A 71,379-nucleotide genomic window follows, 5' to 3' on the forward strand; every position below is an offset into this window, starting at 1 on the left:
CACGATGAAAGCACGTTTTATGCGCCGGTGGGCTTGCGTCACATCCCTGGAACTGTCACCACCTTCTCCAAGAGGATTCTGGAACGCTATATCATCAATAACGCTCCGTGCGTGCCTCATCCTCCTTGTCTCTGTATGTTCCTCAGAGGCATCTCCAACGGCTTCGCTCTGGGTGACCGTTGGAGAGATAACAGGAGCGCAGTGGCTTTCAAGTTCAGACTGCGGACTGACATCAAAACGTTCACACGGACGGTCAGAGAACTCTCCTGTGGTGCTCTTCTCCCGACACACAGACATGTAGCTGTCTGTAACGGCCGGGTCGTCACTCACTGCGCAGTGGACCAGTCTATTCTCCACCGACCACACACTGTGGTAGAGATGGAGGGATGATGAGGAGGAGTGGTGAGTTTCTCTGTGGTGTCGGAGGAAGCTGAGATGGGTCTCACCGTTCAACGTGACTTTAGTCCAGAAACAGAAATCTCTCGGGTCAGCAGCAGCTACCGTGGTCAAAATCAGTGACACTGCTGCCATTATTACAGCAGAAAATAAAATGGAGTTGATGTGCATTTTCGGCACCAATGTAAGCACTTTAAATGTCCTTCAGTACTTTATAGATAAACTAATATTGGTAATAAAAAGCACCGAACCCAATCCAATTTAATTTCTCGTTTTATAAAACACTCCTTTTCTCTTATGCTCAGAGGTAAGATTAAATATATAAATAAAATGTTGCCGCACCCTGAACTTGCATTAAAATACCTTCACTTTGCAGCTGATACGTAACCACTAGTTTCCACTGTCTGAGGCTGTCTGAGAAGAGACGGACCTCAGGCCGGTTTTAAACTGAGCTGCGAGGGGCTTTCCCGCCCGCAATATTCTGCGCTTTGATTTGACCACGTGGTTGTGGTGTGTGTTTGTGTAACTAACCAGTCTTCCATCCAGGCTTTATGTGCAAGTAGTATATGTCGGAGAAACCTCATGGAAACAGGACAGGCCTAATGTAGGTAACTTTCCAAATGTCGACAAAACAAAATAGGCCTACGCTAGAAGAAGTGGATATTTTTGTGTCGGTAAAATTAATTATGTACGAAATGTTGGTGGAAACGCTTTTATGCGCAAATAATAGTCCTTATGACCTAATAACCATCATATCGAAGTAAACTTGAAGTCAAGCGATGCAGCCTGGTCTCATAAACTAGACTTAACATAGTAAACGTAAATCCGGGACTCGAAATTAGTATATGTTACATTTGGTTACTTACAGATGGTTACTTACAAGCTCACTAGACCGGACACACGCCATTGCGCATGTTTATTTTGTCCATCCACACCAGACGCAATCAGGACACGCAGGTTGAAATATAAAAACGAACTCTTAACCAACTATATTAACTTGGGTACAGGTCAAAACATATGAAACACTCATGGACTGTCACGTCCTGGCCATTATAAGGTTAATTGTTTTTGTAGTTTGGTCAGGGTGTGGCAGAGGGTATTTGTTTTATGTGGTTCAGGGTGGTGTGTTTTTGTAAAAAGGGTGTTTGATTTAGTAATTCCGGGTGTTGGTTTATGTTTAGGTATTTCTATGTAGAGTCTAGTGAGTGTATGTCTATGTTTGGGTTCATTGGGGTTGGGACTCTCAGTTGAAGGCAGGTGTTGTCTATCTGCCTTTGATTGAGAGTCCCATATAGTAGGGTGTGTTTGTGTTTGGTATTTGTGGGTGATTGTTCTGTGTTGAGCCTATGCTAGCCAGACTGTTTGTAGTTGTTCGTTCGTTCTTTTTTTTGTTTTGTTATTTTGTACGTTCATTTTTTGAAGTTAATAAATTCTCAAGATGAGCATACACCTGCTGCGTTTTGGTCCTCCTTCACCGACGACAACCGTGACATGGACATTTTGCTAGCTTGCTTTTGCTAGCTAATTTGTCCTGTGATATAAACATTGGGTTGTTATTTTACCTGAAATGCACGTTCCTTTTTTTCGGGATCTATGTAGAATTTTGACCCATTTTGAGTCACGCAGAATCGTGTGTTCTCTTCTCCAACAATTAATCCACAGATAAAAGGGGAAACCTATTTAGAAATAGAATCAAGTTCTATTTTGGTGCCTGGCTATGCAGACACTCGTTGATGCACGAGAGCAGTTTGGATGAAATTATTGAATAACATGTATGTGTACATTTATTTTACAACACTCGCTCAAGCAATGAGGGTGGTGTGGTCAGCATGTTAGGCAAAAATGAAAGTAGGGTGGTTGGTCGGGGTGGATGAGTGGTCACATAATCTCATCACAGCCAACTTTAGCATTTTAGCTAATTAACAGCTTTTCAACTACCTACTACTTTTCAGCTAGTTTGCAACTACTTAGCATGTTAGCTAACCCTTCCCCTAACCCTTTTAGCTAACCCTAACCTTAAACCCTTTTAGCTAACCCTAACCCCAACCTTAACCCTTTTAGCTAACCATTCCCCTAACCTTAACCCTTTTAGCTAACCATTCCCTTAACCTTAACCCTTTTAGCTAACCCTTCCCTTAATCCTAACCCTTTTAGCTAACCCTTCCCTTAATCCTAACCCTTTTAGCTAACCCTAACCCCAACCTTAACCGTTTTAGCTAACCCTTCCCTTAACCCTAACCCTTTTAGCTAACCCTAACCCTTTTAGCTAACCCTAACCCTTTTAGCTAACCCTAATTTGAACCCTTTAACCTAACTCCTAAACGTAACTTCTATGGGCTAGGTGGCACGTCACCGTCCCACTCTATTCAACAGCCAGTGGAAGAGCGTGGCGCGAAATACAAAACCTCAAAAATGCAATAATTTCAATTTTTCAAACATTTTACACCATTTTAAAGACAAGACTGTCTTTAATCTAACCACATTGTCCGATTTCAAAAAGGCTTTACAGCGAAAGCAAAACATTAGATTATGTTAGGAGAGTACATAGCCACAAATAATCACACAGCCATTTTCCAAGCAAGCATATATGTTACATAAACCCAAAACACAGCTAAATGAAGCACTAACCTTTGATGATCTTCATCAGATGACACTCCTAGGACATTATGTTATACAATACATGCATGTTTTGTTCAATCAAGTTCATATTTTATATCCAAAAACAGGTTGTTACATTGGCATGTGATGTTCAGAACATGCATTCCCACCCAAAACTTCCGGTGAATTTACTAAATTACTCACCATAAACGTTGACAAAATACATAACAATTCTTTTAGGAATTATAGATACAGAACTCCTTTATGCAATCGCTATGTCAGATTTTAAAATAGCTTTTCGGCGAAAGCACATTTTGCAATATTCTGAGTACATAGCTCAGCCATCACGGCTAGCTATTTTGACACCCGCCAACTTCGGGGCTCAATAAACTCAGAATTACTATTAGAAAAATGGTATTACCTTTGCTGATCTTCGTCAGAATGCACTCCCAGGACTGCTACTTCCACAAGAAATGTTATTTTTGTTCCAAATAATCCATATGTAACAGTGTAGGTTCCATCCCTCTCTTTGCCCCAACCCGGGCTCGAACCAGGGACCCTTGCACGCATCAACAACTGACACCCCACCGAAGCATCGTTACCCATCGCGCCACAAGAGCCACGGCCCTTGCAACGCAAGGGGAAACCCTACTTCAAGTCTCAGATCGAGTGACGTCACTGATTGAAACGCTATTAGTGCGCACCACCGCTAACTAACTAGCCATTTCACATCGGTTACACATAGTTATGTCCAAATACCTCAGTTTTGTTCGTGCGTTCAGGTCACTATCCAAAGGGTAACACGCGAGCGCATTTCGAGACAAAAAAAATCTAAATGTTCCTTTACCGTACTTAGAAGCATGTCAAACGCTGTTTAAAATCAATTTTTATGGTATTTTTCTCGTAAAATAGCGATAATATTCCAACCGGACAATAGTGTATTCATTCAAAGAGAAAAAGAAAAAACAGCATGGTCGCGGGACCGCGCATCTCCAATCTCTTTGTCACTAGGCAGACCACTGACAAACTGTGCTAGTATACTCTGCCCAGAGACAGGAGACGCCGCAATCCGCTTTCTGAAGGCTTTAGAGAGCCAATGGAAGCCTTAGAAAGTGCAACGTAACCCCAGAGATACTGTAGTTTCGAAAGGGACTAGAAAGAAGAACTACAATTTCTCAGACAGGCCACTTCCTGCTTGGAATTTTCTCAGGTTTTTGCCAGCCATATGAGTTCTGTTATACTCACAGACACCATTCAAACAGTTTTAGAAACTTCAGAGTGTTTTCTATCCAAATCTACTAATAATATGCATATTCTCATTTCTGGGAAAGAGTAGTAACCAGTTTAAATCGGGTACGTTTTTTATCCGGCCGTGAAAATACTGCCCCCTAGCCCAGACAGGTTAACCCTAACCTTAACCCTAACCCCTAACCTAGCAAACATTAGCCAGCTAGCCACCTAGATAGAATTCAAAATATAGTGTATGTTTTGAAAATTCGTAACATATAACACAAATTGTCATTTAAAACATATCATACGAAATGGATGATGGACATCCACAACTTAATACATACCATCCGAAACGTAACATATCATACTAAAGTACTTTCTCAGATTTACATACAGAATAATACGAAGTGCTCTGAGACCAGGTTGCACAGATTGCAGCTATGACGTGTTGTATGGTCCTCCCACTAAGACTCGTTGGGAAAGCATACAGTTTATTAGGCTACAGATGAAATAAATTATGGTGAACTTCACAGGGTGGTAAAAGTGCAAGGTGAGCTTGATGATACTTTCCAATAAATATTGAGGGTTTTATTCTGGTGACATGATCATCGATGCTTGGCTGCCTTTTGACCAAAAAAAATGTATCTTGCTCTTTTGTCCAAAACAATTTCATTGTGTTGGCCAGTGGTTCCCAACCTGGGATACTAGAACCCCTGGGGGTACTTGGGCCTATACACAGGGGGTACAAATGAGAAGACTCATATGCCTACTGGTAAAATGCACATAAGGAGGTACTTCAGGGTTACTCCAGGCAAAGGAAAATTCAGTTGGTGGTACAGTAAATCTATCAATGTGGTTGGGCAAGGCACTTAACCCTAATTGTTCCTGTAAGTCACAGCTTCTACGTAAAATGATAGAAACACATCTCCGATGGGAAAATGCACATATAGTAGCCACATATCATTGAGTGACTCCAAGTTTACTTAGATATGATGGTTATTATATCAATATTTGCGCATAAAGGTGTTTCCACTGCCATTTTTGCTAAATACACCACCATGTTGAACAAACTAATTATCTGTGGGCATTTATACAATTACACCGAAACTTCCAATTTCCATCACAGCTGTGGCGATTTGTTTTTATATGGTATACCTTTATTCTCATAAAAACTGAGGATGGTTACAAACCAGATTTCCATCCAACCTTTCTTTGCAGTAAAGTACATGTTGGATAAGAAATGTCATGACAGGCCTGATGGAAACAGAAAATTTGTCCGTAAACTTTCCATATGTCGACAAAACAAAACATGCTAGACAAAGTGGGATCTTGTAGTGTCTGTAAAATGAATTATGTGAGAAATGTTGGTGGTAAACACTTTCATGTGCAAATATTGATATAATAACCATCATATCGAAGTAAACTTCCCTGTTAAATCACAATAAAAAAAAGTCATGTATTTTTGTTGTTGTTGAAAATTAAATATTCCACGAAATTTGTGCCCTAGGCCTTTATTACTGCTGTATGAGCTGAGAAAATGACTCGTCAGAAGAGCGGGGAGAAAAATCCACCCCCCCCCCAGACCAAATAATTCCTCAGCACCCCCATCAGTACAGGTGAAAATGCGATGGAAACACGTTTAAGTTGTATTTTGTATTCGGTACATGGGAATTTAACCACAACAATTATTTAACAGAAATTGAATAATGTGTCCCTGAACAAAGGGTTGGTCAAAATCAAAAGTAACAGTCAGTATCTGGTGTGGCCACCAGCTGCATTAAGTACTGTAGTGCATCTCCTCCTCATGGACCGCATCAGATTTGCCAGTTCTTGCTGTGAGATGTTACCCCACTCTTCCACCAAGGCACCTGCAAGACATTTCTGGGGGAAATGGTCCTAGCCCTCACCCTCCGATCCAACAGGTCCCAGACATGCTCAATGGGATTGAGATCCGGGCTCTTCACTGGCCATGGCAGAACACTGACATTTCTGTCTTGCAGGAAATCACGCACAGAACGAGCAGTATGACTGGTGGCATTGTCATGCTGGAGGGTCATGTCAGGATGAGCCTGCAGGAAGGGTACCACATGAGGGAGGAGGATGTCTTCCCTGTAACGCACAGCGTTGAAATTGCCTGCAATGACAACAAGCTCAGTCTAATGATGCTGTGACACACTGCCCCAGACCATGACATACCCTCCACCTCCAAATCGATCCCGCTCCAGAGTACAGGCCTCGGTGTAACACTCATTCCTTCGACGATAAATGATAAACGTCCTGTCTGGTCCAGCGATGGTGGGTTTGTGCCCATAGGTGACGTTGTTGCCGGTGATGTCTGGTGAGGACCTGCCTTACAACAGGCCTACAAGCCCTCAGTCCAGCCTCTCTCAGCCTATTGCGGACTGTCGGAGCACTGATGGAGGGATTGTGTGTTCCTGATGTAACTCAAGCAGTTGTTGTTGCCATCCTGTACCTGTCCCGTTCCTGTGTAGGTGCTGTTACACATGGTCTGCCACGGCGAGGACGATCAGCTGTCTGTCCTGTCTCTCTGTAGGGCTGTCTTAGGCGTCTCACAGTACGGACATTACAATGTATTACCCTGGGCACATTTGCAGTCCTCATGCCTCCTTGCAGCATACCTAAGGCACATTCACACAGATGAGGAGGGACCCTGGGCATCTTTCTTTTGGTGTTTTTCAGAGTCAGTAGAAAGGCCTCTTTAGTGTCCTAAGTTTTCATACCTGTGATCTTAATTGCCTACCGTCTGTAAGCTGTTAATGTCTTAACAACCGTTCCACAGGTGCATGTTCATTAATTGTTTATGGTTCATTGAACAAGCATGGGAAACAGTGTTTAAACCCTTTACAATGAAGATCAGTGAAGTTATTTGGATTTTTACGAATTATCTTTGAAAGAGTCCTGAAAAAGGGATGTTTCTTTTTTTGCTGAGTTTTATGAACACAATTGTTTTCTACTGGATGGATGATCAATGAAAAGTATTACACTTGCTATCCTTATCAGATATCATAAAATATGAAACATTAAAATGCTTATCTTTAAACTCTTGGCCAGCTTCCAGAATATGAGGTGTTTCTGAATATGACAGAGTCAAATTCCTCCAGGAAGTAAACATAAAATCTATCTAGTTTTATAATTGTGTCCTCCAATATTGACCAGAAAGAACAATTTCCATTTATATTTCTATCTATTAACTCCTATATTTGTAAACTAAATTATACCAATATCAGCATTATATCATTGAATATTATTAAACCATCAATGTCTCCATGAATGTCAAGGTGTGTTATACTGCACAGTGGAGTTCAAGTCTATTCAGTCAGGCGGGCTAATCCTTCAGAGGCCAACAGGACTGTGAACTTTCAACCAGTTGGAAAAGAAAAAGAGAAGAGATTCACTACTGTGTTTATCAAGAGAGCCAAAGTCCACCTGCATCCCACTGCGTGTCTACTCAGGCCACTGGTTCTCAAACCTCACCTGATTCACAACCTCAGCTGATTCTCACAAAGGTCCTGCCATGTCACAGACACTGCTATACAATGAGCGAACTTCAAAGAATGTCTATGCATTAACAGTGGTGGAAAAAGTAGACAATTGTCATACTTGAGTAAAAGTAAAGACACCTTAATAGAAAATGACTCAAGTAAAAGTGAAAGTCACCCAGTAAAACACTACTTGAGTAAAAGTCTAAAAGTATTTGGTTTTAAATATACTAAGTATCAAAAGTAAATGTAATTGCTAAAATATACTTAAGTATCAAAAGTAAAAGTACAAATCATTTAAAATTCCTTATATTAAGCAAACCAGAGAGCGAGTACTTTTGGGTGTCAGGGAAAATGGATGGCGTAAAAAGTACACTATTTTCTTTAGGAATGTAGTGAAGTAAAAGTACAAGTTGTCAAAAATATACATAGTAAAGTAAGGTACAGATACCCCAAAAAACTACTTAAGTAGTACTTTAAAGTATTTTTACTTAAGTACTTTACACCACTGTGCATTAACCATTTGCATGCTTCTCCCACAACTGATAACAGTGGCAGAAGGCAAATACATAATGTGTACATATGTATCTACAAAACATCCACAACTTTATACTACACTTGAAAATACAATTCTTATTCAAAGTAAATATCAACACATCTTAAAGTTGAATATTTAATTTTACTTTGCATTATCATTTAACATAAGCTATCACAGATCATTTCACATTTGATAATTTCGAGCAATCAAACCTACTACAGGTCAATGCACGTCATATGACCAAGACAGGGCTCACGCTCAGCATGTATTTTGTGTGCATTTGTTATCTGTCACAGGAAGATGCAGTGCAGTGGAATATGCCCATGTCTACAGCATTGTCTGATCATTTTTTCAGCAGGCTTGGAGTAACGCTTTGCTCTATGAGAGAGAGCGAGTGCGAGAGAGGGAGAGGGAGAGAGAAAGAAAGTGAGAGGGAGCGAAAAAAGAGATCAACATCAGCGTTCCACGTTTCTAAGATATCCCATGGTTCTTAGATGAGCCAATGCTTCAATAACACATGACACGTTATCAACCTAAACAGCTAATACTATGTAAATATCTTCATTCATAAATAACATCAACATATGTTCCGTAACATCCAACACATGCTCCTTTTAACAAACTGTAGGTACATACAGTAGTACAAGTGAAGATCATATCCTTTGGCAGCACAAACACTAGTGCCAAGCAGTCACAGTATAGAAGTATAAAAAACAGATTACAGATGTAGGAATTTAATTTGAGTCAATTTGCTACAGCAGGAAAATAATCCTGCAGCAACAGGAAATGTGAATTATTATGTGGATTATAATTAATGGACATTTTGTAGAGATTGATACATTTTCCATTAGAGCAAATCAAGTCTGAAATTTCAAAGGGGAAATTACAAACTTTAGAAGCCATTTTAAAACTCTACACTACTGCATAGCAGAAAAATTCTCAGCAACAAAAGAGTGATACAATTAAGATCCTACATCTGTATGACTGTGTCATAACATCACAGTATTGAAGTATAGAACACAGATTATGACCACGTCATAACACTGTACAGCAAAATCCAGGGTGGGGGTCAAAGACAATGATGCAATCTATATGATGTAATCTATATCATGTCTATGGTAAGAGAGGAGGGGAATTCCTTGCGTTGAGACTGAGATAGGTAAGGATGGTGTAACAACGCATTGTTTAACAACATACTTCAGCACCCTGTTTATTGAAATCCGGTTTCCAGGTTTTAGAGATAAGTGAAAGAGATCATTTTCCCCCAGAAGCAGTAAAGCATGCTTGAAATACGGGAGATATTCTGTTGCAGTTTCTTTTTGTTTCACTGTAAACACTGTGTTGATAAGTACATGAATCCAATAAGCATTCTGTCTGCACAAGACGCATGAAGTTGTAAAAAGTGTGAGAGCCTTAATTTGCTGCTAATTCAGGTTCACATTACTGAAAGTAGGAAGACCTAGATTATGATTTGTGATTTTATTAGGATCCCATTTGCCGACGCCAATGGAGACAGCTTGTCTTCCTGGGTTCCGACACATAACGAAAAAAACAGACAAAAATACTTTACAATTGAAATACATTTGAAAACAATTGGAAGACAAAATATTATATTTAAGAGGAAATTAGAAACCGCTATTTAGGAGGGAGGAGGAGGAGGAAATGGGAGGAAGACAAGGGAGGAGGAGGACGAGGTCGTCTCTCAGTCGTCTGTGTCTTTGACGGTGTTGTCATTTAGGAGGACGTGCCAGCGCTCGATCTTCTTGTCTTTGTTCTTGAGACATTCGTACCAGTGCTTTAGACACTCCCCCTTGGCTGTGATGCCCAGCTGGCATCCTCCTGGAGGGAGATAAGGTTTTTAAATATATTATTTTGAAGACGGCTTAAAAACTGCACAATATTGTTTGTTAAATATAAAAATCAGTAACTACAAGTACATTCATTATGCCATCTCAACTGAACTCACCAATTAAATTGTTGGATTTCTCAACTCACCAATGAAAAACGCTGGGTGTGCCCATGTTATAGTCCCAACTCACCAATGAAATCGTTGGATGTTCCCATGTCATAGTCCCAAACGGAGATGTCCAGGCTCTTCTTGGCCAGCTCACCATGTTTGATCTCATAGCTAAACTCCTGCAACACAACTTCAGCCATCAGACTCCATTTCTCAGTGCATAGACACAGACTGCCATTAGACTCTGTATTAATAAAACAATGGCCTTGATCCTGAAATGGTGTTGTTAGAGACAGATATGGAGGGGACACTAACCTCATTGAACTCTGGGTTGAGGGTCTTCTTCTTGATCTGGGTCTTGTTCTTGGCTTTCTTCCCCATGTCTGGTTTCAGGCAGCTGCAGGTCACAATCACAGGAAAGAATCAATCAATAAACCAATCAATCAATTCATCCATCCATCAATATTTTACTGCTGTAGGAAAAGGAGCTATTAGAGAGAAGAAACATAATCAGTCATGTTGAGAGGTATGTTAGAACATGTACATCTTGACGAAGGGGTCTGAGTATCCATTAGAGTCCATAGCTGCCAGGTGAGCACAGCGCACCACTCCCACTATCAGACGACCCTTCTGGGTGCTGTAGGTTAGAGAGATCAGGATACGACCCCTCTCCTCTGCTTCATCCTCCTTTACCTGTAGGACACACGCAGGCATGAACACACACACAAAAAGGTTTACAAGTGCATTTACATCCACTACCATAAGAATTTCCCCATAGAGATTTACATATCAAAGACGGTTATGTACAGTATGTATAGATATAATCTCTCTGCTACTGGTCATTTATTCACCTGATCAGTCATGTACACTGAGTGGACAAAACATTAAGAACACCTACTATTTCCATGACATAGACTGACCAGGTGAATCCAGGTGAAAGCTATGATCCCTTATTGATGTCACCTGTTAAATCCACTTCAATCAGTATAGATAAAAGGGAGGAGACAGGTTAAAGAATTATTTTTAAGCCTTGAGACAATTGAGACATGGATTGTGTATGTGTGCCATTCAGAGGGTGAATAGGCAAGACAACATACTTAAGTGCCTTTGAACAGGGTATGGTAGTAGGTGCCAGGTGCACCAGTTTGTGTCAAGAACTGCAACGTTACTGGATTTTTCATGCTCAACAGTTTCCCATGTGTGTCAAGAATGGAAAGAAATAAATCATGCAGATGACATCAGAATTCAGCTACTATCTTATGTGTGAACGTCAAGTGTAAACCCTGAGTACTGTGTCAGGTGTAGATCTTAGGTGTGAACGTCAAGTGTAAACCCTGAGTACTGTGTCAGGTGTAGATCTTAGGTGTGAACGTCAAGTGTAAACCCTGAGTACTGTGTCAGGTGTAGATCTTAGGTGTGAACGTCAAGTGTAAACCCTGAGTACTGTGTCAGGTGTAGATCTTAGGTGTGAACGTCAAGTGTAAATCCTGAGTACTGTGTCAGGTGTGAACATCAAGTGTAAACCCTGAGTGTCAAAATCAAATCAAATCACATTTTATTTGTCACATGCGCCGAATACAACAAGTGTAGACTTTACTGTGAAATGCTTACTTACAAGCCCTTATATAACCAACAATGCAGTTTTAAGAAAATATAGTTAAGAAAATATTTACTAAATAAACAAAAGTAAAAAATGTATTAAAAAAAAGTAACACAATAAAATACCAATAATGAGGCTATTAAAAGGGGGTACCAGTACTGAGTCAATGTGCAGGGATACAGGTTAGTCGAGGTAATTTGTACAGTCGTGGCCAAAAGTTTTGAGAATGACACAAATCTTAATTTTCACAAAGTTTGCTGCTTCAGTGTCTTTAGATATTTTTGTCAGATGTTACTATGGAATACTGAAGTATAATTATAAGCATGTCATAAGTGTCAAAGGCTTTTATTGACAATTACATGAAGTTGATGCAAAGAGTCAATATTTGCAGTGTTGACCCTTCTTTTTCAAGACCTCTGCAATCTGCCCTAGCATGCTGTCAATTAACTTCTGGGCCACATCCTGACTGATGGCAGCCCATTCTTGCATAATCAATTCTTGGAGTTGGTCAGAATTTGTGGGTTTTTGTTTGTCCACCCGCCTCTTGAGGATTGACCACAAGTTCTCAATAGGATTGAGGTCTGGGGAGTTTCCTGGCCATGGACCCAAAATATCGATGTTTTGTTCCCCGAGCCACTTAGTTATCACTTTTGCCTTATGGCAAGGTGCTCCATCATGCTGGAAAAGGCATTGTTCGTCACCAACTGTTCCTGGATGGTTGGGAGAAGTTGCTCTCGGAGGATGCGTTGGTACCATTCTTTATTCATGGCTGTGTTCTTAGGCAAAATTGTGAGTGAGCCCACTCCCTTGGCTGAGAAGCAACCCCACACATGAATGGTCTCAGGATGCTTTATTGTTGACATGACACAGGACTGATGGTAGCGCTCACCTTGTCTTCTCCGGACAAGCTTTTTTCCAGATGCCCCAAACAATCGGAAAGGGGATTCATCAGAGAAAATGACTTTACCCCAGTCCTCAGCAGTCCAATCCCTGTACCTTTTGCAGAATATCAGTCTGTCCCTGATGTTTTTCCTGGAGAGAAGTGGCTTCTTTGCTGCCCTTCTTGACACCAGGCCATCCTCCAAAAGTCTTCGCCTTACTGTGCGTGCAGATGCACTCACACCTGCCTGCTGCCATACCTGAGGAAGCTCTGTACTGGTGGTGCCCCAATCCCGCAGCTGAATCAACTTTAGGAGACAGTCCTGGCGCTTGCTGGACTTTCTTGGGCGCCCTGAAGCCTTCTTCACAACAATTGAACCGCTCTCCTTGAAGTTCTTGATGATCCGATAAATGGTTGATTTAGGTGCAATCTTACTGGCAGCAATATCCTTGCCTGTGAAGCCCTTTTTGTCCAAAGCAATGATGACGGCACGTGTTTCCTTGCAGGTAACCATGATTGACAGAGGAAGAACAATGATTCCAAGCACCACCCTCCTTTGAAGCTTACAGTCTGTTATTCGAACTCAATCAGCATGACAGAGTGATCTCCAGCCTTGTCCTCGTCAACACTCACACCTGTGTTAACGAGAGAATCACTGACATGATGTCAGCTGGTCCTTTTGTGGCAGGGCTGAAATGCAGTGGAAATGTTTTTGGGGGATTCAGTGCATTTGCATGGCAAAGAGGGACTTTGCAATTAATTGCAATTCATCTGATCACTCTTCATAACATTCTGGAGTATATGCAAATTGCCATCATACAAACTGAGGCAGCAGACTTTGTGAAAATTAACATTTGTGTAATTCTCAAAACTTTTGGCCACGACTGTACATGTAGGTAGGGGTAAAGTGACTATGCATTCAGGTGTAAATCTTAGGTATGAATGTCAAGTGTAAACCCTGAGTACTGTGTCAGGTGTGAATCCTGTCTCAGGTGAGTCTTACCTCCTCCTCGTAGAGAGCCATGCCCCGGACTGAGCCTCCTGTGCCTGCCTTCTTCACCTGGGACAGGAGGAGGCATGGGGGTGAGATCACTTCTATCAGTATTATAACAGTTGGATCCCCAATGCACAAGTGGTTAGACAACCGTCTCCAGACATGCATGCACTCATGGACACACACTGTTGTAGTTCCTACCTGGACCCCCCTCTCTAGACACACACTGTTGTAGTTCCTACCTGGACCACCCTCTCTAGACACACACTGTTGTAGTTCCTACCTGGACCACCCTCTCTAGACACACACTGTTGTAGTTCCTACCTGGACCACCCTTTCTAGACACACACTGTTGTAGTTCCTACCTGGACCACCCTCTCTAGACACACACTGTTGTAGTTCCTACCTGGACCACCCTCTCTAGACACACACTGTTGTAGTTCCTACCTGGACCACCCTCTCTAGACACACACTGTTGTAGTTCCTACCTGGACCACCCTTTCTAGACACACACTGTTGTAGTTCCTACCTGGACCACCCTCTCTAGACACACACTGTTGTAGTTCCTACCTGGACCACCCTCTCTAGACACACACTGTTGTAGTTCCTACCTGAACCACCCTCTCTAGACACACACTGTTGTATTTCCTACCTGGACCACCCTCTCTAGACACACACTGTAGTTCTTCATCTGGTTGGCTTTGAGTTTCTTCAGAGCAACACGCGTCTCTCCTATGAACTCATTGTGTCCAAACTTGTCCATATCACTTACCGACAGCCTGGAAGCAGGAAGAGGAGTTTTAATCTCTTATTATTTTGTAATTTTACCCCCTTTTTCTCCCCAATTTCGTGATATCCAATTGCGATCTTGTCTCATCGCTGCAACGGGCTTGGGAGAGGTGAAAGTCGAGTCATGCTTCTTAACACCTGCTCACTTAACCCAGAAACCAGCTGCACCAATGTGTCGGAGGAAACACTGTTCAACTGACGACAGCTTGCAGGCGCCCGGCCCTCCACAAGGAGTCGCTAGAGCGCGATGAGCCAAGGAAAGCCCCCCCGGCCAAACCCTCTCCTAACCCAGACAACGCTGGGCCAATTGTGCGCCACCCTATGGGACTCCTGGTCACGGCCGGTTGTGACACAGCCTGGGATCGAACCCCAGGCTGTAGTGACGTCGCTGGCTGTAGTGACGACCGCTGCGCCACTCGGGAGGCCCAGGAAGAGGAGTTTTATTCTCTTACTCTCTTCTTGCATCACAGAACAGTTTTTATTCTCCTCTTTCCCTTTAGCTCTGGGAAATCGTACTGATTTAAATGGAGAGCCACTGAACAAAACTGGGCCAATATCAATGTAAACATTTTCCTTTCATTTGAAATGGAATCATTTCCGAGTCATTTCAGATGGCCCAGTGGGTCACTCATACAGTATATCCAGTAGTGGTATGGTTGAGGCTGTATTTACCGTAGTGTTTTGCGCTGCATGTCGTCATCAGTGATACCATGGTACACCAGAGTCTCATTCCACACTGGGTTCAGAGTGCCCTTCAGGGTCTTAGTACGCAGCTTGTTAGACTGGAGGAAACGGGGAGAGGGGGAGGGGGGAGACAGGGGAAGAAATAGAGCAGGAGACGAAGGGAGATAGATGGAGAGAGACAGAGAGAGGGAAAGATTTTTCTTATTTTCACTTAGTGCAAAGTTTGTTCAACTTTTAGACTGTCTAACAGTTAGACTGTGGAGAGAAGATTAATAGATATACAGTACATGATTACTTCACCAGGGGAACGTCTGTGTCAACAGGAAGCAGGAGTACAGGCCTACTGTGTGGTCCAGAGGTTAAAGATCCAAGCACAGATGTACAGCCTAAGCTACCAGAGCCGGCATTGGGTTCGAATTCGACCCATGCCCTTCTAACATGCAAACTCTCCTAGTTTTCCTGTCTCTTCTTCACTGTCCTATCTCAATAAAAAATACATCAAACCAGGGCTACAACACAAAGACAAGATTATAGGAAACCAGAAGTGTTGAAGTTACCTTACTGGCTCCAGGTAAGAGGTGCAGCTTGACGTAGGGGTCTGCTAGTCCGTTAGAGTCCATCGGCTTTAAACCCTGTGAGAAAGAGAGAGAGAGAGAGAGGGAGAGAGGGAGAGAGGGAGAGAGAGAGAGATTATTATTGCTTTGGCAATATTGACACAATGTTTTTCATGCCAATAAAGCAGCTTGAATTTGAATTTGAGAGAGGGAGAGAGAGAGGGAGAGGGAGAGAAAGCGAGAGCAAGATGTCATCAAGGCAAAGGGTGGCTATTTTGAAGAATCTCAAATATAAAATATATGTATATTTTATGTAACACTTTTTTGTGTTACTACATGATTCCATATGTGTTATTTCATAGTTTTGATGTCTTCACTATTATTCTACAATGTAGAAAATAGTAAAAATAATGAAAAAACCCTGGAATGAGTGGGTGTGTCCAGAATTTTGACTGGTACTGTAGATGTATACACCGTGTCGTATGTGTGTTTTTACCTTGGCTTTGACTATGTTGCAGTGCAGCGTGTTGTTCCCCGGTTCATAATGCAGAATGAACTCCAGCAACCCCAGCGTGGCTGATGGACAGAACAGAATAATGACAAAAGAAAGTCAGATTGGTTCTGCTACCAACAAAGAGATAGGGAGAGGGAATAACAGAACCACAGAGAGAGGGAGAGTGTGGGTACATTAGAACACGTGTATTTTTGGTTGTTCTACGCAAAGGAATTGTCCTTAGAGCTCTGAGACAGGATTGTGTCGAGGCACAGATCTGGGGAACGGTACCAAAAAATGTCTGCAGCATTGACGGTCCCAAAGAACACAATGGCCTCCATCATTCTTAAATGGAAGAAGTTTGGAACCACCAAAACTCTTGCTAGAGCTGGCTGCCTGGCCAAACTGAGTAATCAGGGGAGGTCAGGCAGGTGACCAAGAACCCGATGGTCACTCTGACAGAGCTCCAGAGTTCCTCTGTGGAGATGGGAGAAACTTCCAGAAGACAACCATCTTTGCAGCACTCCAATCAGGCCTTTATGGTAGTAGAGTGGCCAGACGGAAGCCACTCCCCAGTAAAAGGCACATGACAGCCCACTTGAAGTTTGCCAAAAGGCAACCTAAAGGACTCTCAGACCATGAGAAACAAGATTCTCTGGTCTGATGAAATCAAGATTGAACTCTTTGGCCTGAATGCCAAGCGTCACGTCTAGAGGAAAGCTGGCACCATCCCTACGGTGAAGCATGGTGGTGGCAGCATCATAATGTGGGGATGCTTTTCAGCAGCAGTGACTGGGAAACTAATCAGGATGAGAGAAAGATGAACAGAGCAGTACAGAGAGATCCTTGATGAAAACCTGCTCCAGAGTGCTCATGACCTCAGACTGGGGTGAAGGTTCACCTTCCTACAGGACAACGACCCTAAGCACAGGTCTCTGAATGCCCTTGAGTGGCCAAGCCAGAGCCCGGACTTGAATCCAATCGAACATCTCTGGAGAGACCTGAAAATAGCTGTGCAGCGACGCTCCCCATCCAACCTGACAGACCTTGAGAGGATCTGCAGAGAAGAATGGGAGACACTCCCCAAATACAGCTGTGCCTTGTAGCATCATACCCAAGAAGACGCAAGGCTGTAATTGCTGCCAAAGATGCTTCAACAAAGTACTGAGGAAAGGGTCTGAATACCTACAGTTGAAGTCGGAAGTTTATATACAGTGAGGGAAAAAAGTATTTTATCCCCTGCTGATTTTGTACGTTTGCCCACTGACAAAGAAATGATCAGTCTATAATTTTAATGGTAGGTTTATTTGAACAGTGAGAGACAGAATAACAACAACAAAAATCCAGAAAAACGCATGTCAAAAATGTTATAAAATTATTTGCATTTTAATGAGGGAAATAAGCATTTGACCCCTCTGCAAAACATGACTTAGTACTTGGTGGCAAAACCCTTGTTGGCAATAACAGAGGTCAGACGTTTCTTGTAGTTGGCCACCAGGTTTGCACACATCTCAGGAGGGATTTTGTCCCACTCCTCTTTGCAGATCTTCTCCAAGTCATTAAGGTTTTGAGGCTGACGTTTGGCAACTCAAACCTTCAGCTCCCTCCACAGATTTTCTATGGGATTAAGGTCTGGAGACTGGCTAGGCCACTCCAGGACCTTAATGTGCTTCTTCTTGAGCCACTCCTTTGTTGCCTTGGCCGTGTGTTTTGGGTCATTGTCATGCTGGAATACCCATCCACGACCCATTTTCAATGCCCTGGCTGAGGGAAGGAGGTTCTCACCCAAGATTTGACAGTACATGGCCCCGTCCATCGTCCCTTAGATGCGGTGAAGTTGTCCTGTCCCCTTAGCAGAAAAACACCCCCAAAACATAATGCTTCCACCTCCATGTTTGACGGTAGGGATGCTGTTCTTGGGGTCATAGGCAGCATTCCTCCTCAAAACACGGCGAGTTAAGTTGATGCCAAAGAGCTCCATTTTGGTCTCATCTGACCACAACACTTTCACCCAGTTGTCCTCTGAATCATTCAGATGTTCATTGGCAATCTTCAGACGGGCATGTATATGTGCTTCCTTGAGCAGGGGGACCTTGCGGGCACTGCAGGATTTCAGTCCTTCACGGCGTAGTGTGTTACCAATTGTTTTCTTGTTGACTATGGTCCCAGCTGCCTTGAGATCATTGACAAGATCCTCCCGTGTAGTTCTGGGCTGATTCCTCCCCGTTCTCATGATCATTGCAACTCCACGAGGTGAGATCTTGCATGGAGCTCCAGGCCGAGGGAGATTGACAGTTATTTTGTGTTTCTTCAATTTGCGAATAATCGCACCAACTGTTGTCACCTTCTCACCAAGCTGCTTGACGATGGTCTTGTAGCCCATTCCAGCCTTGTGTAGGTCTACAATCTTGTCCCTGATATCCTTGGAGAGCTCTTTGGTCTTGGCCATGGTGGAGAGTTTGGAATCTGATTGATTGATTGCTTCTGTGGACAGGTGTCTTTTATACAGGTAACAAGCTGAGATTAGGAGCACTCCCTTTAAGAGTGTGCTCCTAATCTCAGCTCGTTACCTGTATAAAAGACACCTGGGAGACAGAAATCTTTCTGATTGAGAGGGGGTCTAATACCTATTTCCCTCATTAAAAAGCAAATCAATTTATAACATTTTTGACATGCGTTTTTCTGGATTTTTCTGTTGTTATTCTGTCTCTTACTGTTCAAATAAACCTACCATTAAAATTATAGACTGATCATTTCTTTGTCAGTGGGCAAACGTACAAAATCAGCAGGGGATGAAATACTTTTTTCCCTTACTGCACACCTTAGCCAAATACATTTAAACTCAGTTTTTTCACAATTCCTAACATTTAATCCTAGTAAAAATTCCCTGTCTTGGGTCAGTTAGGATCACCACTTTAATTTAAGAATGTGAAATGTCAGAATAATAGTAGAGAGAATGATTTATTTCAGCATTTATTTATTTAATCACACCCCCAGTGGGTCAGAAGTTTACATACACTCAATTAGTATTTGGCAGAATTGCCTTTAAATTGTTTAACTTGGGTCAAATGTTTCAGGTAGCCTTCCACAAGCTTCCCACAATAAGTTGAGTGAATTTTGGCCCATTCCTCCTGACAGAGCTGGTGTAACTGAATCAGGTTTGTAGGCCTCCTTGCTCGCACACGGTTTTTCAGTTCTGCCCACAAATTTTCTATAGGATTGAGGTCAGGGCTTTGTGATGGCTAATACCTTGACTTTGTTGTCCTTAAGCCATTTTGCCACAACTTTGGAAGTATGCTTGGGGTCATTGTCCATTTGGAAGACTCATTTGCAACCAAGCTTTAACTTCCTGACTGATGTCTTGAGATGTTGCTTCAGTATATCCACATAATTTTCCATCCTCATGATGCCATCTATTTTGTGAAGTGCACCAGTCCCTCCTGCAGCAAAGCACCCCCACAACATGATGCTGCCACCTCCGTGCTTCATGGTTGGGATGGTGTTCTTCGGCTTGCAAGCGTCCCCCTTTTTCCTCCAAACATAACGATGGTCATTATGGCCAAACAGTTATATTTTTGTTTCATCAGACCAGAGGACATTTCTCCAAAAAGTACGATCTTTGTCCCCATGCGCAGTCTGGCTTTTTTATGCCAGTTTTGGAATAGTGGCTTTTTCCTTGCTGAGTGGCCTTTCAAGTTATGTCGATATAGGACTCATTTTACTGTGGATATAGATATTTTTGTACCTGTTTCCTCCAGTGTCTTCACAAGGTCCTTTGCTGTAGTTCTGGGATTGATTTGCACTTTTCGCACCAAAGTACGTTAATCTCTAGGAGACAGAACACGTCTCCTTCCTGAGCGGTATGACGGCTGCGTGGTCCCATGGTGTTTATACTTGCGTGCTATTGTTTGTACAGATGAACGTGGTACCTTCAGGCATTTGGAAATTGCTCCCAAGGTTGAACCAGACTTGTGGATGTCTACAATTAGTTTTCTGAGGTCTTGGCTGATTTCTTTTGATTTCCCCATGATGTCAAGCAAAGAGGCACTGAGTTTGAAGGTAGGCCTTGAAATACATCCACAGGTACACCTCCAATTGACTCAAATGATGTCAATTAGCCTATCAGAAGCTTCTAAAGCCATGACATCATTTTCTGGAATTTTCCCAGCTGTTTAAAGGCACAGTCAACTTAGTGTATGTAAACTTCTAACCCACTGTAATTGTGATACAGTGAATTATAAGTGAAATAATCTGTCTGTAAACAATTGTTGGAAAAATGACTTGTGTCATGCACAAAGTAGACGTCCTAACTGACTTGCCAAAACTATAGTTAGTTAAGTGGAGTGGAGTCATTAAGTGTATGTAAACTTCCCACTTCAACTGTAAATGTGATATTTCCATTTTGTTTTTACACATTTGCAAAAAAAAATTAAAACATTGTTTTTACATTGTCATCATGGGGTATTGTGTGTAGATTGATGAAGGGACATTTTTTTAAATCCATTTTATAGAATAAGGCTGTAACGTAACAAAATGTGGAAAAGTCAAGGGATCTGAATACTTTCCGAATGCACTGTAGGTCGGGGCAAAGTGACTAGGCAACAGGTTATATAATAAATAGTAGTAGCAGCGTATGTGATGTGTCAAAAGAGTTAGGACAAAAGGGTCAATGCTTTAGCAGTCTTATGGCTTGTGGGTAGAAGCTGTTCAGTGTCCTGTTGGTTCCATACTTGGTGCATCGATACCGCTTTTTGGTTTTTTAAATTTATTTCACCTTTATTTAACCAGGTTGGCCAGTTGAGAACAATTTCTAATTTACAACTGCGACCTGGCCAAGATAAATCAAAGTAGTGCGACAAAAACAACAACACAGAGTTACACATAAACAAACGTACAGTCAATAACACAATAGAAAAATCTATGTACAGTGTGTGCAAATGTAGAAGAGTAGGGAGGTAGGCAGTAAATAATCCATACAGGCGAAATAATTACAATTTAGCATTAATACTGGAGTGATAGATGCGCAGATGATGATGTGCAAGTAGAAATACTGGGGTGCAAAAGAGCAAGAGGGTAAGTAATAATATGTGGATGAGGTAGTTGGGTGTGCTATTTACAGATGGGCTGTGTACAGGTACAGTAATCGGTAAGCTGCTGTGACAGCTGAATCTTAAAGTTAGAGAGGGAGATATAAGACTCCAGCTTCAGAGATTTTTCCAGTCATTGGCAGCAGAGAACTGAAAGGAAAGGCGGCCAAAGGAAGTGCTGGCTTTGGGGATGACCAGTGCAATATATCTGCTGGAGCGTGTGCTACGGGTGGGTGTTTCTATGGTGACCAGTGAGCTGAGATAAGGCGGGGCTTTACCTAGCAAAGACGTATAGATGACCTGGAGCCAGTGGGTTTGGCGACGGATATGTAGTGAGGGCCAGCCAACGAGAGCATACAGGTCGCAGTGGTGGGTAGTATATGGGGCTTTGGTGACAAAACGGATGGCACTGTGATGACTACATCCAGTTTGCTGAGTAGAGTGTTGGGGGCTATTTTGTAAATGACATCGCCGAAGTCAAGGATCGGTAGGATAGTCAGTTTTATGAGGGTATGTTTGGAAGGAGGCTTTGTTGCGAAATAGAAAGTCGATTCTAGATTTAATTTTGGATTGGAGATGCTTTATGTGAGTCTGGAAGGAGAGTTTACAGTCTAACCAGACACCTAGGTACTTGTAGTTGTCCACATATTCTAGATCAGAACCGCCCAGAGTAGTGATGCTAGTCGGGCGGGAGGGTGCGGGCAGCGATCGGTTGAAGAGCAGGCATTTAGTTTTACTAGCATTTAAAAGTAGTTGGAAGCAACGGAAGGAGTGTTGTATGGCGTTGAAGCTCGTTTGGAGGTTTGTTACCACGGTGTCCAAAGAAGGGCCAGATGTATACAAAATGGTGTCGTCTGCGTAGAGGTGGATCAGAGAATCACCAGCAGCAAGTGCGACATCATTGATGTATACAGAGAAAAGAGTCGGCCTGAGAATTGAACCCTGTGGCACCCCCATAGAGACTGCCAGAGGTCCGGACAACAGGCACTCCGATTTGACACACTGAACTATATCTGAGAAATAGTTGGTGAACCAGGCGAGGCAGTCATTTGAGAAGCCAAGGCTATTGAGTCTGTTGATAAGAATGCGATGATTGACAGTCAAAAGCCTTGGCCAGGTCGATGAAGACGGCTGCACAGTATTGTCTTTTATGGATGGCGGTTATGATATCGTTTAGGACCTTGAGCGTGGCTGAGGTGCACCCATGACCAGCTCGGAAACCAGATTGCAGAGTGGAGAAGGTACGGTGGGATTCGAAATGGTCGGTGATCTGTTTGTTAACTTGGTTTTCGAAGATTTTAGAAAGGCAGGGCAGGATGGATACAGGTCTATAACAGTTTGGGTCTAGAGTGTCTCGCCCTTTGAAGAGGGGGATGACCGCAGCAGCTTTCCAATCTTTGGGGATCTCAGACGATACGAAAGAGAGGTTGAATAGTAATAGGTGTTGCAACAATTTCTGTGGATAATTTTAGAAAGAGAGGGTCCAGATTGTCTCGCCCAGCTGATTGGTAGGGATCCAGATTTTGCAGCTCTTTCAGAACATCAGCTGTCTGGATTTGAGTGAAGGAGAATCAGGGGGGGAGGGGTGGGCAAGTTGCTGCAGGGGGTGCTGAGATGTTGGCCGGGGTAGGGGTAGCCAGGTGGAAAGCATGGCCAGCCATAGAAAAATGCTTATTGAAATTATCGATTGCCATGTGGCAGCAGAGAGAACAGTCTATGACTTGGGTGGCTGGAGTCTTTGACAATTTTTAGGTCCTTCCACTGACACCGCCTGGTATAGAGGTCATGGATGGCAGGGAGCTCAGCCCCAGTGATGTACTGGGCCATACTCAGCACTCTCTGTAGCACCTTGCGGTCGGGTGCCTTGCAGTTGCCATACCAAGCAGTGGTGCAGCTCTCAAAGGTGCAGCTGTAGAACTTTTTGAGGATCTGAGGGCCCATGCCGAATCTTTTCTGCCTCCTGACTGGGAAAATGCGTTTTCTGTGTTGTTGTGTGGGGACTATGATAGGACCTTAGTGATGTGGACACCTAGGAACGTGAATCTCTCGACCCGCTCCACTTCAGCCACATCAATGTGAATGGGGGTGTGCTCGGCCCTCTGTTTCCTGTAGTCCACGATCAGCTCCCTTGTCTTGCTGACGTTGAGGGAGAGGTTGTTGTCCTGGTACCACACTGCCTCGTCGCTGACCTCCTCCCTATAGGCTCGTCATCCGTGATCAAGCCAACCACCATTGTGTCGTCAGCAAACTTAATGATGGTGTAGAAGTCGTGCACGGCCACACATTCGTGGCTGAACAGGGAGTACAGGAGGGGACTATGCACGCACCCCTTATGGACCACCGTGTTGAGGGTCAGCATGGCGGATGTGTTGTAACCTCTAACCCCTAAACCTAACCTTAGACCTTAGTCCCAAATCCCTCACCCTAATTCTAACCCTAACCATCATTTTAACCCTTAACCAAACCTCTAAGCCTAAAATAGCCTTTTTCCTTGTGGGGACATTCCCCACTTGTCCGAATTCACCTTGTTTTACTATCTGGTCCCCACAAGGATAGTAAAACCAAACACACACACACTCACTTACTGGATTCATCAGAGTCGTATTCGTTGTCATTGTCTTCGTTGGGAGCGGGGCCTGTGCGTGGTGCCGGGCTGGGTTTGGGGGCAGGAGTGGGTTTCTCCTCCCTGACTAGAGGTGGCGCTCTCTCCTCTCTCTGCTGTGGGTATCTGCTCTTCTGTGGTGCAGGGGCTGAAGAAGAGAAATACAGATATCTAGCCAGTCTCAATTTCAAAGTAGAAGGGATTATGCAAGTTAGTCGTTGGTGGAAATTGGTAGGTTAACAAAACCAAAGTTGTTTCTTCATATCCATTGACTGCTTTCAGAGGGAGTAAGGCAACACAGATGTAATTTTGTAATTTGGGTGAACTGTCCCTTTAATCATACCCTGTGCTGTGACTGTGTCAGCTGGAGCTGGTGGGTTCTCTCTTCCCCTGGCTGTGGGAGGTCTGGAGCCTAACTGTCTTTCCATCTTCACCACGTCCTCCTCCACGGCAGGGCTAACCTGGGCCTCAGCAACGCCCCCTAGTGTCTGAGCAGAGCTATAGCCCTCTGGGTCCTGTTGCTCTGATCTGGAGTACGGGGGCTCATCAGTGGGCTCTGAGACAAGACAAAGAGAGGAAGATGACATTTTAAAATATATATGCCCTCGATACCCAACATCTGAGACAAACTAAAAGCTTTTGCTTTTACCTCTCATACAAGTCTAACTAGTAGTGAAATGGAACTGCTTGTTTCCACTACTCACCTTGGCTTTGTATGTTGGAGTAGTAGTTATCCTGCTGCTCCTGTCGCTCTGTGTAGTCTTCTGCACCAGGGTCTGGCTGGTAGCTGGGCTGGGTACGGGAATAGGGCTGGGCACTGGGCTGGTGATGGGCATGGGTAGGGGGCTGGGTACGGGGGCTCTCTGTACCTGTCCCTCTGGGCCTGGAGATGGGCAGGGGAGCAGGGAGGACTTGCTGGGGTTGGCCCTTAAAGAACCATGCTCCAGAACGCTTCAACATCTAGACATAGAAAGAGAGATGGAGAGACACAGAGAAAGAGAGAGAGATGGAAGAGATGTAGAGAAAGAGTGAGAGAGAGATTGCGGGAGAGACAGCGAGAGAGAGATGGAGAGGGAGAGAATTAGATGGAAAGAGAGAGAAAATGAGATGGAGAGAGACAGAAAATGAGATGGAGGGGGGGTAGCGTGCTTAGCAGATGAGTTATCGTACATTGATTGACAAGTAGGACTATTTAATTAAAGGGTCTGAAACGTAGTGACTGAACCAGCTGAACCCTCATCTCCCTCCTTCTCTCTTGTCTACCCCTTCACTCTCTTCCTCTCTCCCCCCTTCTCTCTCTTCCTCTCTCCCCCCTTCTCTCTCTTTTACCCCTTATCTTCCTCTCTCCCCCCTTCTCTCTCTTCCTCTCTCCCCCCTTCTCGCTCTTTTACCCCTTATCTTCCTCCTTCTCTCTCTTCTACCCCTTATCTTCCTCTCTCTCCCCTTCTCTCTCCATCTGTCTCTCCATTTAGATTCTGAAGGGACAAACAACCACAATCGTTTCTCATAAGAGGGAATATTCAATGGAGGATAATTAGAGGGTAATGAGAATTATTATTAAAATGATTAAAGCTACTGACTGTCTCTCCACCCCTTCTTTCCTCCCCTCATCACTCTCCCCTTGTCTCCTCCCCTTCTGCCCCTCACGCCTCTCCTCTCTCTCTCTTTCCTCTCCCTCTCTTTCCTCTCTCTCTTTCCTCTCTCTCTCTTTCCTCTCCCTCTCTTTCCTCTCCCTCTCTTTCCTCTCTCTCTCTTTCCTCTCTCTCTCTTTCCTCTCCCTCTCTTTCCTCTCCCTCTCTTTCCTCTCTCTCTCTTTCCTCTCTCTCTCTTTCCACCTCACCTCTTGATGTTCACTGCAGATCCTACAGACCCACACTGGAGATGACCAACGGCTGTTCTGAATCCCACACTTACTGCACATGTGCTGGAGGCAGAAACACACACACACACACACACGCACGCACGCACGCACGCACACACACAAACACACACACACACACACACACACACACACACACACACACACACACACACACACACACACACACACACACACACACAGGTCTCTTGAGGCAGTGCAGGTACACACACAATTTTACAGTTCATGTAGTGAATGTACAGACAGGATCATCTCTAAGTAACAAGAACTAGAAAGTAGAACAAAAGAAAGTAACAAAATAATGAGTTACATGAGTTACATGAGTTACATGAGTTACATGAGTTACATGAGATGCAGGAGTTACAGGCAGTGGTGTAAAGTACTTAAGTAAAAATACTTTAAAGTACTACTTAAGTAGTTGTTTTGGGTATCTGTACTTAACTTTACTATTTATATATTTTACTTTTACTTCACTACATTCTTAAATAAAATGATGTACTTTTTACTAAATACATTTTCCCTGACACCCAAAAGTACTTGTTACATTTTGAATGCTTAGCAGGACAGGAACATTTTCTAATTCAAACACTTATCAAGAGAACATCCCTGGTCATCCCTACTGTCTCTGATCTGGCGGACTCACTAAACACACATGCTTCATTTGTAAAGGATTTCTGAGTGTTGGAGTGTGCCCTTGGCTATCCGTTTAAAAAACAAGAAAATGGTGCCATCTGGTTTGGTTAATATAAGGAATTTAAAATGATTTATACTTTTACCTTTTATAGTTAAGTATATTTTAGCAATTACATTTACTTTTGATACTTATTATTATTAATTTGTTTATTTTTTACCCCTTTTTCTCCCCAACTTCGTGGTATCCAATCAGTAGTTACAGTCTTGTCTCATCGCTGCAACTCCCGTATGGACTCGGGAGAGGCGAAGGTCGAGAGCCGTGCGTCCTCCAAAACACAACCCAACCAAGCCACACTGCTTCTTGACACAATGCCCGCTTAACCCGGAAGCCAGCCGCACCAATGTGTTGGAGGAAACACCGTACACCTGGCGACCGTGTCAGCGTGCAATGCGCCCGGCCCGACACAGGAGTCGCTAGTGCGCGATGGGACAAGGACATCCCTGCCGGCCAAACCCTCCCCTAACCCGGACGATGCTGGGCCAATTGTGCGCCGCCCCATGGGTCTCCCAGTCGCGGCCGGCTGCGACAGAGCCTGGACTCTAGTGGCCCAGCTAGTACTGCAAGGCAGTGCCTTAGACCACTGCCCCACTCAGGAGGCCAACTTTTGGTACTTAAGTATATTTAAAACTAAATACTTTTAGACTTTTACTCAAGTAGTGTTTTACTGGGTGACTTCACTTTTACTTGAGTCATTTTCTTTTAAGGTATCTTTACTTTTACTCAAGTATGAACATTTGGTACTTTTTCCACCACTGGTTACAGGAGTTACAGGAGATATAGGAGTTACAGAAGATACTGGCGTTACAGGAGATACAGGAGTTACAGGAGATATAGGAGTTACAGGAGATACGGGTGTTACAGGAGATCCAGGAGTTACAGGAGATATAGGAGTTACAGGAGATCCAGGAGATATAGGAGTTACAGGAGATACGGGGGTTACAGGAGATACAGGAGATATAGGAGTTACAGGAGATACAGGAGATATAGAAGTTACAGGAGATATAGGAGTTACAGGAGATATAGGAATTACAGGAGATACAGGAGTTTCAGGAGATATAGGAGTTACAGGAGATATAGGAGTTACAGGAGATATAGGAGTTACAGGAGATATAGGAATTACAGGAGATACGGGAGTTTCAGGAGATAATAGAGTTACAGGAGATCCAGCAGTTACAGGAGATATAGGAGTTACAGGAGATACGGGCGTTACAGGAGATACAGGAGTTACAGGAGATATAGGAGTTACAAGAGATACAGGAGTTACAGTAGTTTACCCAGTCAATGTGTTGTAGTAGTCTCTGTAGGTAGGTGTGTTTGTTACCTTCTTGCAGTGGGAACAGAGTACAGAGGTGACTCCCTGCTGTCCAAACGTCTCTCCACACAGCAGACAACGAGACTGACCATCTCCACACGCCGTCTTCTTCATACTGTCCAACCTAGTGGCAAAACGCCTGCAGTACACACACACACACACACACACACACACACACACACACACACACACACACACACACACACACACACACACACACACACACACACACACACACACACACACACAAAGGACACAGACTGTCCAGACAGGTCGCCAACCGCCTAGAGAGGAGAGATCACACAGTATACATACACACATACATACATACACACACACGGATGCACACACAGTTTTCTATTTCTCTCTCGTTCTCGTTCCTCGCTCTCTCTCTGTCTGTCTCACCCGATCCTCTCCTGCTCCATGGCCTCTATGGTCTCAGCCCGAGCCAGAACACTGTTGATGATCTCCTTCTCTTCGTCTGTTAGCGCCACCTCCTGAGAACCTCCTCCATGACCTCCACCATGCTGGTACATCCTGCTGACTGACCTGACAGACGGAGCAGGGACACACTTAAGGAACGGACACACCGGTAGAATTTGCCGGTCAACAGTACTTAACATCAGATTTGGTCCAGACCAGACCAAAAACCAATGTCCGTGGATGTGGAAATCAAAACCAGTCCGGACTGCACCAAAAAGAAGATGTCCAAAAGGCTTCGGTGTCGGTCCGTGTTTACTGAGGTGTAGCCTACAGTACTGCCTGTTAAATTGTTTTATGAATGCCCATCTATGTGTTAATCCTACTGTTTATAAAACACCAAAAAAAGACGTCCAAAAGACGTCGGCTCATGTTTACTGTGGTGTAGCCTACCATGTCGCCGCAATGGAATGTTATGAATGCCCATCCATGTGGTAGGCCCACTGTTTGTAAAACAGGCCATTGGACTGGCTTTATTAGTCCTGATTCCTGTGACTAATCAATGTGGCTATTTAGGCTCTGAATATCAGCTACCCAACTTTATCAGGAGTTATCACAGTGGGAAATGTAGAAGTATGTTATTTTTTGCTATAATCAGCTTGCCCCAAAAAAATTATGGATACAAATTTGAAACCACTGATCATGACAATGGGGTGGAACTCCTGGCCAACAGTTGTTATGGTCCATTCCATAGTGTCCATTCTACTTTGACCTGTCCTGTTTTTAGGATACGTTGTCTGATAACATGACAGTAAATGTTTTATTTGATTGAGCGCCATTTACTGTAGGTGAGGCCATTTGATGGGAGAATCCTGCATGATTACATTGTCATCCATTTTATCTCCATTCTCTAGGCTACAGAACAGACCACATAGACATTTATTTTATTTTCTTATACCCCTTTTTCTCCCCAATTTCGTGGTATCCAATTGGTAGTTACAGTCTTGTCCCATCGCTGGACTCGGGAGAGGCGAAGGTCGAGAGCCGTGCGTCCTCCGAACCACTACCCAGCCACTGCTCGCTTAACCCGGAAGCCAGCCGCACCAATGTGTTGGAGGAAACACTGTACACCTGGCGACCGTGTCGGCGTGCACTGCGCCCGGCCCGCCACAGGAGTTGCTAGTGTGCGATGGGACAAGAACATCCCTGCCGGCCAAACTCTCCCCTAACCCGGATGATGCTGGGACAATTGTGCGCCGCCCCATGGGTCTCCCGGTTGCAGCCGGCTGCGACAGAGCCTGGACTCAGGGATATCTAGTGACACAGCTAGCACTGCGATGCAGTGTCTCAGACCACTGCGCCACTCAGGAGGCCACATATTTCTACCATATCCTATATCTGCTACATGATTTATGTTAGATACATTTTTTGGACGGAACATTGGTGGATTGCCGCAGCAATGCGTCTCTCCAACAGAACCTGGAACCTGGAGAGGTGCGCTGGGAATGGACAAGCAAAATATTTAGTGCCCCTGCCTTAGACAAAGTGGGCACTGCTTATCACAGGGCGGCATCAGCTCTCACCTAAAAAGCCCATATGCCACTGGTTGAGAGAAATTGACATTGTTTTTAGGCAGAATTCTGTGAGGTTTTTTTTATGTGTTGTTGTTGGAGGTGCGTCTTGGTCAGTTTAGCTCAGAAAATGCCGCCCTGATTTAGCGCCTGGTCTTGTCCACTCCAATCTGTTCTAATGAGGCTTTGTGGGCATTGTACAGGGAAACAGAAGACATACGTGTTCCTGAGAGTCTTATCTTTCAGTTATGAGGTCATAATATTCTATGAACCAAGAGCCATTGTTGTTTTTATTCAGAGTTTTTCCTCAAGACACCATTTTCAAATCAGTGTATTATAGTGTTTGCTGCGGGTCACCAGGATCAGGGTCACTATCCCCATACCGGGCTCAAACCAGGGAACCTCTGCTCGCAGACACACGTGAACGTCCTCCTTGACAGGGTACCAACTGATTGAGCTATACAAAAGTACCAATTAGTTAGCTCCATCGGCGACATTTCAAGCTAGCTGTGGAGTGAACTTAACTCGCTACAGATGCATCAGTCCTGTCTGTCTCAACCCTGATCCTGGTGACCCGCAGCAAACACTGAAATACACTGACCTAAAGGATACACTGCTGTAGATATTCTACTTCACAGTGCTCTAATCTAGCCGATGATAATGATGTGTGCCTCTGTTCCTTGTTCAGTGAAAACATCTAGAGGCATTTTCAGTTCCTGGTAGCAGGTTATTGAACCCTGAGTAATGCACAGCAGTATTGAACCCTGAGTACAGATCACTCCAGACGCAACGGTTGACTTGATTCTGATGTGTGTTTCTCACTTTCTCTCTCTCTTTCTTACTCATTCTCTCCCCTCCATCTTTCTCTCCTCCCCCTCTCTCCTCTCTATTCTTTCTGTACTGTCACAAATGTTCTCTCCCTGATGATTGGAAATGTCAGGGGTTGCTGTGACAGCCGGCGGCATGGCAACATGACTGATTGCTGTCATCGTGTGTGTGTGCATGCATGCGTGTGCTTGTGTGACATTGGTGGGTTGAGGGGGCGAAGTCAGGGGAGGGGTCAGGGAGATACGGAATGTTCAAGAATGGCGTGACACTCTCACCCCATGTGTCATCACTCATCATCACAGACACACACACACACACTTACACGCACACACACACACTGTATGACATCAGTCTACAACCATAGAATGGTGCAGATGGAGAGAAGAAGAGATTCGTATATTTTGTAATATCTGTGGTGGCAGCCTTCGAATGGCTTGATATCTCATGAACAATATGACAAGTTCCCCTTGACATGGTTACAAGGATTACAGACCATGTTCTATAGAGGTGAGCTCTGCCCACAGTATCTCCGTGTACAGAACACACACAATATTACATCAGCTTCACTGACACCCTCCTACCCTGACACACACTATCATACTACCATGGTTATATACTCACCTCCAGCTACATAGTGGCTCATTCAACCCCTCTCCTCTCCTCTCCCCTCCTCTCCTCCTCTCGACCTCTCCCTCCCTCTCATCAGCTGCTTCACATGTAAAATCTCCCACCCAAAGCTGAACAAACACACGTACACACCAACGTGAAATGAGTTTGCTCTGAGTGGTTTGCATATAAACACTTGCACGCACGCACGCACGCATGCACACACACACACACACACACATACAGACAGTGTGCAGGACTAACGGGGCTGAGATCAAAGCCAGTCCTGTGACTAAAGGAAGTAAGAATGTTGGAGAACCTGAAAGTAAACATGATATTAAAAACAACTGTGTGTGTGTGTGTGTGTGTGTGTGTGTGTGTGTGTGTGTGTGTGTGTGTGTGTGTGTGTGTGTGTGTGTGTGTGTGTGTGTGTGCCCTGAGGGTTGATGGGAACTCTTCAATCTACACCTCTTCTCTGCTGACCCACTCAAAGGACACTTGTCACCAGAAAGACTTCTGTTTGACTCACACTTTTCTAATAACATGGCTGGGTGAAACAGGGACTGGTGTGTGTGTGCTTGTTGACAGTAGAAAATTATTTCGTCTGTGGAAGGAGAATGAAAACTGTACAGAAAGTTAGATTTTTCTCCCTTTCCAAACATAACAAAACAAAAACAGTTTTCAGTTCACATCTGGTTTGAGTCTGATTAGGAGATTAAAGAGCCAGGTGGTTTTTAAACAACATGCTGTGTGCTGTGTGGTGTATGTGTGTCTGTCTGTCCACTGCAGGCCTCTGCAGCTGCTGTCACAGACATACAAACACTCACACACACACACACACACACATATCAGCACACCTCCCCCTGGACACACAACACCCACACACAGAGAGCTGAGAAAGAGGACCTGTCACCATGCATCTCTACTGACTGACACTTTCACTGGCCCAGGGAAAAGCACACACACACACACACACACAGCCCAGGGAACTGCAGTCCAGCTGCACATTGAAGCCTTTTATGTCTACAAGATAGTGTGTGCTGTTCCCTGGTGTGTGTGTGTGTGTGTGTGTGTGTGTGTGTGTGTGTGTGTGTGTGTGTGTGTGTGTGTGTGTGTGTGTGTGTCATACCAGTGTCATCGTCCTGTGTGTCTCTCGTTTCTTTACATCTCACATTAGAATTCATAGACAAATGTCGTGGAAATAGGACATCAAACTCCATTCCATGTCATAATTTGGAGAATGTATGATTTCATGCATAAACAGCTGCAGTTATTCATCATTTTCTACATAATTTGAGATGAGACTGTCGTTCTATCAAGCAGGGAATGCTGCATTCATAGAATTAGAATTAGCAGGAGGGGTATTCCCACTCCAATCAGTTCTAATTCAATGGATTTTCCAATGCCTGAAGAATCCCAACAGCTTCCGAAAAATCTCTGGTTTATACATACAGTTACATTCAAAAGTTTGGACACACCTACTCATTCAAGAGTTTTTGTTTATTTTTACAATTTTCTACATTGTAGAAAAGTAGTGAAGACATTATAACTATGAAAGAACACATATGGAATCATGTAGTAACCAAAAAAGTGTTAAACAAATCCAAATATATTTTATATTTGAGATTCTTCAAAGTAGCTTGATGACAGCTTTGCACACTCTTGGCATTCTCTCAACCAGCTTCATGAGGAATGCTTTTCCAACAGCCTTGAAGGAGTTCCTATAAGGGCACAAGGTGAGACCCAAATGCAGACACAGGAGGCAGATGGTTGAGCTCTGATATTTATTATAACAAGAGGGGTAGGCAAAAGGCAGGTCGGGTACAGGCAAAAGTTCATAAACCAGGTCCAAACAGTACCAGGCGATAGGCAGGCTCGAGGTCAGGACAGGCAGGGGTTCAATAACCAGGTCAGAGTCCAAACGGTACAAGACAATAGGCAGGCTCGAGGTCAGGGGGAGGCAGAGTGGTCAGGCAGGCGGGCTCAGAGTCAGGACAGCAAGGGTCAAAACCAGGAGGGCGAGAAAAGAGAGACTGGGAAAAGCAAGAGCTGAGACACAAAAACACTGCTTGACTTGACAAACAAGACGAACTGGCACAGAGAAACAGGAAACACAGGGATAAATACACCGGGGATAATAAGCGCCACCTGGAGGGGGTGGAGACAAGCACGAGGACAGGTGAAACAGATCAGGGCATGACAGTTCCCACACATATGCTGAGCACTTGTTCGCTGCTTTTCCTTCACTCTGCGGTCCAACTCATCCCAAACAATCTCAATTGGGTTGAGGTTGGGGGATTGTGGAGGCCAGGTCATCTGATGCAGCACTCTATCGCTCTCCTTCTTGGTAAAATAGCCCTTACACAGCCTGGAGGTGTGTGTGTGTGGGTCATTGTCCTGTTGAAAAACCAATTATAGTTCCACTAATCGCAAACCAGATGGGATGGCGTATCTCTGCAGAATGCTGTGTTAGCCATGGTGGTTAAGTGGGCCTTGAATTCTAAATAAATCACTGACAGTGTCACCAGCAAAGCACCCCCACACCATCATACCTCCTCCTCCATGCTTCATGGTGGGAACCACACATGCGGAGATCATCCGTTGACTTACTCTGCGTCTCACAAACACAGGGCGGTTGGAACCAAAAATCTCAAATCTGGACTCATCAGACCAAAGGACAGATTTCCACCAGTCTAATGTCCATTGCTCGTGTTTCTTGGCCCAAGCAAGTCTCTTCTTTTTATTGGTGTCCTTTAGTAGTAGTTTCTTGAAGGCCTGATTCACGTAGTCTCCTCTGAACATTTGATGTTAAGATGTGTCTATTACTTGAAATCTGTGAAGCATTTATTTGGGCTGCAATCTGAGGTGCAGTTAACTCTAATGAATGTATCCTCTGCAGCAGAGGTAACTCTGGCTCTTCCTTTCCTGTGGCGGTCCTTATGAGAGCCAGTTTCATCATAGCGCTTGATGGTTTTTGCGACTGTACTTGAAGAAACGTTCAAAGTTCTTGACATTTTCTGGATTGACTGACCTTCAAGTCTTAAAGTAATGATGGAATGTTGTTTCTCTTTGCTTATTTGAGCTGTTCTTGCCATAATATGGATTTGGTATTTTACCAAATAGGGCTATCTTCTGTATACCACCCTACTTTGTCACAACACAACTGATTGGCTACAAACACATTAAGAAGGAAAAGAAATTCCACAAATTAACTTTTAACAAGGCACACCTGTCAATTGAAATGCATTCCAGGTGACTACCTCATGAAGCTGGTTGAGAGAACGCCAAGAGTGTGCAGAGCTGTCATCAAGGCAAACGGTGGCTACATTGAAGAACCTCAAATATAAAATATATAACACTTTTTTGGTTACTACATGATTCCGTATGTGTTATTTCATAGTTTTGATGTCTTCACTATTATTCTACAATGTAGAAAATAGTAAAAATAAAGAAAATCCCTTGAATGAGTAGGTGTGTCCAAACTTTTGACTAGTACTATATCACAGGTGGCACTTTAATTGGGGAGGACGGGCTCATAGTAATGGTTGGAACAGAATAAATGGAATGGTGTCAAACACATGGTTTCCATGTGGTTGTTACCATTCCATTCACTCCATTCCAGCCATTATTATGAGCTGTACTCCCCTCACCAGCCTCCTGTGATATACACTACGTCTACCAAAAATTAGGAACACCAACCTAAAATTGAGCTGAAACCCCCCCTTGACACACACCGGTGTGCCTGGTAAGCTACTACCTTATACCGTCCAAAGGCACTTACAGTTTTTGTCTTGCTCATTCACCCTCTGAATGGCACACATACACAAGCCATGTCTCAATTGTTTCAAGGCTTAAAAATGATTCTTTAACCAGTTTCCTCCCCTTCATCTACACTGATTGAATTGGATTTAACAAGTGGCATCAATAAGGGATCATAGCTTTTACCTAGATTAATATGGTCAGTCTATGTCATGGAAAGAGCAGGTGTTTTTAATGTTTTGTATAGTCAGTGTATGTACACTCAATGGCCAGTTTATTAGGTACACCACCCTGTTCACGTGGCTGTGGCTTGCTATATAAAGCAGGCAGACAGGCATCGAGACATTCAGTTACTGTTCGATTGAACGTTAGAATGGGCAAAACGAGTGCCCTAAGCAACTTTGAGCGTGGTATGATCATTGGTACCAGGCACACTGATTCCAGTATCTCAGAAACGGCAGGCCTCCTGGGATTTTCACACACGACAGTGTCTAGGGTTTACTGAGAATGGTGCGACAAACAAAAAGCATCCAGTCAGCAGCAGTCCTGTGGGTCGAAAACAGCTCGTTGATGAGAGGTCGAAGGAGAATGGCAAGAATAGTGCAAGCTAACAGGCGGGCGAGAAGCAGGCAAATAGATGCAGTACACCAGTGGTATTGAGAACAGCATCTCAGAACGTACAACTCGTCGATCCTTGTCACAGATGGGCAATTGTAGCAGACGACCACACCGGGGTCCTCTCCTGTCAGCTAAACACAAGAAGAAGCAGCTCCAGTGGGCACTCGATCACCAACACTGAACAATTGAGGAATGAGAAAACATTGCCAGGGTAAATCAATCCCTGTTCCTGTTGCGTCATGCTGATGGCAGAGTCAGGATTTGGTGTAAACAGCATGAGTCCATGGCCTCATCCAGCCTGGTGTCAACGGTACAGGCTGGTGGCGGTGGTGTAATGGTGTGGGGAATGTTTTCCTGGCACACGTTAGGTCCCCTGATACCAATTGAGCAACGTGTCCACGCCCCGAAGAATTCCGGCTGTTCTGGAGGCAAAGGGGGGTCTGTACCTAATAAATTAGCCACTGAGTGTATATACACAGTATATTCTGAAGGTATTCCACCTTTTTTATTACATTTCTTTAGCTTTGTTTTTCTTTTTGCCCCCTTGGGAACCTTATTTGCCACACCACTTGTCCTGGATTCTCTGCTTGTGGTATTATATCCTGGTCTAGTAGGAGTCATTTCTGGAACACAGAACATTCTACAGAATTCCATTCCCTTAGGGTTCCATTTCTCTCCATCCTTCTATCTCCACCCTCTTTCCTCTCCTTATCTCCTCTCCTCCTCTTCACTCTCTCACTGGAAGCAGATTATAAATCTTAGAGCTCTCCACATCACCTCCTTCTATCCCTGTTGATGACTCTCTGTGGTTACACACACACACACACACACACACACACACACACACACACACACACACACACACACACACACACACACACACACACACACACACACGCATGCACACAAGTCTTATGACGCAAACACAGATAAACACTAAGTATTAACTCTGCAGAAAGCACAAGCACACACATACACACACAGACAAGTTAAAATCTCTTATGTGGCAGTGCTGTGGAGAAACATCTTACTCAGTTGGTGACAGGAGGTGACGGCACACACACATCTACTTCAGTGCACTAAAGGAGAAGACAGCTAACAAACATGTTTATAAGAATAGACAGCTTTTAGATCCTGGTACTACACATTGACATCAGAGGGTTGTACATGGGGGAGGGAGAGAACACATACTGTGTACATGTGAGTGTGCGTCTCTCACTCCCTCTCGCTCTCTCTCTCTCTCTCTGCGCTCGTGCCTGTCTGACCACCCGTGTATGAGTATGTGTGTGTTCGGGGTTTGGGGGTGGGGGCCAAGGGAGTTCACAGCCCTCTTCATTAGCAGAGGGAAGGCTACAGTACCCATATGCTGAGAGAGTGAGACAGTATGGGTGTGTGATACACCAGGGGCAGCAGTTTGTATGCCACAACAGCAACATAGGCCTTAGGCTAATTAATGCTCTCTCTCTCTTTCTCTCTCTCTCTCTCTCTACCACTCTTTCTCTACCACTCTTTCTCCCCTCTCTCTCTCTCTCTCTCTCTCCCCTCTTGCTTCACTCTCTCTCTCTTTTTCTCTCTCCCCTCTCTCTCTTTCTCCCACTCACTCTACCTCTCTCTCTCTCAGACAGACAGCCCTTCTACAATCACAGGTAGTATGACCTGAGGAGGTGGTCAGATAAAGGAGAGGAGGAAGGTCAGGAGTGGGTGTCCACTACCTCTCCAGGGACACATCTTCAGACAAGAAAGGAGGCGTTTATTCCCCTGTCTTCACTCCTTCACCTTCTCCCTCCTTCACACACCTCCACTCATCCCCCTCTTCCTCTCATCTTCATTCTTCCACCTGTTCCCCTTATCTCCAAACTGCCACTCAACTCAGTGGCTGCATTCCAACATGTAAAATTGTATTTTGTTTAGTGTATTTAGAGATGGTCAAACCCTACTCATGGGAGCAAAAGTCCTGCACATTCCTGCATACCGAGTAGCTCTTCAGGACGAGAGTTGGTCACCCTTGAAGGATAGTTCTCAGAACCAGTATGGTATATCTCTGTAAGACATGGGGTGTTCAATACAGGAATTATTTGTCAAAGATGTTCTGCCCATAAGTGTTCTTTGGTCCCACTTTATTTGGATAGTCCAGACAGTCCATCTGTAGATGCTCTAAAGATGGTCATACTATCAACAAACTATCTGTTGATAAGCAACTGCTTGCCAAGGTTAGGGTTAGGGATAGGGTAATGTATAGATTAAGGGTAAGGGTTAAGTTTAGGATTAGGGCTAGGATTAAGTTTGGGGTTTGGATAAGGGTTAAGGTTAGGGTTAGGGTTAGTAGATAGTCTGTAGAGCATCTCCAGATTGATTATCCAAATAAACTTTTACCCGTTCTTTATGTTGCTACATTTCAATCCAGTTTATTTGGATCTGTGTGTAATTCTATCCTCTCTCTCAGATTCTGCTGTGTAGGCCATGCAGCATCAACATTCCAGTTTATTTGGATCTGTGTGTAATTCTATCCTCTCTCTCAGATTCTGCTGTGTAGGCCATGCAGCATCAACATTCCAGTTTATTTGGATCTGTGTGTAATTCTATCCTCTCTCTCAGATTCTGCTGTGTAGGCCATGCAGCATCAACATTCCAGTTTATTTGGATCTGTGTGTAATTCTATCCTCTCTCTCAGATTCTGCTGTGTAGGCCATGCAGCATCAACATTCCAGTTTATTTGGATCTGTGTGTAATTCTATCCTCTCTCTCAGATTCTGCTGTGTAGGCCATGCAGCATCAACATTCCAGTTTATTTGGATCTGTGTGTAATTCTATCCTCTCTCTCAGATTCTGCTGTGTAGGCCATGCAGCATCAACATTCCAGTTTATTTGGATCTGTGTGTAATTCTATCCTCTCTCTCAGATTCTGCTGTGTAGGCCATGCAGCATCAACATTCCAGTTTATTTGGATCTGTGTGTAATTCTATCCTCTCTCTCAGATTCTGCTGTGTAGGCCATGCAGCATCAACATTCCAGTTTATTTGGATCTGTGTGTAATTCTATCCTCTCTCTCAGATTCTGCTGTGTAGGCCATGCAGCATCAACATTCCAGTTTATTTGGATCTGTGTGTAATTCTATCCTCTCTCTCAGATTCTGCTGTGTAGGCCATGCAGCATCAACATTCCAGTTTATTTGGATCTGTGTGTAATTCTATCCTCTCTCTCAGATTCTGCTGTGTAGGCCATGCAGCATCAACATTCCAGTTTATTTGGATCTGTGTGTAATTCTATCCTCTCTCTCAGATTCTGCTGTGTAGGCCATGCAGCATCAACATTCCAGTTTATTTGGATCTGTGTGTAATTCTATCCTCTCTCTCAGATTCTGCTGTGTAGGCCATGCAGCATCAACATTCCAGTTTATTTGGATCTGTGTGTAATTCTATCCTCTCTCTCAGATTCTGCTGTGTAGGCCATGCAGCATCAACATTCCAGTTTATTTGGATCTGTGTGTAATTCTATCCTCTCTCTCAGATTCTGCTGTGTAGGCCATGCAGCATCAACATTCCAGTTTATTTGGATCTGTGTGTAATTCTATCCTCTCTCTCAGATTCTGCTGTGTAGGCCATGCAGCATCAACATTCCAGTTTATTTGGATCTGTGTGTAATTCTATCCTCTCTCTCAGATTCTGCTGTGTAGGCCATGCAGCATCAACATTCCAGTTTATTTGGATCTGTGTGTAATTCTATCCTCTCTCTCAGATTCTGCTGTGTAGGCCATGCAGCATCAACATTCCAGTTTATTTGGATCTGTGTGTAATTCTATCCTCTCTCTCAGATTCTGCTGTGTAGGCCATGCAGCATCAACATTCCAGTTTATTTGGATCTGTGTGTAATTCTATCCTCTCTCTCAGATTCTGCTGTGTAGGCCATGCAGCATCAACATTCCAGTTTATTTGGATCTGTGTGTAATTCTATCCTCTCTCTCAGATTCTGCTGTGTAGGCCATGCAGCATCAACATTCCAGTTTATTTGGATCTGTGTGTAATTCTATCCTCTCTCTCAGATTCTGCTGTGTAGGCCATGCAGCATCAACATTCCAGTTTATTTGGATCTGTGTGTAATTCTATCCTCTCTCTCAGATTCTGCTGTGTAGGCCATGCAGCATCAACATTCCAGTTTATTTGGATCTGTGTGTAATTCTATCCTCTCTCTCAGATTCTGCTGTGTAGGCCATGCAGCATCAACATTCCAGTTTATTTGGATCTGTGTGTAATTCTATCCTCTCTCTCAGATTCTGCTGTGTAGGCCATGCAGCATCAACATTCCAGTTTATTTGGATCTGTGTGTAATTCTATCCTCTCTCTCAGATTCTGCTGTGTAGGCCATGCAGCATCAACATTCCAGTTTATTTGGATCTGTGTGTAATTCTATCCTCTCTCTCAGATTCTGCTGTGTAGGCCATGCAGCATCAACATTCCAGTTTATTTGGATCTGTGTGTAATTCTATCCTCTCTCTCAGATTCTGCTGTGTAGGCCATGCAGCATCAACATTCCAGTTTATTTGGATCTGTGTGTAATTCTATCCTCTCTCTCAGATTCTGCTGTGTAGGCCATGCAGCATCAACATTCCAGTTTATTTGGATCTGTGTGTAATTCTATCCTCTCTCTCAGATTCTGCTGTGTAGGCCATGCAGCATCAACATTCCAGTTTATTTGGATCTGTGTGTAATTCTATCCTCTCTCTCAGATTCTGCTGTGTAGGCCATGCAGCATCAACATTCCAGTTTATTTGGATCTGTGTGTAATTCTATCCTCTCTCTCAGATTCTGCTGTGTAGGCCATGCAGCATCAACATTCCAGTTTATTTGGATCTGTGTGTAATTCTATCCTCTCTCTCAGATTCTGCTGTGTAGGCCATGCAGCATCAACATTCCAGTTTATTTGGATCTGTGTGTAATTCTATCCTCTCTCTCAGATTCTGCTGTGTAGGCCATGCAGCATCAACATTCCAGTTTATTTGGATCTGTGTGTAATTCTATCCTCTCTCTCAGATTCTGCTGTGTAGGCCATGCAGCATCAACATTCCAGTTTATTTGGATCTGTGTGTAATTCTATCCTCTCTCTCAGATTCTGCTGTGTAGGCCATGCAGCATCAACATTCCAGTTTATTTGGATCTGTGTGTAATTCTATCCTCTCTCTCAGATTCTGCTGTGTAGGCCATGCAGCATCAACATTCCAGTTTATTTGGATCTGTGTGTAATTCTATCCTCTCTCTCAGATTCTGCTGTGTAGGCCATGCAGCATCAACATTCCAGTTTATTTGGATCTGTGTGTAATTCTATCCTCTCTCTCAGATTCTGCTGTGTAGGCCATGCAGCATCAACATTCCAGTTTATTTGGATCTGTGTGTAATTCTATCCTCTCTCTCAGATTCTGCTGTGTAGGCCATGCAGCATCAACATTCCAGTTTATTTGGATCTGTGTGTAATTCTATCCTCTCTCTCAGATTCTGCTGTGTAGGCCATGCAGCATCAACATTCCAGTTTATTTGGATCTGTGTGTAATTCTATCCTCTCTCTCAGATTCTGCTGTGTAGGCCATGCAGCATCAACATTCCAGTTTATTTGGATCTGTGTGTAATTCTATCCTCTCTCTCAGATTCTGCTGTGTAGGCCATGCAGCATCAACATTCCAGTTTATTTGGATCTGTGTGTAATTCTATCCTCTCTCTCAGATTCTGCTGTGTAGGCCATGCAGCATCAACATTCCAGTTTATTTGGATCTGTGTGTAATTCTATCCTCTCTCTCAGATTCTGCTGTGTAGGCCATGCAGCATCAACATTCCAGTTTATTTGGATCTGTGTGTAATTCTATCCTCTCTCTCAGATTCTGCTGTGTAGGCCATGCAGCATCAACATTCCAGTTTATTTGGATCTGTGTGTAATTCTATCCTCTCTCTCAGATTCTGCTGTGTAGGCCATGCAGCATCAACATTCCAGTTTATTTGGATCTGTGTGTAATTCTATCCTCTCTCTCAGATTCTGCTGTGTAGGCCATGCAGCATCAACATTCCAGTTTATTTGGATCTGTGTGTAATTCTATCCTCTCTCTCAGATTCTGCTGTGTAGGCCATGCAGCATCAACATTCCAGTTTATTTGGATCTGTGTGTAATTCTATCCTCTCTCTCAGATTCTGCTGTGTAGGCCATGCAGCATCAACATTCCAGTTTATTTGGATCTGTGTGTAATTCTATCCTCTCTCTCAGATTCTGCTGTGTAGGCCATGCAGCATCAACATTCCAGTTTATTTGGATCTGTGTGTAATTCTATCCTCTCTCTCAGATTCTGCTGTGTAGGCCATGCAGCATCAACATTCCAGTTTATTTGGATCTGTGTGTAATTCTATCCTCTCTCTCAGATTCTGCTGTGTAGGCCATGCAGCATCAACATTCCAGTTTATTTGGATCTGTGTGTAATTCTATCCTCTCTCTCAGATTCTGCTGTGTAGGCCATGCAGCATCAACATTCCAGTTTATTTGGATCTGTGTGTAATTCTATCCTCTCTCTCAGATTCTGCTGTGTAGGCCATGCAGCATCAACATTCCAGTTTATTTGGATCTGTGTGTAATTCTATCCTCTCTCTCAGATTCTGCTGTGTAGGCCATGCAGCATCAACATTCCAGTTTATTTGGATCTGTGTGTAATTCTATCCTCTCTCTCAGATTCTGCTGTGTAGGCCATGCAGCATCAACATTCCAGTTTATTTGGATCTGTGTGTAATTCTATCCTCTCTCTCAGATTCTGCTGTGTAGGCCATGCAGCATCAACATTCCAGTTTATTTGGATCTGTGTGTAATTCTATCCTCTCTCTCAGATTCTGCTGTGTAGGCCATGCAGCATCAACAATCCAGTTTATTTGGATCTGTGTGTAATTCTATCCTCTCTCTCAGATTCTGCTGTGTAGGCCATGCAGCATCAACATTCCGCTCAGGTCTCAGGCTCAGAATGGATATATTGTTATGGTTCTCTTATAAACACATTCATTTTCCCGGCCAGGGGACGACTGACATAAAACATATTAACAGTAACTCAGAGGGAATGGACATGCTTTAGTATTCACTAGGGATATGAAACCACCTGATTCAGCATCAAACACAAACTATACCATCTGCTACCACTAACACACGCACACACAAATGCATGCACACACACACACACAACCACAACCCCCCTTCACGGCTATACACACTCCAAACATACTCATGATGCATTGGTAATCAATCACCTCTGTTCACACAGGAAGTCAATTACTATAGGTTCCAACTGTGTCAAATCGAGGAAAAAGGCATTCAAATATCCTGGATGAACTGAGGTGGGAAATCCTAATTGAAAGCAATGGGAAACAGTCCAATTCATTAAAGTTGAGATGATTGGTTAAATGGATTTGGTTGGAATTCAGTTGACACCAACCCTGACCTCCATTTATCATCATGGAGACATTTCTGTCTGTTAAGGTCTGAATGAGCAATGGTGGCAGATCATCCTTTCCCATTCTCTTCTACATAAGTGTGTGTGTGTGTGTGTGTGTGTGTGTGTGTGTGTGTGTGTGTGTGTGTGTGTGTGTGTGTGTGTGTGTGTGTGTGTGTGTGTGTGTGTGTGTGTGTGTGTGTCTGTGTGTGTGTGTGTGTGTGTGGGTGTGTGTGTGTGTGTGTAACCTACAGCATAAAGCTTTCACACTCCACTGTATTCTGCTGAGATGGAGAAGATAAGGGGGCAAAGCTGCAGCAGCCTATACGGAGGCATGACAATACAGAAGTGCGAGTAGTAATGATGGTAGTATGAGAGTCTACAGTAGTAGTAGTAGTCGTAGTAGTAGCATCAGTATTAGTAGTATTAGTAGTAGTATTAGTAGTAGCAGTATTATTAGTAGTAGTATTAGTATTTGTAGTAATAGCAGCAGCAGTACTAGTATTAGTAGTAGCAGTAGCAGTAGTAGTAGTAGTATCAGCAGTAGTAGTACTCTAGACCACCTTTACTTCACAAACAGAAAAGCATACAAAACTCTCCCTTGCCCTCCATTTGGCAAATCTGACCATAACTATCCTCCTGATTCCTGCTTACAAGCAAAAACTCAAACAGGAAGTACCAGTGACACACCCAATACGGAAGTGGTCCAATGAAGCGGATGCTAAGCTACAGGACTGTTTCACTAGCACAGACTGGAATATGTTCCGGGATTGATCTGATGGCATTGAGGAGTTGACCACATCAGTCACCGGCTTCATTAATAAGTGCATCGAAGATGTCATCCCGACAGTGACTATATGTACATATCCCAACCAGAAGCCATGGATTACAGGCAACATCCACACTGAGCTAAAGGCTAGGGCTGCAGCTTTCAAGGAGCGGGACACTAAACTAATCTGGGTTTGGCGGGTGCCAGGAGAACGCTACCTGCCCGAATGCATTGTGCCAACTGTAAAGCTTGGTGGAGGAGGAATAATGGTCTGGAGCTGTTTTTCATGGTTCGGGCCCCTTATTTCCAGTGAAGAGAAGTCTTAACGCTACAGCATACAATAACTTTCTAGACGATTCTGTGATTCTGACTTTCTGGCAACAGTTTGGGGAAGGCCCTTTCCTGTTTCAGCATGACAATGCCCCCGTGCACAAGGCGAGGTCCATACAGAAATGGTCTGTCGAGATCGGTGTGGAAGAACTTGACTGGCCTGCACAGAGCCCTGACCTCAACCCCATCTAACAACTTTGAGATTAATTGGAACACCGACTGCGAGCCAGGCCTAATCGCCCAACATCAGTGCCCAACCTCACTAATGCTCTTATGGGTGAATGGAAGCAAGTCCCCGCAGTAATGTTCCAACATCTAGTGGAAAGCCTTCCCAGAAGAGTGGAGGTTGTTATAGCAGCAAAGGGGGGACCAACTCCATATTAATGCCCATGATTTTTGAATGAGATGTTAGACAAGCAGGTGTCCACATACTTATGGTCATGTAGTGTAGAACTAAGTTATCGTTACTCACTGTGTATTTATTACTTCTCTATTTTCTTTCTCTCTGCGTTGTTAGGAAGGGCCCGTAAGTACGCATTTCATATTTTTTTTTAGGCATTTCACTGTTAGTCCACACCTGTTTTTTACCAAGCATTTAAAGAATAACATTTGATTAGTAGTAGTAGTAGTAGTAGTACAGTAGTTGTATTAGTAGTAGTAGTATAATTAATAGTAGTAGTGGACAGTATAGTAGTAGTCGTAGTACTAGTAGTAGTCATAGTACTAGTAGTAGTGGTAATAGAAAAGTAGTAGTATAGTAGTAGTAGTAGTAATAGTAGTATAGTAGTAGTAGTAGTAGTAGTAGAATTAGTAGTAGTAGTACTAGTAGAATTAGTAGTATAATAATTAGTAGTAGTAGTAGAAAAAAAGTCCTATTAGCACCGACTTTGCCAATTTAGGAAGAATGATATGTGGTTGTCTCACCTATTTATTTTAAGATGAATGCACTAACTGAATGTTGCTCTAGATAAGAGTGTCTGCTTAATGACTAACATGTACAATGCAAATGTAGTAGTAGTAGCAGTAGTAGTAGTTCTGTATTAGTAGTAGTAGTAGTACTGTAGTAGCAGTAGTAGTAATACTGTAGTAGCAGTAGTAGTAGTAGTAGTAGCAACAGTCGTAGTTCTGTAGTAGTAGTAGTAGTAGTAGTAGTACTACTGTAGTAGTTGTATTAGTAGTTGTAGCATCAGTAGTAGTTGTACTGTAGTAGTAGTAGTAGCAGCAGTATTAGTAGTACCATAGTAGTAGTAGTAGTAGCACTGTAGTAGTAGTAGCACTACTACTAGTAGTAGTAGTAGTAGTACTGTAGTAGCAGCAGTAGTAGCAGCAGTAGTAGTAGTACTGTAGTAGTAGTAGTAGTAGTAGTAGTAGTAGTAGTAGTAGTAGTACTGTAGTAGTAGTAGTAGTAGTAGTAGTAGTAGTAGTAGTAGTAGTAGTAGTAGTAGTAGTACTGTAGTAGTAGTAGTACTGTAGTAGCAGCAGTAGTAATCTATAACTGCACTGCAGTAGTAATGGAGTACTGACTGATAGCATGTTAGGCATGACAACATGCCTGAGTGCTACATCCTTCATAGCTTAACATCATCTACAGATGGAGAGTATACAGACAGAACCAAACCAGACATCAAGCTCTCACACATAATTAAAGCAGACACCCACTTTTACATCTCACCATCCTAATTACTTTCTATGGTGATACATGTCCACAGCAGATCGCAATTAAAGCAGCACTGTCTTATTTTCCTGTTGTGAAACTCTTTCAAATCATCTTTTGGTTGTTTTACTGCATAGTAATGGGCCACATTTACTGCTTCTCCAGGAGCGCTATACTGCAGACTGAAACAGTGCCAATACAGGAACACGATGTTACAGGAGCGCTATATTGCAGTCTGCAGCAGTGCCAATACAGGAACACAAAGATACAGGAGCACTATATTGCAGGCTGCAGCAGTGCCAATACAGGAACACAAAGATACAGGAGCACTATATTGCAGGCTGCAGCAGTGCCAGTACAGGAACACAATGTTACAGGAGCACTATATTGCAGGCTGCAGCAGTGCCAATACAAGAACACAAAGATACAGGAGCACTATATTGCAGGCTGCAGCAGTGCCAGTACAGGAACACAATGTTACAGGAGCACTATATTGCAGGCTGACACAGTGCCAATACAGGAACACAATGTTACAGGAGCGCTATATTGCAGGCTGCAGCAGTGCCAATACAGGAACACAATGTTACAGGAGCGCTATATTGCAGGCTGCAGCAGTGCCAATACAGGAACACATTGTTACAGGAGCGCTATATTGCAGGCTGACACAGTGCCAATACAGGAACACAATGTTACAGGAGCGCTATATTGCAGGCTGACACAGTGCCAATACAGGAACACAATGTTACAGGAGCGCTATATTGCAGGCTGCAGCAGTGCCAATACAGGAACACAATGATACAGGAGCACTATATTGCAGGCTGCAGCAGTGCCAATACAGGAACACAATGTTACAGGAGCACTATATTGCAGGCTGCAGCAGTGCCAATACAGGAACACAATGATACAGGAGCACTATATTGCAGGCTGAAACAGTGCCAATACAGGAACACAATGTTACAGGAGCGCTACATAGCAGCCAGGAGTACCAATACAAAGACAAGGCCAAAGATTGGAGACTTTCTGACAATATAATGTATTAAGGACATTCTGTTACCCTGGAACTTGATGTTCTAGTAGATTACCCCAGGGGAGAAAATACTGTGCATTTGCTGAATGTCTGGTTGAGATCTTCATAGTTCAGGTAACATATCTCTAACTAATTTCACATGAGATTACATCCACATCTGCCCAGACCAGCTCTCTGCTCAGCAGCAGTGTGGAGTGAGTGATGTAAGCAGTCAGTCTCAGCAACTAAGTCAGAGCCTACCTCCCCATCACAACCAACCAACCAAACAACCACACACACACACACACACACACACACACACACACACACACACACACACACACACACACACACACACACACACACACACACACACACACACACACACACACACACAGAGCCCTGGTCAATGAGGCTGATCAGTGGACAATAATATATATCACAGGGGATTGTAAAGTAAAAAATAAGAGCTGATCACTATACTGCAGCCATGTTGTGGAGGGAATCATAACCTTACCAATGACCTCTACACACAGGAAAACATGTTTTCTCTGGTTCTCCTCGCTCTCACACTGTTCTGTATCTGGAACTTTCTCTGCTGCAACTATGTGTTATAGTTAACAACTGAAGGCTCCGTCACCCCATTTACAGACTGGCTAGTGTGTGTGCGTGTCTGTGTGTGTGTGTGTGTGCGTGTCTGTGTGTGTGTGCGTGTCTGTGATGGGGAGAGACTCCACACTGTCCGTCCTGACTCCCAGTCTGTTTCTGCTGTAGCTGACTTGTCATTGTCTTGCCTTTTCTCTCACTGCAGCTTGACAGCTCGCAAATAAGTCGCTAAAACCTGTATAAATAAAGCAATGAAAAGTAAGACTAACATCACAGCACAGTTAACCTGTGAGTCTACAGTGAAGGGAAGGGGGAGAATATGGCCTGAAGATAACTCAGCAGGGAAAGCTGTGCTTCATATATTGCCCCCCTGAGAACCCTGTTCTGCTCCCTGTATTCCCAGAAGAGGTTAAATAACCAATATTTCCACATGAGCCTGAAGGCTGAGGTTACAGACATCAACCTCTCCTGTCACAACAGCTCGATGTAATAGATGATGTTCTGTAGTGATGACACAGTGGAAAGGGAGTATGATCAGAATGAATAGAAGTCATTGTCTATGCTTCACTTAACTGGTTCACCAAAAATTCTGTGTAAGATTTCACATTTTCTCAGAAATAGCACATGGTGATTATTTACATGCTGAATGATGGAGTCATGCAATCCATATTGGCTAAGTAATTCTAGTCGAGTCCTTCCTTCTGATCTACCGTCATCTTTTTTTCAATCAACCAAACACAAACAGTTAAAATATTATTTCATCTCATACCTGACACTTCTCCAACAGAAGAGTGTGTTTTTCTTGCTCTGGCAGAGAGATTGGAGATGTGGTAGCCTATGAGATAAAAAGACAGTGGAGAGAGAAATATATTTTAAAAAGCGTCCTCCTGGCTATGTGCTTCTATAGAAGCGCTCCTTCCACCCTGATCCACACACACACACACACACTCTCTCTTCACTGGCACGCGACATACTCATTTAAAGCTGCGAGCCCTGCACTCTGCCCCCACACGCTCAGTCGCGCGCTGAACGGAGGAACAGAGGGAGAGAGAGAGAGGGAGAGAGATGCGCTACTTGGGAGTGGAAAATAATGGAGACAGAGGTAATTCCACACGACACAGGCGGGCTACCCACTGGAGGGAAACCCCTCCTACACAGGGGATGAAGGGTTCTTCTGTGAGGAGTGGAGGTGATCCCTATGACAGCGGGGATAATAGTGAAGATGCCTTGTAGTGTCTTACTTGTGAGTTTATAGCCTACCCCTGGATTTTTTATTTTTTTATTTTGATGTTGCTTAAACTTGTGCTATTTATTGTTCTACTACAATTAACTGGTGATGAGGAGGATGAGGATGGTGGTGGTGGTGAAGATGGTGATCATCCTCATTGTTACGTTCCCCAGTTTCTGTGTTGTGGTTTGTGTATTTGTATGTATTTCAGGAAATGGCTTCCTGAAATTCTCCAAGCAGCTGATTGGTTGGCCCCATTACTGATTGGAGAGCTGACCCCGCCACTTCGTCAGGACGCAGCTGTCTCCAATTAACAACTCCTTCTCCAGCTATATAAGCCAGTGTTCTGTTGCTCAGAGGGAGGGATGATTGCTGAGAGAGAAGGCTGATGGCTAATTCTGTGTTGGTCAGAGTTTTCTTAAGTATTGTGTAGCTGCTGATTTGAGGTATGTGTGTGCGTGCCAATAGAACTGTGGATTTGATTATTGGAATTTCTTACATTTGTGTTATTCTGTTTCATTTGTTCCCAGGGGGGAAGGAGAAGGCACCTAGGGAGTGCTTAGGCAAGAGGCCCGCGGGCATACATAACCCGTAGTAGTTTGTCTATGCAGACTAGGTAAGACCTGGGCGGACCATCCCCTGTATTTTGGTTAGTGCACCAGGTGGTGTTAGTTAGGTAAGTAGTGGGTAGGCAGGTAAAGTAGGAGAGGGGGCTTTGATATTTACTTTCTTTGCTTTGGTTCCGTCCAACCCATTTTCCCTAAACTTACCGTGCGAAGGAATAAATTCCCTGTAAAACGGTTTTCTCTACCTTTTGTCATCCTTACTCACACCTACAGTCCATACCTCTTTCACACCACGGAGAGTTGTAGCAGGGTGTTGCGTTCCCTCTTCTGAGAGGTGTGCGTAACACTCATCATTGCTGTAACCTAATGATAATTCCTTGACACATGGTCATCAACCAATCATGTGTATCTAACTGCGTGCCCAAGGGTTTTATCTATCATACCATATTGAACCACTGCTTTTTATTTACTAGCCTTCTATTTATAGTCCTATTCTCTATTTCCCTCTGTGCAATGCAGCTGCGTGCATCACTCTGCTCCAAACAATCTGAATACAATAATCCACAAGTCAAAAGCACAGCCATGTTCTGGAATGTTCTTTCATTACTCAAAATAACCATCTTGACCTGCTACTGAGGCTGCTCCTTCACTGATTCTATCTGAGCAAAGAATGTCCTTGCTACAGGATGTGTGTCAGTGGAATGGAATCAAACATGTGGAAACCATGTTTGACTCTGTTCCTTTTATTCCAGCTATTTCAATGAGCCTGTCCTTTAGCTCCTCCCACCAGCCTCCACTGGTGTGTGTGTCTATGGCCCTCTTGTGGTTTTTATTGGCCATGACAGAGTAGTTCCAACACTACACTAGTCCCTGCAGTGCTACACATTGGCTGCCTAAATGACTTGGCATTATGTTCCTTTGGGAATTAAATGCAAGTGAATTAGTGCCCCCTTGAAAAGCCTATAGCAAAGGTGCACGCACTCCTGCCAACACACACACCTGTGACATGAAAATGAACAACAGGACAGACCAGAGAAAGAATGGAACTTTACATAAGGATACATGATATATGGAAGTGATGATTTTACACACAAACCAAACACATTTTGATGGAAGGCTTTGAGGCTGATACGTAAAGCTTAAAGAACAGTTATACTAGCAAGAGCAGCGTTTCTCTTTTTTCTCATGATGGAATAGCTGTCAAATAAATCAAAAACTCACAATGATTTACCCCATAATCATGTGGGGACATATTTTAGAGTAACACTGGCTAAAGGTGAGGTTGGTGAGAGAGAGGAGAGATAAGGGAGGGTGAAGGAGGACAGAGGGGTGGAGAGAAAGAGAGTGAGAGAGGAGAGATAAGGGAGAGAGAGAAGAGAGAAGGGAGAGGGAGAGGTGAGAAAGAGAGCCAGAGAGAGAGGAGAGAGAAGGGAGAGAGAAGAGAGAAGGGAGAGAGAAAGAGAAAGAGAGGAAAGAAGGGAGAGAGAAAGAGAGAGGAGAGAAGGGAGAGTGAAGGACAGAGGGATGGAGAGAAAGAGCGAGAGAGAGAAGGGAGAGTGAAGGAGGACAGACGGATGGAGAGAAAGAGAATGATGAGGGGAGACAGGAAGAAGAGAGGGAGTAGGAGACAGAGGGGTGGAGAGAAAGAGAATGATGAGGGGGAGACAGGAAGAAGAGAGGGAGTAGGAGACAGAGGGGTGGAGAGAAAGAGAATGATGAGGGGGAGACAGGAAGAAGAGAGGGAGTAGGAGACAGAGGGGGGCGGGGAGCAAAAAGAGAGGGGGAGAGGGTTAATAACAGTTGAAGGATAAATGCCAAATTCATGACCATACATGTTGAATGCTAAAGGTCGACCAGATCTGCACCATGTGTGCACTCGTGCGTGTGTGTGTATGTGCATAGAATGACATATTACAAATAACATATTAGTAATTTAATTGGATCTCTCCCTCTCTCTGTGTGCACTTCTGGTATGTCATAGCCCATGAGCTTGGTGGGTTTGATGGTAGAGTGGTGTGATGTTGGCTAGACACTGGGTCTCGTGGATAGTGGCCAACACATAGGGAATCCTGTGTCTGTCCTCAAACGACACTCTACCTCTCCCCAGAACACTATCTACTGTATCTCTGTCTGACATTGGGCTGGGGAGGGAGGGAGAGTCAGAGTGAAAAGACAAAGGGAGAAAGATTTAACATATTTGTTTTAGTCTCCTTTGGGAGAGACTGGCTGTCTCATGCTAATGATGTCCTGGCCTGTGTCAGACTGTTCATGTAGAAACAGTTTGCAGTGATGGCAAACATAATAATAATTTACATTTATAGAGCGCTTTTCATTTACAAAGCTCTGGTGTCAATACCACAGTGTGCCATCACTGCAGCAAGATTTGTGACCTGTTGCCACAAGAAAGGGCAATACAAGTCATGTTTATCTATTTTCCCTTCTGTACTTTAACTATTTGCACATAATATGACAAATGTAATGTCTATATTCTTTTGGAGCTTTTGTGAGTGTAATGTTCACTGTTCATTTTTATTGTTTATTTCACTTTTGTTTATTATCTAGTTCACTTGCTTTGGCAATGTTAACATATGTTTCCCATGCCAATAAAACCCTTTCATATACACTGCTCAAAAAAATAAAGGGAACACTTAAACAACACAATGTAACTCAAAGTCAATCACACTTCTGTGAAATCAAACTGTCCACTTAGGAAGCAACACTGATTGACAATAAATTTCACATGCTGTTGTGCAAATGGAATAGACAACAGGTGGAAATTATAGGCAATTAGCAAGACACCCCCAATAAAGGAGTGGTTCTGCAGGTGGTAACCACAGACCACTTCTCAGTTCCTATGCTTCCTGGCTGATGTTTTGGTCACTTTTGAATGCTGGCGGTGCTTCACTCTAGTGGTAGCATGAGACGGAGTCTACAACCCACACAAGTGGCTCAGGTAGTGCAGCTCATCCAGGATGGCACATCAATGCAAGCTGTGGCAAGAAGGTTTGCTGTGTCTGTCAGCGTAGTGTCCAGAGCATGGAGGCGCTACCAGGAGACAGGCCAGTACATCAGGAGACGTGGAGGAGGCCGTAGGAGGGCAACAACCCAGCAGCAGGACCGCTACCTCCGCCTTTGTGCAAGGAGGAGCAGGAGAAGCACTGCCAGAGCCCTGCAAAATGACCTCCAGCAGGCCACAAATGTGCATGTGTCTGCTCAAACGGTCAGAAATAGACTCCATGAGGGTGGTATGAGGGCCCGACGTCCACAGGTGGGGGTTGTGCTTACAGCCCAACACCGTGCAGGACGTTTGGCATTTGCCAGAGAACACCAAGATTGGCAAATTCGCCACTGGCGCCCTGTGCTCTTCACAGATGAAAGCAGGTTCACACTGAGCACGTGACAGACGTGACAGAGTCTGGAGACGCCGTGGAGAATGTTCTGCTGCCTGCAACATCCTCCAGCATGACCGGTTTGGCAGTGGGTCAGTCATGGTGTGGGGTGGCATTTCTTTGGGGGGGCCGCACAGCCCTCCATGTGCTCGCCAGAGGTAGCCTGACTGCCATTAGGTACCGAGATGAGATCCTCAGACCCCTTGTGAGACCATATGCTTGTGCGGTTGGCCCTGGGTTCCTCCTAATGCAAGACAATGCTAGACCTCATGTGGCTGGAGTGTGTCAGCAGTTCTTGCAAGAGGAAGGCATTGATGCTATGGACTGGCCCGCCCATTCCCCAGACCTGAATCCAATTGAGCACATCTGGGACATCATGTCTCGCTCCATCCACCAACGCCACGTTGCACCACAGACTGTCCAGGAGTTGGCGGATGCTTTAGTCCAGGTCTGGGAGGAGATCCCTCAGGAGACCATCCGCCACCTCATCAGGAGCATGCCCAGGCATTGTAGGGAGGTCATACAGGCACGTGGAGGCCACACACACACTACCGAGCCTCATTTTGACTTGTTTTAAGGACATTACATCAAAGTTGGATCAGCCTGTAGTGTGGTTTTCCACTTTAATTTTGAGTGTGACTCCAAATCCAGACCTCCATGGGTTGATAAATTGGATTTCCATTGATTATTTTTGTGTGATTTTGTTGTCAGCACATTGAACTATGTAAAGAAAAAAGTATTTAATAAGATTATTTCTTTCATTCAGATTTAGGATGTGTTGTTTAAGTGTTCCCTTTATTTTTTTGAGCAGTATATATATAAATGAGAGAGAGGAGCAAAAGACAGAAAAACTAAAAGAGAGGGGGAGAGAGGAGAGAGTTTATAACAGCTGAAGGATGAATGACAATTTCATGACCATACATGTTGAATGCTAAGGGTCAGTGAATTTGTGACGTCTCTCGGCAGAGCCACACCTGTTTTGATCCCCACCCGTTTAGATAAAACATGTATTTATTTTTTTGCCTGTTTTGCATGTTATTTTACCACTAAATGTGTCACATATCAGTTTGCAATGTAATATATATATATATTTTTTTTAATCATTGAGTTAATAAAGCTGCATACAAACATGGTCTCTTTTTTGTTTTCTTGAGTAAGTCAGCTCCAAAATACAGGTGTTTCAGCCTAGCTCAGTGCTTTCTGTGGTGGTGGGGCAGCCAGCGGAAAATACAGAGCATAGGGTTTGGTAACGTTCTATAGTTGCGCCTTGATTGGCTCAGTGTTCTGTCACTCATGGGGACACTACGTCGCTGCAAAATCTACTGGGAGAGCTAGAAAATGTAAGCCCCTTGGGTGCTGCCATAGAGTTACATTAGAAGTACTCATCCAAGAAGGCTCAAGGTCATTGGCCACAGATAAAATGACATCAAATCACATATCTACCATAGCTTTGATTGGACTAATCATGTGAACATCATACTTTCAAAATCTTAGCTAGCAAACATCATCATGACAATCTACTGGCAAATTCTTTTCAATCCTTGTCATATGAAGAGAAATTATGAAGAAAATTACAGATAAAACGTATCGGTGCTAATCGGCCATTCGACATAAACATTACATAACTAGTTGTAAATCTCAAATTCAACAATGAGTGGTTTGGAAGGAATCAGTGGCTACCTGCAAGCATTGCAAAGAAATCACTAGCCTGCTATTCAGTGGAGTAGGTGTGTGGTCCAAGTCTGGGTTTATGGGTCTCTTTTCTAAGCTTAAGGGAGAAAGATAAATCAAATTCCTTTTAGTCTCCTTTGGGACAGACTGGCTGTCTCATGCTAATGATGTCCTGGCCTGTGTCAGACTGTTCATGTAGAAACAGTTTGCAGTGATGGCAAACATAATAATAATTTACATTTATAGAGCACTTCTCATTTACAGACGTAAATCAGAAAGCTCTGGTGTCAGAAGCTATTTATTATCAGTCTTACCTGTGAAGAACTGCAGGAAGGCGTCTGGTTGATAAGATGGCGCCGGAGAAGAAGGCTGACGTTTTACGTGTCCCCAACGAATTGTGGTTTTTTTTTGTTTCTTTCCGTTGTTTGTAACTTATTTTGTACATAATGTTGCCGCTACCGTCTCTTATGAACGAAAATAACTTCTGGACATCAGGACTGCGATTACTCACCACAGACTGGCAGAATCCTTTTTTTCCTTTAACAAGTCTGACAAGCCCGACGTGAATTATATACTGCTCTCCCAGGAACAGGCCCAGATCCCTGTCATTTGCGTGAAGAGAAGGCTGAGAAAAAGGGGCCAAAGGGCGGGCTGCCTTCTGAGAATTCGTAGGGGATCGAATAAACCCCCACTTCCTTCCATTCTGCTAGCAAACGTGCAATCTTTGGAGAATAAAATAGATGAGCTACGTGCAAGATTGCACTACCAACGGGACATTCAAAACTGTAATATCTTATGCTTCACAGAGATGTGGCTGAACGACGACACTATCAACATACAGCTGGCTGGTTATACGCTGTACCGGCAGGATAGAACGGCGGCGTCTAGTAAGACAAGGGGCGTCGGACTATGTATTTTTGTAAATAATAGCTGGTGCACGATATAGACCACACTATCTACCTAGAGTTTTCATCTATATTTTTCGTAGCCATTTACATACCCCCACAGACTGAGGCCGCATTGAATGAGCTGTATTCTGCCATAAGCAAACAAGAAAACGCTCATCCATAGGCGGCTCTCCTAGTCGCCGGGGACTTTAATGCAGGGAAACTTAAATCCGTTTAACCAAATTTCTATCAGCATGTTAAATGTGCAACCAGATGGAGAAAAAAAAACGCTGGACCACCTTTCTCCACACACAGAGACGCATACAAAGCTCTCCCTCGCCCTCCATTTGGCGAATCGGACCATAATTCTATCCTCCTGATTCCTGCTTACAAGTTAAAATTTAAGCAGGATGCACCAGTGACTCGATCAATAAAAAAAAGTGATCAGATGAAGCAGATGCTAAGCTACAGGACTGTTTTGCTAGCACAGACTGGAAAATGTTCCAGGATTCCTCCGATGGCATTGAGGAGTACACCACATCAGTCATTGGCTTCATCAATAAATGCATCGACCGCACAGTGAGCGTACGCAAAATAGTTAAAAAGTAATAAGTAGTTGCAGTTCCTAATTAGTTAAAAGTTGTCCGTGATGAGATTCAAACATGCAACCTTTGGTTTGCTTGACGTTCACGTAATGCGCCCACCCAGACCAACCACCCTTTTTGCCTTAAGTATCCTGGTTATGTAACCATACCAAACGTAACATATCGTACTAATTTGAGGGTCCCGGATTTAAATGTACTATGTTACGTCTAATCTATGAGACCAGGCTGATTTTCCCTAACCCCTATCTGTAACCCTAACCCCTAAGCCTAAAATAGCCTTTTTCCCCCTTGTGGGGACTGGCGAAATGTGCCCACTTTTTCCTTGTTTTACTATCCTTGTAAAGACTTCTCCCCACAAGGATAGTAAAACCAAACACACACACACACACACACGGTTCTGGGCACGCCACAAGATCAATGATTGCGCAACACTGCTGGCAGGTTTTCACAGCTGAATGAATGTAAGCATTACTGTGCTGCATTTAGCCGCTCTGAGAAAATGATCAGTGGAAAGTGCTTTTTATCATTAAAAGCCAACATGTTTTAGCATCAAGGTGCTGTTTCTTTAATTAAAGCACTACGCTGCCAATCAGCAGGGGGCTTCATCAACTTGGCTGCATGATTCTGTAGAAACAAGCCCGACATCCTTGGAAATGCAGAACTGAAGCTTGAGGGCTTTAACTCTTTGATCAGGTGACGTCATTCTATTCATTGGAGTGATCTGCCAATAACAACAGGAGGGTTTACTGAGGCATGAGCTTGCCGTTTATTATTGTTATCAAGAAGTTACCATGGTTACCTGCATTGAAATACAATACGATAAACCTCTTAAGCTTTGTGAGAAAGCTCCAACTCCATGACACGGGGTAGAGAGCTACTGGATTATTACACAGACAGGAAATCTTATTGGCAATTAGATATGTTTAGTAAGTACATTCTCCTCTACAAGATATTCATGTACAATATACAAGTTAAAAAATATAATTTGTTTTGTTTGTTTGCATTGAGTTCAAAAAAGTGTGTTTTTTATGCTTTCGGGTTGACAAAGTGTTTTCAGGTATGGAGGCGAGACTGAAGAGCACTGGTTTGTCAAACAGAGTATAACCAACACATTACGGTATAATGCATAGGGAGACAGATCTATGCATGTAGATGCTTTACGTGACAGAAAAAGACAGGAAACAAGAGATGAAGCCGTTTCATCATGATCAGAGGAAAACAGAATTCAGAAGAGAAGACCAGGCATTGAGGAGCAGGCAGCTGAAACAGCAGTATTCTCTGGACACACTCGCACATCCTTTCACACACACAAATCCTAACACACCACGAAACATAAAAACACCAGAAGCAGGCCACAGACTAGTGTTCGACAAACACACAACAATGAAAGGACACACTACATACAGTGGATACTAAGGATCCCCTAACTCAGTCAATAGAGGGTCTCCACCCAGCAGAGAAACAAACAAACCAACCAGTCAGAAGAACAACTGCTCTGATACCTAAGAAAAGGATGAAGACACCGATCTATAGTGTTTCCCAGCACAGCTGATCCTAGATCAGTGGTAACCTGGAGCCCCAGAGAGGCTGAGAAAAGGAATGTTCTAGTCCTCCCTCGTTGCTAAGGACGGCAAACTTACATCGACCAATCCAATTGTTTTTAAATCATGAGGGGGAGTGAACACTTCTGAGAAAAAGTGGGGAAAATGAGAATGTAACTGTGGACATACTAAAGACCAAGACAACTTCCTCCTCAACCCTAACTGCATTACACAAAGGGCTGATCTGAAATGGCACCCTATTCCCTATATAGGTTAATACTTCTGTCCTCATAAGGCTCTGGACAAAAAGTGTGCATAGCATTACATTGGGAATAAGGTGCAATGCCAAACAAAGACAAAGGGCTTTAACCAGTAATCATGTGTAGAATGGAAGGAGTGTGTTGGCGAAAAAAGCTAATGTTATATGTTAGATTGTTACCATGATAAAGTACATACAAAACACATTATATATATTAAATGATTGTATCAACCTGGAAACAACCCTTTCCAGAATACTGTAGTAGACAATAAGCACTTATTTCCATATGGACAACAGGCTGAGAAAGTAATGTGATGCACCTAGCAAAATAATAAAACGGAGAGACTGAAAACTGCACATTCAACTATGTAACACCAATGTAGAAGAAAGGAATTTGCAACTGACTCCAACTGTGTTTCCTTGACCAAATTCAGCCAACCAACAGTGGGCCTGTAGTTTCCATGACAACCATAACAATGAATACTAAAATTGCCAGAGATAACAAATGTGCGGTAGCTTCTCAAAACAGAGAAAATTAAGTTCATGTGGTGCTTCAAAAGTACACAACAGGCATTCATCTTTAAAAAGAACAGAAGAAGCACAAAATGTAATAGTATCATTATGATGTTTGTTTAGAAAATTTAAAAAATGTTAAACTTTTTTTTTCTTTTTCGGGCAGCCACGCTTCAGTGGCGATGCCTGCTGCGGACTGGCATAAAGAACAAGTTACCCCAGAAACTCTGAAACAGTTTCCATAGTAACTTTGACACAGAATAGCCTGGGAGGAGGCACCCAACCTATTGCTTCGTCCCCTACTGTCTGTGCTGTAGACAACTCTTCTAACGTTTGTTGTCAAAACAGGACTTACATACAGTATGGGGCGAGGCTACCCCACCTCACCTCCAGAAACTACCAACTACCCTCAGACCCCACATTAGTGCTTAGTGGGACCACAAGGCACCCAGGGAAACAGAGTTCTAGCCAACATCTCCAGCCAGGGTACAAGGCTTGGGCTGTAGCCATTACTTTGCTATGGGAATGCTGCGTTAAGGACATCGGTGTGAGGAATGGTAATTAAGGGAGACAGTATTACATAGTGTGGCAACAACAAAAAACATGTCAACAAAAACATGAAATAAAAAATTAAAAAAAATTATAAAATGTCTTTAAAAAGGCAAAACCAATATCCTCCCCAACATACTGAATAGTAATCCACTGGGAAGTTGAGACTACAATACCCAGAATTCTTCCTTCAGTAACAGAAAACATGACACTTAATATTAATCACTGAAAATATCCCTTTTTTCTCAGAAAATGGTTTAGCCGGGCAGAGGGAAACCACTGATTGGCTGAGACGTTGGATGAAACCATTTTTGTTTTTTGGCACAGGCCTTTTTTCTCTCAACTCTGAGAAGGGCTCACTCGTCTCACTAGCTCCCAAAACAAACTAGCTACGTGTTTCTTTCCTTTGGTTAATAAGAAAAAAGACAATAATTCATGGCAAAAAAGGGAGAGAGAGTGGAACAAAGACAAACAGAACAGGTTAGCTAGGTTGTTCTCCCTCTGGTGAGCAGAGTGCTGCTAGTCTCAGCCTGGGTCTGGTCTGAGACAGGTCTAAACTCAGGCTGAGCTTTAGTTTAGGGGTTTAGGCTTGTTATTAAGCTCGTTAGGGCTCTCCAGATATTCACAGTGGTTTATAAGGGGACGAGACAGCTACTGTTCCTAGAGAGGGAGGGGGATGAGAAGGAGAGAGGGAACAAAAACCCTCCGTTAATCTCAGTTCTCTCGTAGACCTCTCTCAGATTTTAGTTTTTCGTAATTTTATATTTTCTTCTTTTCGTTGTAGTAATTGTGATCACGTTTCAGGCGTTCAGGTGCAGCTGGCAAAAAAATGTAATTCCTGAGAGAGGCAAAGGGAGAGAGATGTCAGGTCATTTACAAATAACAAAAAAAACATACAAAAAATAAAAAATAACAGTTAGTACCAAAAGATTCAACCACAACATGAACTCAAGACATAGTTCCTGTAGTTACCTGGGACAGCGTTGGGGTCAAAGGGCAATCTCATCTGTAGCTCTTCTGCTGCTGCATCAGACCGACGTTCTCATACACTCTGGAGCAGTCCTCCCTCATTCTACACACACACACACACACACACACACACACACGAGAGAAACACATCAGCCAAGGTATTTCTCAACTGAAACTGACTAGCTGAGTGCTAGTTTGATTATACAACACATTAGGAACACCTTCCTAATATTGAGTTGCACCCCCCTTTTGTCCTCATAACATCCACCATTTATTGGAGCATGGACACAACAAGGTGTTGAAAGTGTCCAACAGGGATGCTGGCGCCTGTAGACTACAATGCTTCCCACAGTTGTCAAGTTGGCTGGATGTCCTTTGGCTGGTGGACCATTCTTGATACACACAGGAAACTGTTGAGCATGAAAAACCCAGCAGCGTTGCAGTTCTTGACATAAACTGGTGCACCTGACACCTACTGTCATACCCTGTTCAAAGCCACCTAAATATTTAACAAGTGACATCAATAAGGGATCATAGCTTTCAACTGGATTCATCTGGTCAGTCTATGTGATGGAAAGAGCAGGTGTTCTTGTTTTATACTCTGTGTAGTAGCTGCTAGTTGGTAGGTACTCACTCTGCACAGGTGGGGCTGGGGGTGCAGGGAGGCAGAGGGCTCTGCAGCTGGTCTCCCCCCGTCAGGTCAGACAGAGAATACTTAATGTTGGTGTACTCCCTCCCCTTTATCTTGCTCTTCTGTTAGAGAGAGGAGGAAGGATGTTAGAGAAAGACTTTCACGCACACACACGGAACACACACACACACACACACACACCTGTTCCTCCTCTATGCGTCTCTGCAGTGTCTCTATGTAGTGCTGGACTGCCATGTAGATGAACCTGTACTGGGCCTCGGTCTGAACCATCCCAGACCGCTGGGAACGAACCATCTGGATGCTCTTAGGAACGTCTATGTCACAGTCCACTCCTACAGAGAAGAGGTTAGTCTACGGGTCTGAACAAGGCAGAAGCTTTCTTTATGGAAACAATCTCAGGTAGCATAAATAGATGAAGTATTTGCACTCACCTTTTTCCCTGATGACGTCAATGAGGATGTCAATCACTATGAAAGTTCCTGTCCGTCCGATACCAGCACTGGAGAGAGAGAGGGAATTAGAGGGGCAACAGTACACCTGTCTGTCTGTCTGTCTGTCTGTCTGTGTACCTGCAGTGCACCACTATAGGTCCAGCCTCTAGAATGCTCTCCTGTTTGAGGTTGACCTCCTCTAGGAAGTCCAGAACACCACCGGGGTCTGTAGGGACACCATGGTCCGGCCACGCTCTGAAATGGTACTGCCACACTGTCCGCTCTGTGTTACCCTGAAACACACATTTTGAAGTAGCACGCTGGCTCACACACACACAGCTAAGGACACACTTTAAATAAAAAAATAAAAATGTTTTATTTAACAGTCCCTCCTCTTACCTGTCCAACCTTGGACAGTTTGAGTTCTCGTAGGATGTAGTCGTGAGCAGACGTCTCTTTGACGTTGCGGACACGCATAATTCCATACTCCTTCAGAGACGACATGTCTGGCCAGTACTTCACACACTTACTCTGTGGGGAGACAAAGTATCTCAATTGACGTGCATACTTCTGCCCCAAAGCCACAGCAGCAGTTCACACTGAAACGATGAAGAAGCTCTCCTGGTTTTCAGAGATGCTTGAAATGAAGAGCCACAACAGCAGCCAGTTACCTTTCCCCTCTCCACCTCCTTGGTAGTCATGACGATGACCCGGGAGTTCTCCTGGAAGACCATCCTCCAGAAGTCACTGATGGTGTTCTGTAGACAGCCCTGCGTGGCGATGTACGACTTCTTCAGCTTGGTGCTGTTACACTTCCACTCCAACTCCGGCTAGAGAGAAAGAACACAGTTCCACAGACAGGCGCTGGATGTAGTAGTGTGTAGAGGAAAGCAGACTTGTGCAATGCAAACGAAGTAACATACAGCGATCGTCTTAGTAGTCCATGTCACACAATGAATGAATGAAAAGCAAAAGACAAGGCACAAACAGTAAGCTTGCTATTCATTTGTATTTTGTAGAGCTGTCACATACAGGAAATTGCAGATTGTGCTTGAAATAGAGCTGAACGTAAGTGTGTGGAGTTCACCGTGAGGTCATTTCGATACCATAGTGTGTGTGTGACAGGTGTGTGTGTCCTGAGAATGAAGTGAGTTTACCATGATGTCAGTTACTACCATGATGAGATTGGCGTTAATATAGTCCGAGCCAGGCTCAGATCCATCCCCATCATTCAGCACCACACGAGTGTGATCAACTAGAGAGGGAAAGAGAGAACAGTCATGATTCAAATCAAACTAATATCCAGGCTCTGCATACTGCAACAGGGTGGTCAGTCAGTCGTGATATTTGATAGGGCAGGATGCGTGTGTTCTCTCACAGGGCAGGATGTTCTTGTATCGGTTCTTGTTCTTGTTTTCAGCTCTCTGCCCCTCCTTACGGCTGTAGAGAAGCTTACACTCCTGCTGCTGCAACGTCTGGGCGGGACAAAGGAAAAGGGATACTTGTTAAAAAAAAAAAAAAAAAAAGTCTATGGGTATCTGCTAGCACCTCCAGTCATTACGCTAATGCTAGTTAGCAATTGCGCTAGGTAGCAACTTCCTTCAAGCTGCACACGGAGACATAAAAACTGTATCCATGAGTTCATCTGACTCTGTGAAAGTAGATAAAGGGCATCATTGCCAAAATCCCAAAGTATCCCTTTAAAATGTATCCTCAACGTATTGCTTTAAATCTATTTCAATAATTCAGATGTGGAGCGTGGCTAGGTTATCAGGGGACAGACAGATGACATGTGAGAATGTAGCTTGAGGATGTACAACGGTATATATAAAAAATATATATATACACTTTTCCTGACATAAGAACAACACTACATGAAATACTTATTTTGAAACGCAATGGCGAGTCTCTTACCTCAAACTCTTCCCAGAAGCCCTGTTTGACCTTGTCCGTGGCCTCGGCCAGTTTACTGAGCTCTCTCACTCTGCTCTCTATCTCTGCTGCGTTGATACGCGTGGTGTTCAGGGGCTGGGGAACGACGCATACAAGTTTAGAAACACAAGAAATCTATGGATTATTAAAGCTTCTGAAAGACAAAAAGGACATAAATGATCAAGATCAGGGGAATGATATGTAGCTTTCTGACAGAGAGACAGCAGGCTGAAGAGCGACCTGTTTGAGTTGTAGCACCGTGCCCAGTGTCTCCACCATGGGGTTCTTCTTATAGTGCTCCACCAGGTCTGTCAGAGAGTCAAACTTCTCTCCTCCACCCACGTCATACTTTAGGTCATGCTGAGAAACACACAATGTGGACAGTCACTTCACCCACAGAGATACACGAGAGGCTCTTTGACCATTTTAAATATCATGTAGTGTATCTGTGGTCATAAGCCACATCTTTAGCTCGAGGGAGAGAGGGAGGGAGGGAGGGAGGGAGGCAGGCAGGGAACAAAAGGTAATAATCCTTTACCTGGCAGCGGATCATGACATGTGTCACCTTGGGCTTGTTGTCGCTGCTGTCTGTCTTGTCGTCGCCGGTGCGGACGGACAGAACGAAGTCTCCAGGGTGGCTCTGGCTCTCTCTGACCAGGAAACTACCGTTCTTTCCCTTCTCTGTCAGCAGCTTCTCAGCCTCCCGGCCTGACAGGTGACCATGGAACCACCTGGGACACACACACACACACACTTTATAGAACTCTACTGACATATCCAGAGCATTTTTTGGCTTGGTGGCTAAAGCAGAGATGGACTGACACTCAGGCTAGACGTACACACACAGACAAGCAGAGACAAACACCCGTGTTGTTTCAGCGTCAGAGCTCACCTCTCAGAGGTGGGGTCAGCACAGTTGAGGGGGTATTTGAGCTCGATGACATCGCCGTTCTTCTCCTTGAGTTGGCCGTGGTGCTCCATGTAGTACTGAACCAGCTCAGCCAGGGTGGCGAACTTCTCCCCCCCGTACAGGTCATAGTAATCCCCTGTGTTCTGGATCTTAATGTGGGTAACCGCTCCGTTCCGCCTGCCCAGGGGAACACAGGGTTGAGAGAAAAAGGAAATATTACAACACAGCCGTCATCTAAAGCTGAAACAGTCTGGTACCCAGGCCGTGGTGGACTATTCTCTTCAGTTGGCCTAATCAATTATAATAAAGGGAAATGGTAGAGTAGAAATTGGGAGTGTTCTCTTGTATGCTGTCAGCCTGACTAAACTAAATAGGCCACACAGATATTTATTCCTAAAATGTCAACCCAGCCTACGGTAGCTCCTGTGTCTGGTGCTACAGTAACTCACCTGACAGAGAGGGTGAAGTCTCCAGGGTTGCTCTTGCTGGGTCGGGCCAGGAAGCTCCCGTCCACCCCCCGGGTTAACAGCAGGTTCTCAGCCTCCACCCCTGTGATGTTGGGGTGGAACCACCTAAACACCACATCATCATCACAGGTCAACTAGCTAGCTAAGTGCATTTGGAGAAATAGGCTACACAGCTTAAAAACAAAATAAACATTTCTAGCCACGACAGATTCATGGACCACACTACACCCATTACCAGCTTTCACAACAAGGTAGCTGTCCTTGTCCTGTCTATAGTTTCATTTTAACTTCATCATAACTCTATTGTAAACGCCAGTGAGTCATCTTCCCAACTTGGTTCAAGACCTTACCCTCTGGGAGATAACAAGCAGTCATACATCACAGAGATCACTGGCTGCCTAGAGAACATTTGTGGCCTGAATATAACAGTGTGCAGTTTCAACTTTTAATGTCACAAGCAAAAGTACAGTGAAATTCCTATCTTGTAACCTCCAACAATCAATAACAATGTAAAACTAAAAATAACAAGGTAGAACAAAAACACACCATTTTGTTTTGGTAATAACAAGAAGAACATGATAAAGTAAGCAAGCATAGAATACAGGGAAACTGGACGGTAAGGTAACTAGGCATCAGGATATATGATAAACACAGTAGCAGATGATATTTGAGGATTATATGCGAGTGTGTGTCGAGCCAGTATAAATGTATGTGCATATTATGTGTGTGTGTAGAGCCAGTATAAATGTATGTGCATATTATGTGTGTGTGAGAAAATGGAGTGTTTGTACAGTGCATTCAGAAAGTATTCAGACACCTTCCCTTTCTCCACGTTGTTACGTTACAGCCTTATTCCAAAATGAATTTAAAAAAATCCTCATCAATCTACACACAATACCACCTTAATGAGAAAGTGAAATCTGATTTTTAGAACTGTTTGTAAATGTATAAAAAATAAATATTTACATAAGTACTCAGACCCTTTGTTATGAGACTGGAAATGTAGCTCAGGTGCTCAGGTATTGTGTGATTGTTACATTACAACCTTATTTCTCATCAATGTGGAAAAAGTCAAGGGGTCTGAATACTTTCCGAATGCACTGTATGTGTGTTGGAGTATTGGTGTGTAGGGCCCTGTGAGTGTGCATAGAGACAATGCAACAACAACAAAAAATTACTATAATAAAATGCAAAAGTTCAACCTGGATAGTCCATGTAGCAATTTTGTTAGCTATTTAGCAGTCTTATGACGTGGGGATAGACGCTGTTCAGGACCCTGTTGTGTCAGACTTGATGCGCCGGTACCGCGCGGAAGCAGAAAGAACAGTCTATGGCTTGGGTTGTTGGAGTCTTTAACAATTTTCCAGCCTTCCTTTCACACCGCCTGATATAGAGGTCCTGGATGGGAGGGAACTCAGCCACAAACCCATGGCAGGATTAGACAGATGGGTTACAGATCATATTTACTTGGGTCCCAGCCCATGTGGGGGTGGAGGGGAACGAGGCAGTTGATGTACTGGCTAACCAAGCACTTAGAATTGTTAATGTTATAGTTTCAATGAGCAAGGCAGAGGCAAAAAGCCTGATATGGACAATGATGGTGCAGTGATGGCAAGGAGCAGTGGAATAGAGCTACTTAGAGCAGGCATTTATTTCAAGTACAGAGGAAATTCGGGGAGGTCAGCAGGGAGTGACGAGAGGATGCTATTATTACAAGATTAAGGCTGGGACACAGCCTGGTGAATACGTCCTAAATGTGATAGGAAAGCATCCAACAGGAAAGTGTGATTATTGCCAGGAAGACTGTGGAGCATGTACCGCTACCGTGTGGGCAGCATCCAAGGGAAAGAGAGTCAGATCTAATATGAGGGAGAAGGGGATACAGGAAATTAGTTTAGAGTATATGGAGTAGAACGTCATTAGATATAGTGTCAAATACTGTGTTCTTTTTTTTAAGAGCAACAGGGCTGGCAAGTAGGATTTAGTTCTCCCTGTCTCTGGCCCACACTCCAGTACAGTAGGTGGCGGTAATGTACCATAACGTTGGATGCCATCCGCCGATAAACCCCACAGAAGAAGGGAGCTCAGCCCCAGTGAGGTTCCCTTGCTGTCCGCACCACCCTCTGTAGCGCCAAGCGATTGAGGGCGGGGCTATTGCCATACCAAGCAGAGATGCAGCCAGACAAGATGCTCTCAATAGTACAGCTGTATAACTTGTACTCAGATGTCATGAGCACAACAATGCAAATCAGGATAAAGAAGATATTGATGTGGGGGAGTGTCAAAATCAATTATGTACGACTAAAGGATGATGTGAGAATTATCAGGAAATCCTGATTTAATCAGGAAAAATCACGTGTACAGTGATTGACATTGAACAATTGAAGTATGTATCCATTCACTGAGTATATTGAGGTTGGCATCTTTCCAAAGAGCATACAAGCCTGTCGTCCAAACTGAACCAGATGCATTGAACCCCCTTGGCTTCTCAGCTGGAACTGACAGCTAGGTCCCCCAATGGTAGCTAGTTAGCTAGATTTTCTTGTTTGCAATTGTTAGCTAAGCATTAATATTTATAATTTATAACTAAACACGTCTCCAAAAATGTTATGGGCAGATAGCTTGTGAATAGCTCACACACAGAATGCAAAGGTAACTGCATTGTGGGCTTCAATTTCACGGATGCCCATTGCCCAATAAAGAACCTAGTTAACTAACTAACGTTACCACATACTAGTTACCGTAATGTTGCTGGCTCCAAAACACCGACAAGGCACATCCTTGTCAAATACGACTTGTTTTAGGTCGTTAACTGACGATCACATACATTCATCATCATCATCATTGGGATTATCTTGAAAATGTAAACAGTTCTAGGCTAATGTTAGCTGACAGGCTTGTTAGTTGGCTACCTAGTTTCCATCAGATTGCTTTCCATGATCAGTCCTTACCTCCGAGATGTCATTTTTTCAATCCTTGTTTCCTCGCGCTGGCTTTTCCAACTATTGTGCGTTTCTTCCTCAGTCTACTCCCAGCAAAAATGCCTCATAAGGTCCAGACTCCGCTCAAAACGGGAAAATGTTTCGATTGGAATTTTTTACAACAACAAAAAGTCCATAGGCCTCAGCCCGGAGACTTCAGAGAGCGAGTCGATTGTTGAAACGTCACCAGACATGCGACACTTTTATTTTTTTTTTTCAATCGCATAGCGCTGACTAAGTTTGACCCTCGCTTTTTCCCGTTTAAATCCTTACGTGGCAATCTCGCCGAAGCTAGCTAAGAAGTTTACAAAATATCCTCAATCATTTGTGCTTGTTCTGAGCCTCCTGCTGCGATACATGTGCAGTTTTAGGGGATATTTGAAATCGCTGGTACACAGAGAATCTACAATTGTAACGTAACGCTAGCTGAAATCTAAGCATGTTCACTGCTTCAGAGATCGTTGTTCTTCTTGGGTTCATGTCTGCCACAGCGTCCGGCTACTTCGTTAGTATAGACGCTCATGCAGATGAGTGCTTCCATGAGCGGGTTAACTCGGGAACCAAGATGGGCCTAATGTTTGAAGTTGCTGAGGGGGGCTTTTTGGACATTGACGTTGAGGTGAGATGGTATTTGTGCTTTTGTGATTGATTTGGTTTGCTTTGTGCAAAGGTGGTGGGGAGTGGCTAGCGAGATGGCTATTGTAGCTAGCCAGTTAGCTTAATTGCTAGTCACAAGCCAACATGCATGCCATTTTGTATAGTTTAATTTATGTTCTTTGTAGTTTAAAGTTAACCCACTGCTGGTTATGATCAATTATATTAGCTTAGTTGGTAGCTAACTAACTAGCCAGTTCGCCTCTTGATTTTACTTATCTGTCCCGATTAGTGATACAGGAAGTTTTAAGTTAGCTAACTACTCGCTGCTATTCCTAACAGCTGTCAGTGTCACAACTTGAGAAACAGGTCATCCACATTTGTTTGACAGCTGACTATAAGTACTGCTCCACCACATTATGTATTCACCACCATATAGTTGAGAATTGTAGTAATGAAAATAAGATCCATATTTTTAAGGGATTTCACAACTGTGGTGCAGACTGCCCCAATCCACCAACCACTGAATGAAATATATTGCAACAACGGTCCAGACAATTTTTTTTGTCTAGCACACCACAACTGTTTCAACATGAGTTGGATAATATATGTATGATTTTGTCTACTATGTAGATAACAGGACCTGATGGCAAGCAGATCTACAAAGGAGATCGAGAGTCCAGTGGAAAGTACTCCGTGGCAGCTCACATGGATGGGACCTACAAGTTCTGCTTCAGCAACAAGATGTCCACCATGACACCCAAGATCGTCATGTTCACCATCGACATCGGAGAGGCACCGAAGGGACAGGACATGGAGACGGAAGGTAGGCTTTAGTTGTGTATGTGCGAATGAAAGGCAGACTCAGTGAAATGACGCTGCCATGAGCTGCACTGCAGATATTGAGATGAGCGAGATGTATGACTTTGTTTTCACATGGTCACACACAGTATCTGCGCATGTGCACAGGTTCGCTTCCTGCTGGTGACAGCGTGGTAGCCAGGGCACCAAAACAGCAGAGAAGTTGAGCTTTGCGCTTCAATGCTCTTAGTTGTTGCGGAGATTTACCTACTATGCTGTTTACTTTTTCTGAATCCACATCATATCGCTAAATCTACTTTTAAGCTCTATTCATATTTGCCAATTGCTATAACGGATGATCACATTTCTGTTTTCACATACTATTCCTCTTTTCTTTATGGTCCTATTGTCTCTTTCTCTTCATCCTTTTGACTGGGTTTGACTGGCTTTCGCTTCACCCAGGTGGAGAGAGTTGGGATGGTAGGGTTCTCGCCTCGCCTGGAACTGTTTGCCCAAATGCATTCGGTTTCCTCTAACCTAAGTTGAATGAGTTTTCCAGTGCAATCTAATGTTCACAAATCACAACTTAGTTACATTAGTATATGTTGCCTGGAATCACCCCTCACAATTTATAGATGCAGGAATATGTTGTGTGCATGATTTGAGACATCTAAGACATAGAACTAGTAATGTTTTGTAGAGTGTTTTATATGACAAAGCACAACTTTGTCTTGAAGTTGTCTTTATTTTTTACTGTAATATGCATGTAATTTTCACTAGAATGTTGTGGATTCTACAATGATCCTAATTGATTGGTTGTGTGTTCTGTTCCAGCTCACCAGAACAAGCTGGAGGAGATGATCAACGAGCTGGCGGTTGCCATGACGGCCGTCAAGCATGAACAGGAGTACATGGAGGTCCGGGAAAGGATACACAGAGCCAGTGAGTTACACACACGCCGCACATTAAATAAAATGGTGTCAGAATAGACTGTAGTTAAGAACCTGTTAACTTAATTGTTGTATGTACTGCAGTGTTTAGTGCTGACAGCCCGTCTTGAACTTATTAGTCATTGTTTTCTGTTTTCTTTCCATCCAGTCAATGACAACACGAACAGCAGGGTGGTTCTCTGGTCGTTCTTCGAAGCCCTGGTTCTGGTGGCCATGACTCTGGGACAGATCTACTACCTGAAGAGGTTTTTCGAAGTGCGCCGAGTTGTGTAACACCTCAAACCTTCCCCCTGTGACTTCCTGTTGCACTGTTATTTCAACACAGAGACAGCGAAACAGTCACTCCTTGGAAATGACACTCTTGCCAGATTTCATTAAAAGTCTGAGTACAAATTGGATCCCTATTATTTAAAAAATAATAATAATGTTTTACCCTGTTACCCCTTTTGTTATTTCCATCTTCATGTGCTTGTTACTGTTGTATCTGTTTTGGACTCTAGACCTTTCAAAGATCATAGGGTTGATGATGTCAAGTTTGATTTATTTTCTCATCACTGCGTAAGCAAATGATTTGTTATGGATTACTCCACCCAGCTTGGTCAACAGCAAGCACTAGCCAGGGAGGTTGTCTGTCTGTCTCTAGTCAGTGGATGGGATGTATAAAGTAATAAAACCAGGACCGGCATTTGAGAGATGCACACTGATGTTTATGCAACAGTGTGTCCCTTATTTGACCCATTTTTTGGACCCCTTTGTAATTGATATGACCAACTAGTTATATAAAGTATGCATCAGCTCAAGGTGAGACACTTGGGGCTTGTTCAGGAGAGTGAAATATCACAGAACGTTCGTGTAGAAATGTATTGTGCAGAAGCGACATGCTTTTCTGTTATGTAGAATAAAGAATTGTGTTCACTCTCTATACTGCAACTTTCTGAATGTTGCATCCTGCTAAATATCCCTGAATATCTGAAGGAGTTGTATTGTCTGGGAAGCAGATGTTTTTGCTCTTGTTGCTTTTGAGTCATAGATCCATGACAAAAAATCCTTCTGAATGTGTACATGAGCAGTGCAGGGAAAACCTGTATACTCCCATTTTACCACAGATGGGTTATAGTAGGTCAGCATTTACTCAAACCTGACCCTGGGGAGCCACTGGGTGTGCAGGGTTTATTGTAGCCCATCACTCACACCTGTTGCAACTAATCAATTATTAATTTAACCCTGGATTAGATGATTCAGGTGTGTTAGAGCTGGGCTGGCACAAAGCCCCGGACCCCTGTATTTGCCTAGAATCAGGAATGAAGAACACTGTAATAGATTATATTGAATGTTGGCAGGGGGCTGAAACTATATAATGATTGTCGAGGTGAGGTAGTTGCTTCAACATTTTGTGGGGACTGGTTGTAATTTGGGGTGGGGAAGGTTGGGGGCTATACTTTATGTGGCAGTAAGCTGTTTTTTTTTTCTTCTGCAGCATATTCAGTGTGGTGCAACATTCAGAACATTGGTATGTTCGATGTATAAGGACATGACTAGATGATTAATTGGAGGCCTATCCTGTCTATAATCTATTTGAAACACCATAAATGTTGTGTCTTACTGAATATGCCTTAGTTTTGTACTTTACATGTTCTGATAAGCTCAGCTATAACTGTCACGTGAGACTGGAGTGACTACTGAGGAGAAATTAGGTCACGTCACTCCTGAACGTCATCAATGAAGTTCTGCAGCATGTAAAGAAATATGCTTGTCTGTGGATCCAGGTTTAATAAAACAAATACAATATTCTTTAAAAATGCTGTTTGGTTTCTTTTTGTTTGTCTTGACATGTATTATTTATTGGTAAAAAAGTATATATTTTACAAATATTGTGGTCTAAAGAGCACGGAAATTATTCAGAATAATGAACTGGCGCTGGCGGTACAAATATGTACAGTGCTTCCGATTTCCAGACGGACTGTAAACATCGATGTACAGGAAGTCGGTACAGCGTGGATTGTGGCTGCATTTCCAACATGGACAACACAACTGAAGGAAAATGGGATAGTTTACCCGTTAAACTTAACGACGGTATTACGCAAAC

At 43.6% G+C, this 71,379-nt stretch overlaps 5 protein-coding genes across 6 annotated transcripts in view; 2 read left to right on the forward strand and 3 right to left on the reverse strand.

The window, feature by feature from the left end:
• The window catches only part of LOC115148333 (mucin-2), a 5,953-nt gene extending 5,164 nt beyond the window's left edge, over nt 1–789 (reverse strand). Inside the window, exon 1 of the mRNA XM_029690255.1 lies at nt 1–789. This exon is cut by the window's left edge and continues 55 nt beyond it. Within this exon, the coding sequence (XP_029546115.1) occupies nt 1–567 (567 nt within the window). The 5' untranslated portion in view covers nt 568–789.
• Nucleotides 790–8,383: 7,594 nt separating this feature from the next.
• On the reverse strand, nt 8,384–48,427 carry LOC115149290 (rabphilin-3A-like). Its single transcript, XM_029692015.1, has 17 exons — nt 48,373–48,427; nt 48,168–48,233; nt 28,193–28,336; nt 27,797–27,926; nt 25,743–25,826; nt 24,607–24,862; nt 24,246–24,458; nt 23,886–24,050; nt 16,217–16,296; nt 15,724–15,798; nt 15,155–15,264; nt 14,346–14,472; nt 13,703–13,759; nt 10,764–10,912; nt 10,535–10,616; nt 10,302–10,398; nt 8,384–10,101 (listed from the first exon to the last, which is right to left on the reverse strand). The coding sequence occupies exons 3-17, from the start codon at nt 28,321–28,323 to the stop codon at nt 9,965–9,967; spliced, it is 1,893 nt and encodes a 630-aa protein (XP_029547875.1). The 5' UTR covers nt 28,324–28,336; nt 48,168–48,233; nt 48,373–48,427; the 3' UTR covers nt 8,384–9,964.
• Nucleotides 48,428–56,491: 8,064 nt separating this feature from the next.
• Nucleotides 56,492–67,193, reverse strand: ptpn11a (protein tyrosine phosphatase non-receptor type 11a). The gene is made up of 16 exons (XM_029692017.1): nt 66,919–67,193; nt 63,950–64,072; nt 63,483–63,677; nt 63,129–63,321; nt 62,831–62,950; nt 62,573–62,686; nt 62,037–62,133; nt 61,816–61,913; nt 61,330–61,488; nt 61,058–61,189; nt 60,797–60,951; nt 60,659–60,726; nt 60,408–60,559; nt 60,210–60,328; nt 59,579–59,678; nt 56,492–59,444 (listed from the first exon to the last, which is right to left on the reverse strand). The coding sequence occupies exons 1-15, from the start codon at nt 66,930–66,932 to the stop codon at nt 59,609–59,611; spliced, it is 1,809 nt and encodes a 602-aa protein (XP_029547877.1). The 5' UTR covers nt 66,933–67,193; the 3' UTR covers nt 56,492–59,444; nt 59,579–59,608.
• A 6-nt stretch (nt 67,194–67,199) lies between these two features.
• LOC115149294 (transmembrane emp24 domain-containing protein 2) lies at nt 67,200–71,092 on the forward strand. 2 transcript variants are annotated; one of them, XM_029692019.1, is made up of 5 exons: nt 67,200–67,567; nt 68,176–68,368; nt 68,806–68,823; nt 69,178–69,285; nt 69,442–71,092. In XM_029692019.1, exons 1-5 carry the CDS (start codon nt 67,388–67,390, stop codon nt 69,564–69,566), a joined length of 624 nt encoding a protein of 207 aa, XP_029547879.1. In that variant the 5' UTR covers nt 67,200–67,387; the 3' UTR covers nt 69,567–71,092. The 2 variants fall into 2 exon arrangements, with proteins under 2 accessions (XP_029547879.1, XP_029547880.1); XM_029692020.1 differs by lacking the exon at nt 68,806–68,823 and having other exon boundaries at nt 67,201–67,567.
• Nucleotides 71,093–71,251: 159 nt separating this feature from the next.
• Nucleotides 71,252–71,379, forward strand: part of ddx55 (DEAD (Asp-Glu-Ala-Asp) box polypeptide 55) — a 4,562-nt gene continuing 4,434 nt past the window's right edge. The window contains exon 1 of the mRNA XM_029692016.1: nt 71,252–71,379. This exon is cut by the window's right edge and continues 40 nt beyond it. Within this exon, the coding sequence (XP_029547876.1) occupies nt 71,312–71,379 (68 nt within the window). The 5' untranslated portion in view covers nt 71,252–71,311.

This window comes from Salmo trutta, chromosome 15 (assembly GCF_901001165.1).
Source record: "Salmo trutta chromosome 15, fSalTru1.1, whole genome shotgun sequence".
Classification (NCBI taxonomy): Eukaryota; Metazoa; Chordata; class Actinopteri; order Salmoniformes; family Salmonidae; genus Salmo; species Salmo trutta.

Coding starts and splice junctions, on each gene's coding strand:
- LOC115149290 (XM_029692015.1), bottom strand. CDS start 28,323: ATGTACCAGCATGGTGGAGGTCATGGAGGAGGTTCTCAGGAGGTGGCG. Junction 16,297..23,885: donor ATACGACTCTGATGAATCCA/GTAAGTGAGTGT, acceptor TCTGTCCATCAG/CCACGCTGGGGTTGCTGGAG. Junction 14,473..15,154: donor ATGCAGCGCAAAACACTACG/GTAAATACAGCC, acceptor TCCTGCTTCCAG/GCTGTCGGTAAGTGATATGG.
- LOC115149294 (XM_029692019.1), top strand. CDS start 67,388: ATGTTCACTGCTTCAGAGATCGTTGTTCTTCTTGGGTTCATGTCTGCC. Junction 67,568..68,175: donor TTTTGGACATTGACGTTGAG/GTGAGATGGTAT, acceptor TCTACTATGTAG/ATAACAGGACCTGATGGCAA. Junction 69,286..69,441: donor GGAAAGGATACACAGAGCCA/GTGAGTTACACA, acceptor CTTTCCATCCAG/TCAATGACAACACGAACAGC.
- ptpn11a (XM_029692017.1), bottom strand. Junction 60,727..60,796: donor CCTATAGTGGTGCACTGCAG/GTACACAGACAG, acceptor CTCTCTCTCCAG/TGCTGGTATCGGACGGACAG. Junction 59,679..60,209: donor CCCAGCCCCACCTGTGCAGA/GTGAGTACCTAC, acceptor GTGTGTGTGTAG/AATGAGGGAGGACTGCTCCA.